Here is a 72,089-nt window from a genome sequence, read left to right as displayed (position 1 = left end):
TCAACAGGCTATTCGCAATTACGATGCTGGCCGTATCTCTTGCCAGGCGTTACACATTCTACGTTCTACAGCACCCTCTTCCACATGTCGCTTACTTCCTTGGGCTCCAGCCCACGAGTCGCTCAGCGGCAACGCCCAGGCACACACTCTCGCTCGAGATCTCAGCTGCCGAGCCGAGAGTATGATCAGCCACCCTGCTTTCGCTGACACTAATATCTCACGCGCTTCTCTACGCACCACTTACACGGACATACTCCAGCACTACCGACTCCAAAGGTGCACATATCTTCCGACACACCACGATCTAACAAGACGCGAGGCCGTCCAATGGCGCAAACTGCAAACTGGCAGCTTCCCACACTCCCTCTTATACAGCAGGATCTTTCCGAATCAGATAACCCCCATGTGTAAACACTGCTCAACTCCGGCCACACTCATACACATGGTGTGGACTTGTACACATTACAACACAGCAAACTCAAACACCCCAGAGACGTGGGAGTCTCTCCTGTGTACGTCCGAGCCAGCAGACCAACACTGCCTTATGCAGCGCGCGGTGGAGGCCGCGGCATCCCAAAGAATCCCCGCCGACCTCCTCTAAGTCAGCGCAACCGGTCCTTTGACTGGTCGCCTGTTTTTGGGCGCAATAAAGAAGTTCACCACCACCACCACCACCCATTCAACGCGAGGCGCTTGTGCGACTCGCAGTCCCCTGGCAGCATGCGCCCGACAGATGTCGCCTGGTGTCAAGAGTAGGAATGAGCTAGCTGCCTGCGAGGGAGTGCAAAAATTATGACAAAAAACTTCATCGCCACTTTTACCCAGCATGCTTATTGCCGCAAGTGCTTGCCATTTATTTCAGTCATCTTGGCTCCCAAAGTTGCGAATACTTTACGCTTGCCTGTGTGCAGTCACGCCATACATCCGAAACTGATTTCGTTACTAACGGCATCTATGTACATCATCCGGGAGGATATTTTTGCAGATCCTGCACGCGCAATCACGTTACACAAAAGTGACGTATTGCTACGTCACTTCTGTTTATCTGCCGCCGTTTTTCTTTTTGTCTTTTTTTTTTCTACTTTGGTAGCGAGAAAAGCGCTTGACTGTCGGAACGAGGCTTCGAGCTGGAGAAGGGTTTTTTGTATTTTTCCCATTAAAAGGCTCGAGAGGAGGGCGGGCTAGACAAAGTAGACAGCGCGGTTTCAAACGAGTCACGGCTTGGAGCTGCCCCCGGCGAAGCAGTGCACGCACGCTTGCTTCCTTTCTTCTCCCCCCCCCCTAGCTGTGAGTTATGGTCTGGTTTGGCCTGAGCGTCAGCGGAGGCAGTGCTGGATTTGCTGTGCGTGTGTACTTGGCTCAATCGGCCGTCTTGCACCAAAATTTACGCCTCAATTATGTGAAACAAGTATGTATATATATATATATATATATATATATATATATATATATATATATATATATATATATATATAGGGGCTTGCGAAACTCGATGAAGTCGTGAGCTATGCTATGTAGGGCCACCCAAGATAGACAGGTCACGGCAGAGAGTTCTGACAAAATGTGATTCACTGGAGAAGGTAATGGCAACACACTCCAGTATTTATTGCCAAGCAAACCCTATGGCCAATCACAATACCATTAATGATATGGCGCCGGACGATAAGCCCCCCAGGTTGGAAGGCGTCCCGCATGTTACTGGGGATGAACAAAGGGCGATTCCTAGTAGCCCCAGGACGAATGAAGCGGCTGGGCTAAAGCCAAAAGGACGCTCAGTTGTGGATGTGTCGGGAAGCGACCGGAAAGTCCGATGTTGCAAGGGGATATATCACATAGCAACATGGAATGTAAGATCTATGACGCAAGGTGAACTGGATGTCTCAAGCGAGAAATGGACAGATTGAACATTGATATCTTAGGTATCAGCGAGCTCAAGAGGACCGGAATGGGAGAATTTAACTCCGGCGACCATTATGTCTTTTATTGTGGGCACGAATCCAAGAGAAGGAATGGGGTAGCTCTCAAAGTAAACAGAAGAATGGGCAAAGCAGTGCTAGGGTACAACCCAAAAACGACCGAATGATTTCACTTCGGATCCAAGGTCACCCTTTCAACATAACAGTTACCCAAGTCTATGCACCGACCACTACTGGTGAAGAAGCTGACGTTGAGAGATTTTATGCGGACCTACAATGCCTTTTAGACCGCACCCCATCATCAGACGTTGTTTTTCTCATAGGAGACAGGAATGCTAAGGTCGGGAGTGGAGAAATATCCAGAATTATAGGCAACTTCGGTCTTGGCGAGCCAAACGAAGCTGGGTAGAGGCTAGTAGAGTTTTATCAAGAAAACAACCTGACCATAGCGAATACTCATTTTCAACAGCACGAGAGGCGCCTGTACACATGGACTTCGTCGGACGGTCTGTACAGGAATAAGATCGATTATATTCTTTGCCGGCAGAGATGGAGAAGCGCTATACAAGCAGTAAAAACAAGGCCTGGGGCCGATTGTGGCACCGATCATCAGCTTCTTGATGCCAAAATTAAGCTTCGATTGAGGAAAACGTAGAAAACTAGAAGGCCTTTCAGGTATGATCTGGATCAAATTCCATTAGAATATGCTGTGGAATTGAGGAATCGATTTCAAGAATTACATCTAAAATACAGAGAGCCCGAAGAGATGTGGACTGATGTTCGTGATATAATACAAGAAGTTGCTACTAAGGTAGTTCCAAAGCAAAAGAAATGCAAGAAAGCAAATTGGTTATCTGAAGACGCTTTCCAAATAGCTGAGGGAAGGAGGATGGCCAAAAGTTATGGGGGAATGAGAAAGATACAAGGTTCTCAATGCGGATTTTCAGAAAATAGCAAGGAGAGATAAGAATGCCTTCCTGAACATACAGTGCCAAGCAGTAGAAATCAACAGCCACTTAAGCAACACAAGGGCTCTGTATAAGACAATCAAAGATATCAAAGGAAGCTTCTGTGCTAAGCTGGGTGTGATAAAGGACAAACGAAGCGAGGACCTCACTGAAGCCTCAGGGATAAAGAAGAGGTGGCAGGAATACACAGAAGAACTGTACAAGAAGGAGCCGAATATGCAAACCCAACATAAGACGGTTGTGAATACTGATCTCGAGCCGGGCATCCTGAAGAGTGAAGTTGAATGGGCCTTAGCCAGCCTTGCTAAGAACAAAGCTAGCGGAATTGATGGCATTCCAGCTGAATTGCTTCAAAACTTCAACCATGACGCTGGTAACACTCTGCATATATTATGTCAGAAGATTTGGACAACCCTGCAGTGGTTACAGGATTGGACGAGGTCAGTTTACATCCCCATTCCAAAGAAATGCAGTGCCAAAGATTGTTCCAACTACCGCACGATCGCGCTTATTTCGCATGCTAGCAAGGTGATGTTGAAAATCCTCCAAGGTAGGCTGCAGCAGTATGTGGATCGGGAGCTTCCGGACCTGCAAGCTGGGTTTTGCAAGGGCAGAGGAACTAGAGACCAAATTGCCAACCTTTGCTGGATCATGGAAAAAGCAAGAGAGTTCCAGAAACCCATCTACTTCTGCTTTATTGATTATGCGAAAGCATTTGACTGCGTAGATCACAGCAGGTTGTGGCCAGCTCTCCAAGAGATGGGAGTTCCAATTCACCTCACCTGTCTCCTCAGGAACCTGTATGAAGGGGAACAAGCCACAGTCAGAACTGGGCATGATCTTACTGATTGGTTTCCGATTGAGAAAGGAGTGAGCAAGGCTGCATACTGTCACCCTGCCTATTTAACCTATATGCAGAGTGCATCATGAGGAAGGCCGGTCTGGACGAGTCTTCAGCTGGAGTGAAGATTGCTGGAAAACGTATCAACAACCATAGATATGCGGATGATACCACTTTAATGGCAGAAAGTGAAGTGGAACTCAAGAGACTTCTGATGCGCGTACAAGAAGAGATTGAGACGTTTGGGCTTAAACTGAACATTAAAAAGACAAAGATCATGGCGTCTTGCCCTATCAAGTCCTGGAGCATCAATGGACAAGAAGTGGAAGCTGTGACAGATTTTCTCTTCTTGTGCTCCAAGATTACCTCGGAAGGCGACTGCAGCCATGAAATTAGAAGACGCCTGCTTCTGGGAAAGAGAGCAATGGTTAGCCTTGACCCCCTAGTAAAGAGCAGAGACATTAGTCTGCCAACCAAGATCCGTATAACTCGTGCTATGGTCTTTCCAGTTGTGATGTATGGATGCCAGAGTTGGACTGTGAAAAAGGCTGACCGCCGAAGAATTGACGCGTTTGAATTGTGGTGTTGGCGAAGACTCTTGAAAGTTCCTTGGACTGCCAGAAGATCAAATCAGTCGACATTGTCGACCATAAACCCTGACTGCTCATTGCAGGGTTAAATTCTTAAGTTAAAGCTCAGCTACTTTGGTCATCTGATGAGAGGAGTCGCTGGAGAAAGATTTGATGTTGGGAAAGGTTGAGGGTCGCCGGAGAAGCGGTAGGCAGCGAACGCGATGGTTAGATGGCATCCTCGAGGCACTGCAGATGAAGTTATCTGATGTTAGGAAGATAGTGAGAGACCGGAAAGCGTGGCGTGACATGGTCCATAGGGTCACGAAGAGTCGCACACGACTGAACGGCTGAACTGAACTGATATATATATATATATATATATATATATATATATATATGTAAATTTCAATATTATAAGGAAGAAGATGATACAGCGCCGAAGCTACCGACGATGAAGACGCCGATCAGCTGGCGCGGGCACAGAGAGCTCGGACCATCTTGTTCGGATGATATTGTGTTTCGCTTTATGATCGTCTTGCGTCACCGGTCGTCGTCTCCAGTCCTCCGAATAACCCCCAATAAACCCCTCTTCATTTGGGGGAACGTGCCGAGGTACGACCCTTACACGATCACCGTGGAGCTCCGCAGCCGTACGATACCTATGGCGACAAACGAGGTAGGCCGAAAGCCAGTGGCAGCCCCTTCGCAGTCCATCTCATGCTCCGGTACCATTCGGCAACGAGCTCCAGCAGTTTTCAGCAGGCAGGGCGACCAGGACGTTGAAGATTGGTTGGCCTCGTAGGAGCGGGTGAGTCATCATGACAACTGGGATGACTGCATGAAGCTAAACAACGTCATCTTCTACGTAGGTGACGTTGCTAACCTCTGGTACCGAAATCATGAGGCAGACATGCCAACTTGGGCCAACTTCAAGGCAGAGTTCACGGACGTTTTCTGTCGACCCACAGTGCGGAAACTACGCGCTGAAGAAGCCTTGCGAGTACGAGTTCAGCATTCAGGGGAAACATTCACAAGCTACATCGAAGACGTAGTGGATTTATGTAAGCGTGTCGACCCGTCTATAGATAAGGCTGCCAATATAAAGCACATAATGAAGGGCATTGATGTAGATGCATTTCACATGCTATGGGCAAAGAGCCCGACCACAGTGGCCTCAGTATACAACCTTTGCCAGAGTTTCGTCGTTCTCCCGCACCTGCTGCGTCTATCTCTGGCCTGGCTGTGAGCAGTGACCTTTTGGCTCACATCATAGATTTTGTTCGAGATGAGGTCTCCCGATAGCTTGGGCTTTTGTCTGGCCCACGCCCGTCGTCTACAGCCCAGCTACGTACCCCTGCGATCTGTCACACCATCACGCAGGAGGTTGCCGATGCACTTCCCAGTTTTGGCCAGCCAGCACCTGTCACACCTCATGTCGACCTTGTTCCACTGCAGCCCACACCTCTTGCTGCACCATTGAGAGACAACCCCCCTGTTTTCGTACCGCCTCTACCTGTACCAGTACAAATGCCTCCCACATATGCTGAAGTTACCACCCGCCCTCCGCCGCCACAGTCTTTTGCGTACGTGCCGACTATGGCGCCACCGACTGTCGCTCCACGGTACCTATCAACGACGCCTCCCTACAATCCTTGGCGCACGAAGGACAACCGGCCTATCTGGTATGCCTGCGGTATTCCAGGCCACGTTGCCCGCCTATGCCGTCGTACTCTGCGTTCTGCCCCTGCATGCACTTTGGCTGACAGCAATTATCAGTACGATACCTTGCGCCCACATTTCATTGCGCCGCTCGCCGTCGGTCCTTGTCGCCAATGCGGTGTCGCAGCGTGACACAAGACTTGGAAAACTAGCAGCTGCAGTTCTTGGGGCACAAACTGCGCACGTTTCGCCTACCAAAAATCCTCGTCTGTCTCCGCCGAACGGTCTCGAAGTTTTTGTAAACGGTATTCGTGCCCTTGCACTCGCCGATACCGGGGCCACTCTGTCAGTCATTAGCGAGTTTTTGCAGCTCGCTTCTTAAAGTCTGGACTTTTTTTCGCACCGCCAGCGCCGATTCCGTTCGTCCGTCTCCTGCTTGCACAGTGCGTGTAGTTATCGCGGACGTCTTATACGTCGTCGAGTTCTTAGTGCTTCAGTCATGCTCGCATGACTTAATTCTTAGCTGGGATTTCCTTTCCTGCCAAAATGCTGCTACTGACTGCGCCGGCGCCCACATCGCCTTCTCTGCACTATGTGATGCGGTTTTTGACCATTCGCCGTCTTTGTCTTGCACCAAACTTGTCGCCGACGCCACCGACATTCCGCCCAACTGTGCTGTGATTTCTCCCGAGTGTGTAACCTTTTCTTTCGATGCGACTGTTCTCTTTCCGCCTTCTCCCATGTTCGCCTCTCGCCGTCACCTCCTTTTTTCCTTTGCTATCATCGATATTAACTGCGGTGCCGCTGAAATAGTTGTTGCGAATGCCTCCACCGCTGTAGTCCCGCTACTTTGTGAAGAATGTCTTGGTCATATTGAAGTTGCTGACCTCATCTCGCCATTTGAGGTTGATGGGTATTTACCACAGAGAGCCCGCGTAGCCTCCCTAACGCCGATTACTGAGTCTTCCGAAATACCAAGCTGGGACCTTTTTCAATCCTCTGTGGCCAGTGACCTCGACCCTACTCACCATGAACAACTGTTTGCTCTCCTCAACCAATTCCGTTCTTCGTTTGACGCTCAGACGACTTCCTTGGGCCTTGCGACTGAGGTTGTTCACCACATGGACACCGGCACTCATGCCCCTCTTCACCACTGCCCTTACATTGTTTCGCCTACGGAGCGCCGAGTTATTGCTGACCAAGTCGACGACATGCTGCAACGTGGTGTAATTCAGCCTTCATCTAGTCCGGGGTCGTCTCCCGTGCTACTTGTCAAACAGAAGGATGGCTCCATAAGATTTTGCGTTGACTACCACCGTCTTAACAAAATTACTCGTAAAGGCGTATACCCACTACCCCGGATTGACGGCGCCATCGATTGTTTACAAGGAGCCGAGTTCTTTTCGTCCTTGGACCTGCGTTCTGGCTATTGGCAAGTCCCTAGGGCTGAGTCTGACCGACACAAGGCAGCCTTTGTTACCCCTGATGACCTATATGAGTTCACTGTGATGCTGTTTGGTCTTTGCAACGTTCCTGCTACGTTTGAGCGAATGATGGACAACATATAACGCGGCCACAAGTGGAACATTTGTCTTTGTTGTTTGGATGACAGCGTCGTTTTCTCTCCCGAATTTCCGAAGCACCTTGTGCGCTTGCACCAAATCCTGAGCTGTCTCACTAGCGCCAGTCTCCAACTTAACCTGAAGCAAATGTCGTATTGGTGCCCGCAAGCTGACAATACTGGGTCATCTCGTGTCCAAAGATGGCGTCCTGCCAGATCCGGACAAACTACGTGCGATCACTAAACTCCCGAAACGGACGTCTGTTAAAGAGCGGCGCAGCTTCGTCGGCCTAGGCTCATATTTGCGCCGTTTTGTCCGCAATTTCGCTACCATCATTGCACCGCTTACAAATTTTCTGAATGGTCCCGCCGACTTGTCTACATGGACCCCACTCTGCGACGATGCTTTCACTACGCTCCGACGTCTACTAACTTCACCGCCCATTATCCGCCATTACATCCCATCCGCTCCTGCAGAGGTGCACACTGACGACGCTTCAACGTAATTACCGACCACCATGCCCTCTGCTGGTTGGCTTCCCTGAAAGACCCACCTGGGCGACTCGGCCGCTGGCCCCTGGGCTCTTTGCCTTCAAGACTTTGACTTTTACTTGGTATATCGATCGGGACGCAAACACTCCGACGCTGACGCCTTGTCGCGCTCGCCACTGCCTTCTCCTGCACCCTCGCACTCGATATCCGAACCCTCCGTTGCAGCCCTCACTTCCGACAACCTGCCTTTTGAACAAAGCCGGGATCCCTAGATATCTTCGCTCCTAGACGTCCTCACCGCGTCCTGAACGTCTTCATTCACACGAGCCCTTCGTGGCCAAGCTTCCCATTTCACGATCCGAGGTGGTCTGCTGTACCGCAAAAGCTATCGCCCGGATGGTCGCAAATGGCTCTTGGTCATTCCTCGCCATCTTCGCACAGAAATGTGTACCCATCACCATGCCGACCCGCAAAGCACACATGCTGGCCTGTTGAAGACATACGAGCGTCTTCACCAGCGGTACTACTGGCGGGGGATGTACCGCCGGCTCATTACAGCCATTGTCTTGTCCAGCGCGACCCTTTGATCGTGTCGGCTTCGAACTCTATGGCCCCCTTCCATCTTCGGCATCAGGCAACCGCTGGATAATAGTCCCCATGGATCGCCTCACTCGCTACGCGGACACTGCAGCCCTGCCTACGGCTAGTGCTAGTGACGTCGCCCCCTTCACCCTGCGTCACTTCGTTCTACGTCACGGGGCTCCTCGTGAACTTCTCAGTGACCGCGGCCGCGTCTTCATATCTCAAGTGGTCAACGAGCTGTTGGAAGCTTGCTAAACAATACATTGAACCAACACAGCCTACCATCCTCAAACCAACGGCCTCACAGAAAGGTTTAGCCGAACTCTTGGTGACATGCTCGCCATGTACGTTTCTTCTGACGCGTCTAATTGGGATCAGGTGCTTCCGTACATCATCATCGTCATCATCAGCCTGATTATACCCACTGCAGGGCGAAGGCCTCTCCCATATTTCTCCACTTAACCCGGTTCTGTGCTAGCTGCATCCACTTGACCCCTGCGAACTTCTTAATCTCATCCGCCCACCTAACTTTCTGCCGCCCCCTGCTACGCTTTCCTTCCCTTGGAATCCAGTTTGTTACCCTCAGCGACCATCGGTTATCCTCTCTTCGCACTACATGTCCTGCCCATGTCCATTTCTTCTTATTAATTTCTACTAGAATGTCGGTAACTTGAGTTATTTCTCTCACCCACTCTGCACGCTTTCTGTCTCCTAATGTTACCCCTATCATTTTTCGTTCCATAGCCCTCTGCGTTGTCCTCAACTTAAGTAGAACTCTCATGGTTAGCCTCCACGTTTCAGCCTCATAGGTGAGTACAGGCAACTGTGTATACTTTCCTCTTGAGCGATACCAGTAAGCTGCCAGTCATAATCTGCGAGTGCTTGCCAAATGCGCTCCATTCCAATCATATTATTCTTGTTATTTCCTTTTCATGGTCCGGATCTGCGGTTACCATTTGTCCTAGGTAGACATATTCGCCTACTACTTCCAGTATTTCGCTACCTAATGTAAACTGCTGTTCCTTCCCGAGGCTGTTGAACATTATCTTAGTCTTCTGCATATTGATTTTCAAGCCTACCTTTCTACTTTTCCTGTCTAGGTCATCAATCATTATTTGCAGTTCATCCCCCGAGTTGCTTAGCAAGGCAATGTCATCAGCAAATCTCAGATTACTGAGGTATTCTCCATCTACCCTTATCCCTGACTGCTCCCATTCCAAGTCTCTCAATACTTCCTCTAAACAAGCTGTGAATAGTACAGGGGAGATTGTGTCTCCTTGCCTAACACCTTTCTTTATGGGAATTTTTTTACTTTCTTTATGCAGAACTACATCACCTATGCCTATAACACAGCGTCTCAGGCAACGACTGGATTTTCCCCATTCTTTCTCCAATACAGTCGTGAGCCTTCCTATCTGTTGGACACCATACTTCCTTACCATCCTGACAGTTCAGAGTACACTTCTTTTTCTGCTGTTGCCCGTAATGCTGAGCAGTGCCGTCAGCTGGCTCGCTCATTCCTGTCGAACATCTTCGCCGACATGAGAGCGATCACGGAAAGCCCGCTGCAGACTTTCGTGCCAACACCCTCGTTTAGCTATGTGTTCCGGCTGATTCCAAATTCTCTGCAAAGTATAATGTCCCTTATCGTGTATTACAGCGTACATCACCAGTTAACTACGTTGTGGAGACAGCAATGCCTTCTTCAGACCACCGTCGCCGCGGGCGAGAAGTTGTTCACGTCAGTCGACTTAAGCCATACTACGAGCCCCTAGTCATATCCTCGCCCTAAGTCGTCAGGATGGCTCCCTCTTTCCGCCGGGGCAGTTGTAAGGAAGAAGATGATACAACGCCGAAGCTAACGACGATGAAGACGCCAATCTGCTAGCGCGCGTGCTGAGAGCTCGGACCGTCTTGTTCGGACGATATTGTATTTCGCTCTACGATCGTCTTGCATCACCGGTCACCTTCTCCAGTCCCCCGAATAACCCCCAATTAACCCCTCTTCAATATATATATAGTAATAGAAGACCTTTAACCGGGCGCTACGCCGTCAACAGTCAATGGAACGTTCGGCGATCAGTCGCAGAACTTGTGTCAGCACACGCACGAGGGTCGGAGCGAGCTTCGTCGTCGTTTTCTTTCCTGACCGTCACGCGCGTTGAACATGGTTGTCGTCGTTCTCTTCAGCATCAGCTTCTCAACATATCAGAATCGAATACCTGGTTTACAACTTCCCCCTGGCGAAAAGACGCCATCCTGGCGGCTTATGGCGATGTGACCATGGCAGGATGGTTGTACGGTTTCAGGCGGTTACTGCGTACTATTTCACGATTGCGGTGACGATGGTCAGTGGGTGGCGTAAGGGGTTCGATGAGGTATTTGAAGAGGGATGTTTGCTTGACAATACGGTAGGGACCCTGATACTTGCTCAGAAGTTTGGACAAAAGGCCGGGACTGGAGGAAAGCACCCATAGCCAGGCCAAACAGTCTGTACGGTAAGTAGGAAGAAGTGCAGGTTGATCTCGGGTGGTTTTTTGCTGTTGCTGGGCGTGAGAGGTGAAGGACCAAGCAAGCTGGCGGCATTCTTCAGCATAAGTGGCAGCTTGTGATATAGTCGTGAATTCGGAAGAATCCGGTCGGTAAGGGAGAATGGTGTCCATAGTGCTCTTGTACAAGAGGGCTCACTACCGCACAGGAGGAAGTAGGGCGAGAATCCGGTGGTTGCTTGAGTGGCAGAGTTATAAGCGAATGTGACGAATGAAAGAACACAGTATCATTTGGAGTGGTCGGAAGCGACATACATTGTTAGCATGTCGCCCATGGTGCGGTTAAAACGCTCAACCATTCCATTTGTTTGCAGATTGTACGCGGAGGTGGCGCGTTGAACGACTTTGCATTCTCTAAGAACAGCTTCGAAAACTTCAGAAAGGAAGGCGGGACCTCTGTCACTCAGCAATTCTTTGTGAGCCCTGTGGCCAAGACTGATGTGATGGAGGATGAAGGAGGCAATGTCTTGGGCTGTAGCAAATGGCAAAGGCACCGTTTCGGCGTAGCGTGTGAGATGATCAACTGCAACGATGATCCAGCGATTGCCTGTTGATGTGATAGGAAGCGGGCCGTACAGATCGATTCCAACGCGCTCAAAGGGCTGAGCTGGGCAGGTCAGCGGCTGCAGAGGAGCGGCGGGCTGTCGCGGTGGTTGTTTTCGGCGCTGACACTCTTGGCAGGACTGGACGAACCGACGAACATAACGCTACATCCCACGCCAGTAATACCGCTGTCTCAGGCGAGTGAAGGTTTTCAGTAAGCCGGCGTGGGCACACTGGGGATCGTCGTGGTAATGGGAGCAAATCACAGAGCGCAGATGGATCGGAATTACAAGCAGCCACTTTCTGCCATCCAGATGGTAATTCCTACAGTAGAGGAGCTTGTCTGATTGCGAAATGGTGAGACTGGCAACGGAGAGCGCGGCAAGGAGGTCGTGAAGTGCGGCCAGATAAAAAAATCCAGGAGTGAAGCGATCCATGCGTCCTTGCTTTGCTCGGAAGTCATATCGGTGGGCATTTCGGTGGCAGTTAGAATGGATATAGGGAGTGGCTTCAGATGGCAATGGAGAAAGTGAGAGAGCGTCAGCATCGGCATGTTTACGGCCAGAGCAATAGATGACGCTAACGTCGTATTCTTGGAGCCTCAGAGCCCAACGGGCCAGTCGACCAGAAGGATCTTTCAAAGAAGACAGCCAGCAGAGGGAGTGACGATCAGTGACAACATCAAAAGAACGGCCATACATTAGGGGCGAATTTTTGCTATTGCCCAAAGGATAGCGAGACAGTCCTTCTCGGTGATGAAATAGTTTGCTTCAGCTTTTGTTAGGGTCCGACTGGCGTAAGCGACAACGTACTCATCAAAGCCAGACTTCCGCTGAGCGAGTACTGAGCCGAGGCCGACGCCGCTGGCATCAGCGTGGATTTCGGTAGGGGAAGAAGGGTCGAAATGACGCAGGATTGGCGGAGTCATCAGAAGGTGGCGGAATGTCGCGAAGGCATCATCACAGTGCGGAGACCAAACTGATCGTGGCTCGACAGGAGCTTGGTGAGAGGCTCGATGATTGTGTCGAAATTGCGAACGAAGCGAAGGAAGTACGAGCAGAGGCTGACGAAGCTGTGGAGTTCTTTCACATTAGTTGGCTTGCGAAATTCTGCAACAGCGCGCAATTTTGCCGGATCGGGAAGAACGGCACCCTTTGAGACACGTCCGAGAATGGTTAGCTGCCATGCTCCGAAACGGCACATCTTTAAAATTAATTGGAGGCCAGCGTCGGTCAGGCATCGCAGAACTGTCTCAAGGCGCTGGAGGTGAGATGGAAAATCCGGGGAAAAGATCACAATGTCATCCAGGTAACAAAGGCAAGTGTGCCATTTGAGCCATCTGAATAGGTTGTCCATCATGCGTTCGAATGTGGCAGGGACATTGCACAGCCCGAATGGCATGACATTAAACTTATAGAGCCCATCGGGTGCGACGAAAGCGCTTTTTGGGCGATCGGCCTCTGCCATCGGCACCTGCCAGTAGCCGGAAGGCAGGCCTATTGAAGAAACGAATTCAGCTCCCTGCAGGCAGTCAAGGGCGCGTCGATACGAGAGAGAGGATAAACGTCATTGGACGTGATCTTGTTCAGTCGGCGGTAGTCTATACAGAATCGGATGAAACCGTCTTTTTTCTTGACCAGGACGGCCGGAGACGCCCAAGGGCTGTGCGACGGTTGGATCAGGTTGCGCTGGAGCATTTCGGTCACCTGTTCGTCAATAATGCGGCGCTCGGCGGCTGAAACACAGTACGGACGCTGGCGCAAAGGGGCATGGATGCCGGTATCAATACGGTGAGTAACGGTAGTTGTGCGCCCCAACGAAGGTTGCTGGGAGTCGAACGAAGCCAGGATGGCGACAAGCTGTGCTCGTTGTAAGGGCGTAAGGCTAGCGTCGATGGACCCAGTGACTGGCCACGGAGCAAAGTGGTAGGAATAGGGGCACGGGTTACAAACAAGAATAGCACTTGAGCTTCGAAAAATTGTCAGCCCAGCATCGGGCAGCAACACGGATTTTCGGTCAGCGCATCGTAACGAGGGTGTGTAGATAACAGTGGCGTCGGAAAGAGCAGCACAATAAAGAGGCAAAGCACTAAGGAGAAAGATGGTGTCCTCTGAGACGTGCGTGGTAGCGGCAGCAGCAGCGGATGCGTCGAAAGAAGTGTCATTGAGGGGTGATAACTAAAGTTGAGCATGGGCGCAGTCTGTTATGGCGTTATGATCGAAGAGGAAGTCCCAACCAAGACTGACGTCGTGTGATGACTGGGCGAGGACGAGGAATTGCGTATTTAACGTCGTCGATTCCAAGGCGGACGATGCAGGAGGCTAATGGTCGAATGTCTTGAGCGGTGGCGGTGCGAAGAAAAACGGCAGGAAGCGGCGTCATTACCTTTTTGAGTTGGCGACAGAGGGCATAATTAAGAACTGAAACGACTGCACCAGTGTCTACAAGTGCTTCGACGGGAACTCCCTCAATGAATACGGTAATAATGTTGGCTGGTACGGAAACAGGTCTTGAGTTAGTCCCTGACGCAGTTCTTTCCTCCGGAACTGCGGCCGTTAGTTTTCCGTGTGAACGGCTGATTGGCGGCGGAGCATCGGAGAACGGGAACGACGGCCAGAAGGCGAGCGGTGGGAGCGGCGATCGTACCTTTAAGAGAACTGCGGAGGAGGGGAACGAGGGAAGATTGTACGTCGGCTCACGTGTATAGGCGTCGGGGCGAGGGTCATGATAGCGGCACAAACGAGCCACATGGCCGGCGACTCCACAGGCGTAGCAAAAAGGTCGGCTGTCTTGTGTGCGCCAGGGGTTGGAAGGCTGTGGCTGTGATCGACGGCGGAGAACCGGACGATAAGGGGGATTGTAGGTTGCTGAGTTTTCTGAGATCCCCGAGGCTCATATAGAAGGGGAGGCCGGCTGTACACAGGGGCGACAGGGGGTGGTGGCTGCCCCAAAACATCAGCTTACGTGAGAGGAGCCGCCACCATGGGCTGCTGAGGAGGTGAAGGCAGAACCTCAGCGACCTGTTCTTGTATGACACGCTGGAGAGTGGGAGTGAGCGACGGCGCAGGCGCAGGTGCTGGCGGGCAGGTAGACAAGGAAAGCTGGCGTGCGACTTCCTCACGAACAAACTGTTGAATGTGCTGAATGAGCGACTGCAGGTCCATGGCACCGTCCCCGGAGAGAGCCAAGCTGGAAAGGGTGGCCTGCTGAAGGTCAGCATGTCGTGTGGAAAGCCGCCTCTTGCGCAGCTCATGAAAGCTTTGGCAGAAGCCGATAACATCGGATACAGTGGGGGGGTTTTGGCGACGAGCATCTGGAAGGCGTCATTGTCAATGCCTTGCATAATGTGCCAGATCTTCTCGGCGTCGCTCATGGTAGGGTTTACGCGCTTGCAGAGGTCGACAATATCTTCTATGAAACTGGTGAAGTTTTTGCCGGTTTTTTGTGCCCGACTTTGCAAGCGTTGCTCGGCACGAAGGTTACGTATAGCGGGACGGCCAAAAACTTCGGTCAGGCTGGTCTTGAGAGCCGTCCAGGTAGAAATGTCACTCTCATAGTTGCGAAACCATAGACTGGCAACGTCGCTCAAATAAAAAATGACGTTTGTGAGCTTCACGGTGTCGCCCACTCATACGCACTCACGCGTTAATACGACGCCAACCAGTCTTCCACATCCGCGTCATCGGTGCCGCTGAAGATAACTGGGTCGCGCTAACGCGCTGCGCCGGGACAGATGACAGGCGATGGGGTTGGCGGTTGGTTGGCGGTCTCAGGCATCGCGGAAGTGGCAGGCAACGCTCGGCTGCGAAGCTCCAGGTTGAGGATATTGCTCGTACCTCCGCCACTTGTAATAGAAAACCTTTAACAGGGCGCTACGTCATCAACAGTCAATGGAACGTTCGGGGATCAGTCGTAGAACATGTGTCAGCACATGCACGAGCGTCGGAGCGAGCTTCGTCGTCGTCGTCGCTTTGTTTCCTGACCATTACGCGCGTTGAACATGGTTGCCGTAGTTCTCTTCAGCATCAGGCACTGAACATATCAGAGCCGAATACCTGTTTTACAATATATATATATATATATATATATATATATATATATATATATATATATATATATATATATATATATATATATATATATATAGTGACGCAAACTTCTTTGTCCATAAGATAAGTACCATCTTGTAAAATTTCACAGCTTAATTCCAAACATTAACGTTTACATGCAAGATGCTCTGATTCAGTTAAAGTTAATTGCTTTTTGCTACTACAAAGCTGCATGTTTGTGGGCGCGCGTGTGTGCAAAGAACTCATCCGCAGGTACTCAATGTATTTGCGGCCCCGCATAAGGTCAGTACTTTTGCATGTTTTCTTTGTAGTGAGGAAGCAAACAATCCCTGCAGCGCACTGAAGCAGACTCGCGACTTGAAGTCCCTGCGTCGTTTCGAATACCACCTCGACCAGACCACCGGAAGAATGAGAACGAAAGCAAAAGACTGCGAACGCACACAATCTGCGCTCACTCATTCCCCGCTGTAGGAAAATTCTGTTTTTGTGCAGCCCGTAGTCATGTCGGCACTGCTTGGAGCCATGGGTATAACGCCTAGATACTATGGGAGAGGGGAGAAAACTGTTTTGGAGGAGGAGCCGTGGTGTGGACAAAACAAACTGCCGCGAGCGCTTCCTCTTACAAGTAAAAAAAATAAAATAAAAGACTCCGCGGGATACGCGTACGTGACGTGTCCATGTGTCTCGTGATTACGCATCGACGATCTGAAAAAACATTCTCCCACATCTTCCTGCTCATTTACGTCCATTCACGCCTCGTCTGTCAGTGTCAGGTCCTCTACCCACTGTTAGCGGAAACGTTGCTACAGCTACTTCACCCACCACACCGATTCTACTCTGTCGGCATAGATATTTAAGGAGCGCTTCCCACACTGAAAACTAGCAACCGTTGGGAAATCGTCGTATTTGATCACTTAACAAAGTGTGGAAAAACACCGCTTTTTCATCTGCCAGAGCATCCAACTATTGCCTTCTTCACTTTGCAGCGATTTTTCCTTTCGGCACTTCTCACCCTGTGAACTGGTCAGTAACAGTCCTGATTTTGTACAATCTGCTCAGCAAGTACAACACGGCTCATTAAGCCAATATCGTCTCTCATCCGCGACACTAATGGCGCCACCGAACGATTTAGCCGCAGCCTTGGAGGCATGCAAGTTATAAAGGTCTCATTTAATCTTTCAAATAGGGACCTCGTCCGTAGTTAAGACACGCATACGATACTAATACATAGCCGAATACGTCATTTTCTGCTTTTGAAGAATGGGGATGAAAAGAGCGCAGAAACAAGGGCGTGATGTATGTTGCGTCGTCACGTCCTAGTTTCCGCGCAGTTTTCATACCCATTTTTTTAAAACGACAACTATCCCGCCTTTCTTTGATATGCTTTCTTCGATTATATTTATTATATTTCTCTCATTTTCTCTTCTCACCGCCGGGGTGGCGCAGTTGTGAGCGTGTTCGACTTCTGTTCCCGAGGATTCGGGAGCCAAAAAATGAAGATCCTGTGTGCTATGAGATGGCAGCGCACGTAACACAGCCGGTGGTCGCAATTTCCGGAATCGTCCACTGCGATGGAACGTTAGACCCCATAAACTAAAACAAAAATAACTTCTTTCCCTTCTTGATGGCTCAAACCCATCTCCTATACTGGAAACTATTCTCCGTTTTTAGCATAATGTTTATGAAGCAGCCCAACATGCATATGCGTGTCGCCAAATTGCCCTCTCATTCATGATTAAAACACTGTTACTGAAAGTCCCGCCATGATAGCCATAACGCCAATGTGCAATTTTTTTCCGGCAGGTGGCTCTGGATACCACCCAATACTCCGTCATACCCTCGAAACTTCTGGACAAGCTTCAAGGCCAATATCGTGTACTGCAATTACCTGTCTTTAAATGACATGGTAGATTTTTTTTGTTTGCCTAATCCTGCGTTTCGTTGTCTACTGATCTTTACCGGCGTTGACGAGAATCTATTTGCGTCCAACGCCTGAAGCCCTACTACAAACCTGTCATGTTGCGTATGCCGTAAGTGAGTCGCAAGGTGGCTCCTCTTTTAGCATGGGGCAATTGCAAACATGAAGAAATTACTCGTAAGAGTGAAGAAGAACAATCAGATTATTGACTTCAGTGACATTGCTATTACGGCGTGTGCTCTGTGCTCCTCCTGACTGACTATGAACCACGGTCGCCGCTGGTGGTGGGATCCCAGTGCCGTAAAAACACTCACCTTGCAAAGAATATTTTATTTCTCTGTAAGTCTGTCACAACCTACCAGAAGCAAACACACTAGAAATAAAGATTAATTATCTCCAATCCGGCTGTTTATAATGAAAGCGCCATGCTCATTATCTACGAATCTTTTTCTCCTGATTGCGACAAATCAACGATGATTCGAAATGTAATCATATGCACTAGCTTTTCTTATTACCTGTGGTTGTAGAACACATCATGTGGAGAGCTGAAAAAGGAAAATCACTGTTTTGAAGTCTCACCGAAACCACACCATTACAAAAAACATGCGTGTAAACTGTGAGTTCCCCAGATATTTATACCGGCCTATAGCAATTAGACCTAAAGAAAACTTGTGGATCATTACACGTATTACTACTCAGGTGTTATTAAATGCAAAAGGGCATAACCGCCACAGCCTCCACACTTTACCTACGGAGATGGTGGCCAGGTGTGTGCTTGAGGGTTAGTGTTGGTAGTAGTATCAATGATTATACGTCAATGTTATGAAACCACTACATTTTGCTTCAGTACAACGTCGTTGTATAATTCGCCTGTTCGTGGCGCCTTTATTTGCTAGGTAGTAACCATCGCTAAGGAAGAACCAGCGCAGAAGTTAGAATTTTTTCATGTCTAGGCTGCCTGTTTGAGCTAATTCTGAAGAAGTCAAAATAAAGAACACGTGAATGAAATTCTCGAACTTGTTATAACACTACACCTGTTATAAAGAAAAGGGAACTGAAAGTGCAAAACGTACTAATTCTCAGATTTTTGCAGCAAACTGTGACTACTTTTCTCCATTATTTTAGATAGCTTGATAGATTCTGATTAGTAGCATTATTATGCGGCACGGAGGTAGCAAATTCTAGGAAACCTAAGCAATAGCATTCCATGGACCTCTATTTATCTTGGAGCATATCATTCATACGTTTAGAAGTCGCAAGTAATATCACAATACTTACCGCATACGAGAAAAAGACGTGCTGGAGTGATGACAGCCATCGTGTTGAAGAATCCACTAGCCTTGTGACTTCCGTCGAAGTAACGCGCGCTTTATATGTGTTTCAGGTTAAACAACAAAAATAAAAACTCGCTACAAAAACATTTCTCTTGATCTTCACCAGCACTTGCATAAAGAGATATTTATTTTCGCTTTATATCTCATTATGACTTCAAATATTTTTAGCGGATCAGTTCCAGGTGCCGACGAAATTGCTTACTAGCTTTATCATGCACTTATGCGCCAGTGTGCTAAACAGCGGTATCTTTGTCACCTCTATCCGTCATGCCACTGACAGCATACGCCTGAAACATTTTCCGGATAATTATGCTAAGGTATCCGGCGACAGCTTCAACATCTTCAATATGCGGCACGCCTCGAAAATGGTTGTTCTCGAGCGTGCACTTTGCTACTTACCTAAGTAAAACACTCAGAAGGGCTAGTTGGTTCTTACGTCCCGTCTTTTTCGCGCAGTTTTACTCGTTCAACTACATACCTAAATTGCTAATATTTTAATTTGTTGCCGTGTTATCTCACGCAATCACATTCGCATAATGTCGCAAGCTGCAAAATAATATACACGACCATCCTGTACAAAGGCACCAATTGACCATAATGTATGGGCGTATTTGTGTGGCATAAGGATAGTGTCTAAATATCCACTTGTACCGAGCTGGATTCGCATATCAAATGGCATCCCAAAAGAGTTGGGTGAACCGTGTGGCGAACCCCATGCCGTCACACTGACCCCTGGCCAATCGGCGCCCGGTCATTGCAGCATCCATCTGCCACCTGCATTAGGCATGCTCGTGGTTTGCTGGCCCCAAATCTGATGCCGGGGGCCCCTTGGATATCACATAAAAAAACAGAACGACACTCGATGAAGTATTCAAGCTCAACCTTTAGAGCTATGTCCTTCATAACTTTATAATCAGATGTGCGAATAACCGTGCTGATTATGACTATTTTGATCACTGAACCACAAATCGCATTTTCTAGAGCAAGCTCTTCGCACAATGGCAGCTGTGGATCATGCGCTGTAAGTAACACTATTAAGACGAAAGCCTTTAATAGCTCATATTGTATCATTATTTCAGTCCCACTATAGCGGTCATTGAAATGAGGTCATGACCCGAAATCGAAACTAACGTCCTCAGAAATAATGAATCCGGTCCCCACCGGGAATCGAGCTTCAATCTCTCGAATTCCTAGCCGAGCGCTTCAACCAACTACGCCACGCACGGGACCATAAAACGCACATCATAAATCTCCTTGTCCTCTGTGAGGATGATAGTTAAATAAATAAATCCTGCCTCCACCGGGATTCGAACTTCCATACTTTGGATCCTGATCCGAGCGCTTTAGCCAACTGAGCCACGCCCGGGGTTTTTGTTTTCTTTATTGCATGGAAGTATTTCGAGCAATTTAACCAGGTCACATTCCGCAACCTGTAAACACACAGTTTCACCAGCATCGAGCTCTCACTTCGATCGCAAATCAAAATTCCAGGAGACATATACATGCATCAAGTAAATGTAACCAGGCAACAGGTCGGCCCTGCGCAGCATATACCACCCGCACAATAGCTCATTGTTCTCTGAACAGAGACTTCAATGAACGTAGTGGCTCGGCGTGGCGATCGGCAATGCGGATCTTCCACAGGCTAAAAAGTTCCTTGAGCACAAAAAGGTCACATGGCGCCTCAGAAGCTTCTTTTGTAGGCGAACACCTTGTAATATAGGGTGTAATATCAATGTCCCTTTGGAGGGTCCGTTGAAGAATGTCCTAAAAAAACACTGCATCACGGCAATACACAAAGCAATGATCTATAGTGGCTGCAGACACAGGCGACAGTCTACTGACCATGACACAAAAAGTCCCTTTTGCACGAAGCCAGGTTTTGACAGGTAAGGTTGATGAGTGAAGTTTAAAAAGAAAGTATTTGCGGCTGATTGTAGATACACTCGTTGAACCCGCTTTAATACACTATTGTCTACAGAGGGGAGGTAAGGCTGCCAATAAATCGGTACAGGAAATAATGTGTCAAATAAGAACTTTTGTCATGTCTTCTGGATAGACTGTATAGGTATTCCAAAGAAAGCCGTACAGTGAAGAAATGGAATGTTTCGGCAACTTCCTTAAGAAAACCCCACAAAGGGCCCTCGCTCCTATGACCAGTGGGCGCAAACAAATTAGGCAAATGGGCAATTAATCATGTATTAAATACGTCGAGGAGGAATAAATGGCTTACTTTTTCTTAAAAGAAATACCTTGTAACAAGCTGATGAAGAAACAAATGCTGAAGACCAGCCCAACCAGCCTCCAGAGAGAGAAACAAATTATCTCGACGCATAGGCTCCCATTGAGAGCGCCACACAAAAGTAGCAAAAAGTTTATGCATGGACTGTACTTTGTTTCTTGCACAATGCCACACCTGTAATACGCAGATAAGCTTAGAAATCAGGAAGACAATGCAAACTTGTGCTCGAGGCAAATAAAGACATCAAATAAAGAATAAAGACAGACCCGTCCATGCCTTGGTTTTTCTCCTAACTGATGAGATCTGAGAACCACAGTGAGGCCCACTATTGCGATATTGATGCAAATGAACTCCCAAATACTGTAAGCTTTCGGAGTCCCACCTGATGCAGGCAAAGAATTTAGGCTTTGTACCCCAGTGATCTAACTAAGAACCACTTTGATTTTAGTTTGAGACGCCCCCGAACTATCATAAAAACGCTCAGTTCCAGGGAAAACTCGGTCACACTCTTTTTATCAGTACAGAAAAGGGCAATGTCATCAGCATAAGCCCAAGCCTTAATTTCACATTGCGATAGTGAGAAGCCACGAACTGCTTTGTTTTTGATGATACTACGACATGGGGGCTCAAGATATACCGCGAATAACAATGGCGTTAGAAGGCAGCCCTGTCGAACAGATGATTTGAGAGGGATTGGTTTGGTCAAGTTTTCATTAACAATCAGTCTTGTCGTGGTCGCTTTATAACATAATTCAATGCCTTTAAGCAAGACATCACCAATGTTTGCACTCTCCAATACAGCACGCAAAAAATCATGACGCACCTTATCAAATGCTTTTGCTAGACCAATCCTTATTAGGGCCAATTGACTGACCTGATCTGACACTGTTTCTATCCCAGAAACGGTGCCACGCCCGGGATCATGAAGTAAATATCATATTGCTCTTTGCCAAGAATGAGTTGATGAAAATGGTAGTGGCTTAGTTCAGCTATGCCAGAATATACGTAGCCAGAGGCACGTTTCCGTGGCTGAGCTTTATGTGGTCATGTATGTTTAGCAATCAGAAACTTTGGGTATATACATCATTTATTCGTTTTGCTTGACCGAGACGAAGATTGCCCGATAATCCGTGAAATAGCATGCAGCGCTCTCAATTTTGTCAATTAACTATTTTGATTTTGCAATCTCCAAAGTCTCATACATTGGATTACTGACCAGTGTCAAGTCCATTTGGTGCCACAGTCTCTTGTACACAGTACACGTGTCCAAACGGGTTATTCACAAAATCTGCTTCAAATTTCCGCGTCGCAGATGCACTTTTGCATTCGAGTGGAGTGATGATGTTCTGTTCGTTCCCGTTGACTGAACTCTTGGATAGGCCCCATCTCCCCCACCTAAGTTCCGTCTCTTACACTCGGCAGTCTGGCATAACCGTATGCAAGCCGTTCATCTCTCTGTTCGGTCGTATCCGTATCCGCTACACTCTTCGCCTCCTTACGCTCATTCTCTATTCGCTGCTACCGTGCGCCGCTTTTTACACTCTGCTGGCGGCTGCGTTTCATCATCATCATGATCATCCGCCTGATTATACCCACTGCAGGGTGAAGGCCTCTCCCATATTTCTCCACTTAACCCGGTTCTGTGCTAGCTGCATCCACTTGACCCCTGCGAACTTCTTAATCTCATCCGCCCACCTAACTTTCTGCCGCCCCCTGCTACGCTTTCCTTCCATTGGAATCCAGTTTGTTACCCTCAGCGACCATCGGTTATCCTCTCTTCGCACTACATGTCCTGCCCATGTCCATTTCTTCTTCTTAATTTCCACTAGAATGTCGTTAACTTGAGTTATTTCTCTGACCCACACTCTGCACGCTTTCTGTCTCTTAATGTTGGCCCTACCATTTTGTTACCCTTACCATTTTTCTGCGTTTCGATGTATGCGAAACAAAAACGTCCGTATGGTGTGCGATGTCAGTGCACGTTAAAGATCCCCAGGTGGTCGAAATTATTCCGCAGCCCTCCAATACGTCTCCTGTTTCTCTTGTTCCACTGTCTCCTTCCATACAGCGCGCGGTTTAGGTGTCTACAGAGCAATTGTAACAGATACTACGCTATTTGTTTCCTCCAAACAATTTTATTGTTTTTAATATTATTATTAATATTAATATAATTATCATTATTATTAATATTATTATTGCGCTCTGCATCTTGGCGTCTCCGCATAGCAAAGCGTTCTTCTGTTTTTGTTGGAACGTCTGTGCTGCGTATTACACACGGGGTGGGGAATACGCTGCTGACTAATGTAGATGAGCTCTCGCTACAATAAAGCTGGCTGGCTGGCTGACTGGCAGGGGCTGGCTGGCTGGCTGGCTGGCTGGCTGGCTGGCTGGCTGGCTGGCTGGCTGGCTGGCTGGCTGGCTGGCTGGCTGGCTGGCTGGCTGGCTGGCTGGCTGGCTGGCTGGCTGGCTGGCTGGCTGGCTGGCTGGATGGATGGATGGATGGATGGATGGATGGATGGATGGATGGATGGATGGATGGATGGATGGATGGATGGATGGATGGATGGATGGTGGATGGATGGATGGATGGATGGATGGATGGTGGATGGATGGATGGATGGATGGATGGATGGATGGATGGATGGATGGATGTCGTGCGCATGCGGATTTGTAGCCCTTGGCTTGCTGGGGCCTCTTCCGCCAGATAAACGGTGCGGTGCTGGATCGCAGGGTCCACTCTTTCCAGCAGGGTATCCTAGGCTTCTCTAGTTGTTAAATTTGTCCTATCCCTGAAGACTGTGGGCACTTCCAGATTATGTGGTCGAGGGTCCCTCTCGCCCCAGAGTGTTTGCACTATCGTCTGGTAGCGCGTGAAACGCCAAGACCGGGTTCATGAAGGTATTAGTTTGTAGCCGCCTCAACGCGACAGCTTCTCTATTATTTAGGCTAACATCTGGCGGGAGTACCAGTCAACGTCCCAATTTATAGTGGTCGATGATTTCCCCGTAATTTTACAGGCGCTCGTCGTATGCCCAGTGTTCGGGGTGCCGATGGCTACCCGGAAGTAGAGAGCTCGGGCTAGCTCGTGAGCCGCCCAACTTAACTGACTTTTCCTATTCAACGTTCTTCGAGTGCGGATTTTGGCTGCTTCCGGCGATATCTTCCCCTTTGCAAAATTTTGGGTGGCAGTTTTGTTGTCGCTAATTATGAACTTGACTTCTGTTCCTACGCAAGCTAGCGCTATCGCAACTTCCTCCGCAGTCTCTATGTTGCGGCCTCTGATGGCTGCCGGTTTTGTGGGTAGACTGGTTTTGTGGGTAGTTCCCTTAAACGGGAGCTCACTTAAACGGGTAGCTCACAGGTGCATCATTTTTACACATATACTGCTTGTCCAAGCAAATATGATCCAAGGGATAAAAAAAAAAACATTTCGGAGGCAGGCAAAGGAAACCAGATACATATTGCTGGAAGCTACCTTGAGCGCCACAGAAAAGGTTTTGTTTGGAATCCTTAATTGACATTATTTACCTAAATTACTGATTATTGACTTACACAATAAATGGTGTTGCTACTTTGAAGAGTACCGGCACAAACCACGTTTCATTATTTGCGATAAAGAACCCTCACGTCTGCATTTTGAACGCCAGATACAAACCACGAAAATACAAAAATCTGATTCCTGGACAATACAATTATGGACTTGGCTTGGCTCGACAGCCCTGTGTAGCGTTATACCTACAAGTTGCCTATGGTTTCTTCGTCCGCGCCAGCACATTCGTCCAACAAGACTGTATTTGTATTTTACAGCTGAAAAATACTGTTCCACTCATTTGTATCCTTACCGCTTTGTAGTCATTATCCGCATTGCAAAGTTCGGCGAGCTCATTGTAACTCGAGCCTTCATGTGCGCCAAAGGGCCGACGCGAAGCAACCATCGCCAGCATATCACCCTTACTCATGCATGGGGCTAGCCATCATAGCGGCAGATTGTTTTGTCCGCTCAAAATCATGTTGTGAGCAGCACAATCGAGGTGCGCGAATGGGCTGGTAACGGTTTCGGTATCTACATAACCCGGAATTTATCTGCAGCTGGAAAAAAAGGTACACATGAGGTTTCTAACCGCAAATATCGAAACAGGCGTTTCCGAACGTGCTCACCGACTCTAAGTGAATATTTAGTACTTGACGCGAATAACTTCACTTCCCTACGTACAAAATAAAAATTTTCTGCGCTGTCCTAAGTGGCTGCCAGCAATGCGCCACCGGTTTCCATCGTCGGTTTCTAATGGTTTATTTATAACCCTTGGCTCAAGCTATGGGGCGCAGCAGGTGTAATGTAACTTGAATAAAACCTGCAAGACATCATATATATGGTTAGATTTGTAAGGTTTACAGATTTCACTTACAAATTCTACAGGAATCGCTTCACTGTGGCCTTTCTTTAAAATTGACATGTAATAACGCTATATTCGTGGCTAAAATAAAGTACTTAACGTATTAATTCAGCTTAGCAAATGCAGCTGTAACAGAAAGTGAGGGCTGGCGACACCTAAGGTGTGCCTAGCTTTCAAATTTTCTTAGATGGCACAACCGTTCGAAATATGGAATATTAAAAAAAGCCCTTGATATTGGCTTTCTCACAGCGTATTATGGGTGCCTTAGATAAGAAACATAAACGAGGTCCCATGGCCATCTTTCGTTTCCAATGAAATTCCTATATGTGGCGGGCAAATATCTAGACACAAAAGAATTAACCTTAGGCTTTCAAGATACGCGTAGTTTCCTCGAAAAAAATAATTGTATGGTATATCTCTAGAGGTAGAAAACGCTGTTTTTGCCATTTCAAAATGTTGCAAGTTTGGATACAATTATTTTGTCATCTACTCTTTTTTACTCACTAAATATATGCAGGATTTATATTTACAAACACTATTAGAAACCTATTTTGTTTTTGCAGTTGGGTTATTAAAAAATCGCAAAGTTTTCTTCAGGAGCGATACGCTGCAAAAATATTCATTTTTAACCCTATGTACTGGCATATGATGCATTAGGTTGGTTGCACTAAATATGTTTTCACTTCCTGACGCATGTTGTTAATTCCAGGCAGTATCTGGAGCTCCAGACCACTAGTTGTGTTCTCCACAACGTATCAAAATTGCTCAGAATTCGAAAACAGCAGTAAAGGGCAAATTTGCTGCAATTAAAAAAAGATCATCTTCGATTTTCATTCAAATCCCTCTCAAAAATCTTCAGTACCTATATCACGGACTAAAAAGTGTTGCGTTATACTGTTTAAAAATATAACATTAAATATTAAACCAAGTGCTTGTGCTGATAATGGCCAAACTCAGCCTGCATTCTTGCAAGATCCAATAATATCGTGGCACAGAAACTATTTCTCTACATTATCTAGGATCCATTCTTTATTTCTGAAAAAATTTGAAGCTCTAGATTTGTGTGTGTATCTGCATATTATTTTGAAATTGGACAAAAGTAACAACATGGTAAAATAAGGAAAACTGATTAGAATTGAAGAAACGGCCGCAACATCAATATTTATCAAAATCTGTGGAAACAATGCAAAGTACTTTGTTAATTTGAGTCAGTAAATATATTGAATTCTGCAAAATGTAATATTAGAAACATAAAAATGCTTGTTTTTGTTCTATAGATGTGCTTATATGACTCCCCCTTATGGAGTAGGCATCAAAACTTCAATTTAGTATTTGCTGAATTTAGTTACATTTTACCTAAAGTAAAATTTAAAACCTTGTCAGCGCTTATACACCCTTTTTCTGCTTCTGGGACAAATACTTAATATAGCTTAAAATGGTATTAATTCACTATTTCTGTCAATTTCATGGCAGAACGCAAGTGAAGGCTGAACTTTTTCTCTGTCCTGCATTCTTTTTTATTGCTAGGTGCAATAGTACTCAATCTAGGTTATTAATATATTATTCCATTTCTCAGCTTTGACCACCACTAACAATACTATAATTTGAAGATGATTTTTCAATGTGTAATTTTTATAATTACAATCATAAGCAAATTGCTTTCCAGCATAATACTTTTGGTGGCGTTACAGAAAACACACATAGCAGCTTAGAGCTCCAAATTCTGCCTTAAATTAACAATATGACCTGCGTAATAAACACAGAATGTTTTAGTGCAAACAACGCAACGCGTCACGCCAGTATGTAAGGTTGAACATTAACATTTTTGTAGTGCGTTGTTTTTGAAGCAAAGTTTGCAATTTTTACTAAATCAACTGCATCAATGAAACACACTTTTAATACTTCTTATACAAGTAAACGTTACCCAAATGCGGTGAGTAAAAAACAGTGGATGACAAAATTTTACGCAACCAGCCGGCCTCCAAACGTGCAACTTTTTGAAACGACAAAAAAGGCGTTTTCCAGCTTTAGTGATAGGCGTTTTTTTTTTTTTTTGACAATACTACGCCGCATCTTGCAAACCTAAGGGTCATTCCTTTGTGTCGAGACATTAGCCCACGACATATGAAAATTTAATTTAAAAAAAAATAGTCATGGCACCACGATTACTGTTCCTGTCCGAAAACATCCATATTTGTTTTCATTTCGTCTCTTCAAACAGGCTGGTTTAGCCAATGCGGTGAATAAAAATATCATCGCATATATTAAAGATTTTCGCGCTATATGTTATACCTAAAGCTACCTATATTGTCACAACTGTAATACATTATTTGTAGCTGAAACAACATCACAAAAGGGATTCGATTGCAAATTGTTCGCTAGTTAAATAGACGTACGAGATGCAATTTAGGAAAGAGCAGATACAAACTACAGGAGAATAATGCTATGCTATGGAGCATATGTATTACTCCGATTAACAGTAAAAAAAATCAACTTTTAACATATTAATATATTCGGCAAACTTTTGCATGCTCACATAGGAACACAATAAATGAGCTCATCCACGCATCTAATGTCTATGGGCATTAGATGTGTGGATGACTTCGTTTTATTCTAATTCGTGCGTCACTCAAAATAATTGAACGAGAAAAAAAGTTAATGTCCACACAATTTTCAGTGAGTATACCGCAAAATATACTAAGGTGCTTCATATATGTCACATCACCTAGCAAGTGAAATGGGATAACAGAAGTAATCAGACTCTAACCCTGATCAGCATTTCGCTTTTGCGCCATCTTTATAAGTTTTTAGGCAGGCTTTTCCACTGATTATCCTCTTCTTTATACCCCTGCCACCCACAGGACACAAATCTTCTGGAGGTACCGAACTGTTGGTTTTCGAACCAGTGATACAACTTAATCGATCCATTTATACGTAGAAAACACTCTCGATGCGCACCTAAAAAAAAATGAAAGCATGTATGTGTAGGCGAAATCATTCACCGGCGATTTAAAAATATGATTTGAACAATAAAATCAAAGGATCACACTCGAAGTAACAAAAAAGTGGTGGAGAGATAGGAATTGAAACAATGAAAGGCGGTTGCTTTCTGCAAAAAGCCAATAGCAAGAGCTCCACCGTCTATAAGAATAGGCAATAAAAATAAGGCATATTTAAAGGTGCATGCAGCAGTTACAGTGATGCAGTGCTACCTTTTTTTAGGCAGGCTTTTCCGCTGATTTTCTTCTTCTTTATTGCCCTTCCAACCACAGGACACATATCTTCGGGGGGTTGTCGGTTTTCGCACCAGTGATACAACTCAATCGATCCATTTGTACGTAGAAAACGCTCCCGATGCGCATCTAAAGAAATGAAAGCATGTATGTGCAGGCTAAATCATTCACACATGATAAAACAATATGATTTGAGCAATGAAATCAAATAATCACACCCAGAGCAACAAGAAAGTGGCGGAGAGATAGAAATTGAAGCAATGAAAGACGGTTGCTTACTGAACAAAGCCTATAGCAAGAGGTCCTGCGTCTATAAGAATAGGCAATAAATTAAGGCACGTTTATAGGTGCATGCTGCAGTTAAAGCGATGCAGTGTTACCTTTCTTTTTCACTGCAGTGATTGGTATAAATATTACAGCAATTGCTAGGCATCTCATGTAACCCCATTGAAAACTTCATCCAAGGTACCGAGGAGCAGTGGCGTGTTTTTTGCAGCTGTTAACGGAAAGACAGGCTATTCTATGAGTGCATGCGCTTTTTGTACCTTGAATAAAAGCGACTGAACAGTGAGTGTTGCAAGAGGTGCAGCGTCCCTAGGAATGGGGAACAAAATTAAGTTTTAGTAAACAGAGGTACAAAAAGAAGCAAATATGCCTGCAATAATAGCATGATGGCCTACCTTTTGATCAACAGCTGTAAACAACCTGTCACTGCCAGTCGGTTCTTTAGATAGGCTTATCAATGCCAGAGCTTAAAGCTAAGAGAAATATGAGTAATATTTATTGCGGTCACGGCCGTAAACAATTCTAGCGGAACACTCCATTACTGTAACTATTCAACCGTCCATTTATACATATCGTTCATTAAAGAACCATGCACATCATATTAAGTTGCTCTTTTGTACTCCCAAATGATTTCCTATAGAATTAGAATACGTGGATCGCTGCTTCGGTTTCAACATTCTCGCACGATGGGGCGTGCACTTCATGCATACGGTACGGCACGTGAGGTACAAAGAGCTGTAATTGCCGAACAGGCGGACCTGACGGCCTGTCCCATTTCGCCTGAAAGTGCGCGCCGTGATCGAGCGCTTCGCGAGCAATATATTTCGGACGATATGGTTGCCTCATACCGGCCGTCAATGTTTTGTACATTGTGTCCCGCGTGCACGTTGTTTACTTTGCAGTGACAGGGACGCAGTGCACACATGGCTTATGTGCCTTTTTGCTTGTATTGTTATTTTCCCCCGCCCTCGAAGCGCGTCTGCGAAATCGCTCTCCTATTGTCGCCGCTTTCTGATAACGCCCTCACCTGAAGGCACGTGCTCAGAAGGGGGGCGTCGATTAAGAAAATTTTGAAAAGGGGTTCACTTGCGCTGTTCACGGCTTTCAATTCCTCAATATGATATTAACCATTATAAAAGTGGAGGTTCATTATGACTTGATTATAGCCTAATCATCAAGCGGCATCAGGCACACAATGTCCGCCCCACTGTAAAATTCGCTTGCACAGACGGCACGGACAGTTTTCAAAACTTCGTCTGTACATCTGAAAACAAAAAACTGCCCTTAACTCTTAACAAAAACCAAAAACTGTGTGAACATGGCTTCCTGCGCGCAGAAGAGAGGCTGTCCAAAATATATGTACAAAGCCGGGCGTATAGTATCTGGCTACTAATTGATTGCGGCGCGCTGCACAGTCAAAAAACTGCGCAAATGGCTGCCTGCAGTGTTCTGTCACGTGTTGGTGGCATACACACCTGTTACGCACGGCTCCTCTATTTTCGGCGCAAATGCTATTCATATCGCAGCCAGCAAATAAGTCCACGCACTTGCTTGCATGTAACCCGGACGAAAATTCGCTTAGTTCTTGAAGTCATGCTTCGCGCAGTTGTTTCGAGGAGAATACGGAAAGAGAACATTTGGGAGATTATATAGAAACAATTATGAAGCAATGGCATGCTGCAAAGATATATACTCACGGTCTAAGATGACGGCGTTCACTGAGTCCGATAATGCCGATGGTATCCCGCCGTTGCTGTAATCCGTACTCCGGCGACATTTCACAGCTCAGCTATTCACTGATATACAGCAAGCACAAACCGGAGCACATGGACCTGTATAGGCGCAAGAGAAAATTATGCACAGCACAATGAAAAAGAAAATTAATGAGGGAAGAAATTAAAGAAAGGTTTAAGAAGCTGTCACAAGTCTTGTAGCGTATCCAACAAGGTCTGAAATGAACGCTTCGGGAGGAGGCCGCACAGCAGCGCAGCTGGGGATGCTGTCTGTTGTGTCTTGCACGTAGACGCGCAGGCGAGGGGGACCAACGAACCGCTCAACTAGTGGGCGATTCCCGCCGCGGTGTTGTGTTCGCAAGGGCTGCGCGTGGGAACGAAGGACCAACGACCCTCTCAACATTTCATTCCTCCTTTACCCAGCCCTCTTCTGCTTGCACGGGCCATCCGTGACTTCGGACCGTGCCGATGAGCGGCCGCCAGCGCGCACCGCTCGAGTCGAGTTCTAATAAATAGTTTTGTTTTGTGTGTTCGCAAACGCATTGTTTCTTCAAGCCAACCACGGACATCACATTTTCTAAAAAAATAGAAAGCCTCCCCATCTGCCATCCACATATAGTTGGTGCATCGACAAATGCGCGCGTCCCCTCCCTTTCACCACCTATGATCGAACAAAGGATGGACGTTCGACCTTTTATATTTACTTCAAAATATCATATATTGTTGCGTGATTACTGATTAATAATGTCAAAGAGGCGGAGTTCCGAGCTTCTCTTCTATTCTGGCCAACTTTGGTTATAGATTATACAAATTATGCTCAAGTTAGCTAGCTGAAAATTATCCGACTAAATATATACATGTTTTCATTTGTATTCAGTTAATGTTCGCTTTTCGGGTATGAGTAGATGTTTTTATAAAAATTCCCAACATCGGCCCAGGAAACGAAAATTTTCCTAATTTGCAGGCCTTTATTTCAGAAAAGGTTCATGGTAGAGCAGCAATAATTCCACAATATGTTCTCAGCATAATTATCCGCAAACAGCTAAAGCTCATATTTTTATGACATTTGGATACAGAGATACGATCGCGCCAATTTACAGAAAACAGCGCACATTGAAAATTTTTAGGAAAACAAAAACAGTTTTCACATTGTTTAAACTTTTTCCACCTATTCTACACTACCTCAGCTTTCAAAACCATTAAAACACCTTGCATAATTTTGTTGCGCAAGTAATTATGGCCACTTCGATAAAGCCTTTGTCCAATTATAGCGCACCGCGCTGTTCTGAACATTCTACGGAATTTGTGAATTGTTCAAGGTTTTTAAATTTTGGCATATAATTTGGTAACAGGGAGAAATATATTTACAAAAGAGGATTAAAGATATATACATTGAGGAACAGCCAAGGAGCCAGGCTACGAAGGCCGCCCATTCGACGCACTTCTTTTTCTTAATCTTCCACAAACGAGCGCGCCACTTCGTCCTCATCATTCTCCAGCTGTAACAATATTTCTTCGCTCATGTTTTGTCTCGACTTCGCAAATCGACGGTGATAGACACAGCAATGAATGATTCAGAATCAATTTTGTGCGCGTCGAGGTCCTGATGCGCTGTGGCATCAGGCAACACACAGACGTTTTTCGCAATCACCTTCACCTTGACGCGGATTGCACAAAAAGACGATAACGTTCAATGAGCAAGCAACGTATTCCAAATCATTTAAGTAGAATGAAAGAATTGGAAAGGGCATGGAAAACTGCCTCATTAAAACAGTGTTTCTAGGCTGCATTCGTTTTTTAGAATGACTCAACAGCGCACATTATTTTCATTCCTGTACAGTTTTTTTTATTCCTTTGCCACCACCTAGCGCTGTTGGAATGGTCAAACTCTAAACTAATAGGCGGAAAAAACTATTTTTTTGTTTATTGGCGATATATATGTTGTGCGCCATATAAATATACCAGGGCCTTCATGCTCGCAGTCAGCACGAAAAACTGTCATTTTTTTTTTACCACCGTGTCAATGCCCAAAACTAAAATGGTAACCTCGCGAGTCTTCCAGCTTTTCATTTTCCAGTGATTGCGTCTAGAAAGTACACACATCGTATTCGGTCCTTTCTCCAGGTAAACAGACGATGCTGCGCGTAGTTCCTTATGGATAATACAAAAGCACTAGAACAAAAACATCGCTGAGAAAATGGTGATTTGTTCCTTCAACTTGAGGCAACGTTTTCCTTCTCGGCAATGAAAAAGCTACCTTCTAATCACTAATTTAATGCCACATGAACATGCTATGGCGACACGATTTCGTTTTTATGCGCGTTCTCACTGACAACTAGATTTGTACTATAGGTTAAGTATAGATGCAGGGATGTAATCGGCGTCCAATACAGGCATATTGGGTCGTGAGTGCTAGCCGGTTTGGGGTATACATATGTGGTCGCACGGTCGTGCTATCATTAGATATAATTGTGCGACAAACGTATGCGCCTGCGACGAAATCTGTATGCATGCCAACAGGCTAAAACCGTAAACACATATAGCTGACCCCCAAAGGTGCGCCGCATATGAGCGCACCGAAAAGACGAATCCAGACAGTTGCAGCGGTACGTGCTTGAATGCGTTATAGTAATTGTAGTCCTCTACGTGGTACTCTGTGAGGTCCGAACGATCGGCTGAAATGTTGTCGGAATTAAATGCCGCGGTTTGGCGCCCAGCGCACGTGTATTCAACCATAAAAATGGAGAAATTGTTTTGATTGAATGGTCAACGGAAAATATTCACTTCGGCAGCCCATTAAAACTGCGTTTTTGGGATGGCAATGACAATTGCGAGATCAGGGGACAAAGTGGTCCATCGTGGGCAGTTTTCATACAGGGTAGCTAATACTGGAAAAACACAAGACAAATTGCAATGGTCCATTACAGCCAGTTTAAAAAAACGGGACAGTCACGTCGGAAGAACACAAGACACCTTGGTCCATTGTAGCCAGTTTTAAAAACTGAACGGGCAACGCCGGAAAACACTGGACAACATGGTCCATTGTAGCCAGTTTTAAAAAAAGGAACGGCCAAAGACGGCGGAACACAGGACAACTTGGTCCATCGTAGCCATCTTTAAAAAACTGAACATCCAATACTGGAAGAGCAGAGGATAACATTGTCCATTGTAGCCATGTTTAAAAACCGGAACATCCAATGCCGGAAGAACACAGGACAACTTGTTTCATTGTAGCCAGTTTTAAAAAACGGAAAACCCAATGACGCAGGAACGCAGGACAGCTTGGCCCATTATAGCCAGTTTTAAAACCCGGTGCGACCATCAGTCGATATTGTCGTCCATAAACCCTGACTGCTCATTGGAGGGTCAAATTCTAAAATTAAAGCTCAGCTACTTTGGTCATCTGATGAGAAGAGAGGAGTCGCTGGAGAAAGATTTGATGTTGGGAAAGGTTGAGGGTCGCCGGAGAAGAGGTAGGCAGCGAACGCGATGGTTAGATGGCATTCTCGAGGCATTGCAGATGAAGCTATGTGATGTTAAGAAGATAGTGAGCGACCGGAAAGCATGGCTTGAGATGGTCCATAGGGTCACGAAGAGTCGGACACGACTGAACGCGTGAACTGAACTGAACTGCGACCATTATTGGAGGAACAACGGCAATCTCGGTCCAATATAGGCAATCTCGGTCCAATATGTACGGCAGTGCCAATATCGGGAGCTCACTGTACATCTTGGTCCAAGCTAGCCAGTGTTGGCTACTGGCAGCGCCAACACTGGGAGAGCATTGGCTAGTCTGGGCCATTGTTGGACATGGAGTCGACTGGCATATCCTATGTTGGGAGAATGCTGGTTAGGCTGGCCCAATGTAGGGCCACTGTTTGCCGTCGTACGTACAACATTGGCCCAATGCTTTGTGCTGCCTGGGATATTATTGCGTGAATCAGCAACAAGCTCCGCGCCCTTAAGTGAGACGTAGCTCGAAGCTGGAACAGTGTCACATGAATGTAATCTGATGACCGCCATGATGAAGTAGGTGCTGACATCTTGCTCGTGAATCTCGTCAGTGATGCCATGAGATACTCTACGAAGACCGGCTTCCAACGTGCGTAACGGAACTCCAACAGTGCAAACCAAGATAGTTTCGTAGGGGTACGGCAGCACAGATTCGATCCAAACGTATTAGCCCGCACACTGTCCAAGTTCTTACAAGTATACTTCTGCTATACGCCCGGCAACAGACTGCGCTGATTCATCTGCGCTGAGTGACCACAATACAGCGCTCAACATTAATCATTTGGGCATGTAGGAGTCTAGTAAGTGCTGTGGTATCTGGATAGTTTTCCAGCAGCCTGTGTCACCCCTTTTGATAGCAACCTGCCACCGATTAATGGTATCCAAGATGCTGTCGTAAGAGTGGTAGATCGGAAGTTGATTGCGCTCGTCTAGCATCTGCTTTAGTGTCGTATTGGTCTATCTGATGATTCCTAACTGCGCAAGCTATAACAGGTGATCTACCTGCATTATCGTAGCCATGGGATTTTCATCAATATTACACGATGTCCGTAGGTTTCGGTTCTGTTGGCGGGGACAGGAGCACCATCTCTCCTGGTACCAACTGTAACACCACTTGCCTTGCTTCCTGTGACGTCTTACTTTGAGTGCAAATGTCCGCTCAATTCAGTTCACCTGGAACTTCCGCATCCTCATGCGGAAGTTCAGGCATGTTCTTCAGGTTTGTACCGTGTTGGCGACGACGGTATGCGCTCACTTTAGCGTTGTAAGCATCTGGCGTAGAGATTGCTGGTGGTTCGGTGTCAGATAACTGTGGCCGTTCATCGTCGTCCAACTGGAGAGCCTCCAATCTGCTGGATGTCTGAACCGGTGGTTAACTAAAATTTAGGGACCACTGCCTCTGTATCCCACGACGCACATTTTGAGTTGCTTTTTGTTTTGTTGGGCAAAATGGAGAGGTGATATTACTGTCATTACCCTTGCAAAGTCCGCACAGGTAAGATACTGTTTCTTCTAGCATAACTTCATCTGATGCTGTAAAAGGGCAGGACCTATGCATATGGCCATGTCGGAAACGGCTATAACAGTAGACAACAGTCAGCTTATATGGTCGAGGGCGTAGAATGCAACCATAATAGAATAGGCGAGTTGGGGAAGTCAGAATGTTTTGCAAAGTGACGAAGTAGGAGCGCTCCTTTCCCAAGCGACGAGCTTGGACCACACGATGGGTAAGGCAGTAGAGCTCACGCAGAATTTCTGCCTGGTCCTTGTCAACATCTACGTTTTAGACAATACAGCGTTGCAGGTCGGAACCATCAACAAGATATACCTGGAATGGAACCGAGACTTCACTTGCTACTGAAATACACTTAAGTGTTTGCAGACACTCAACAGCCGACAAACTCGTGAGCCACACAACAATGGCATTAGACTTCTTCTTGGCTGTGAAACCGCGGAAACCCTTGGTTCCAAGACATCCGTCCAGGTTCGCCTGAATAACCCTATTCGGTATCTCAGTAAGGCACGTGGTTGTCAGAGCTTTAAAGTCACTTTATAGGATGCTGATCCGGTTGTCTATATTACCGGGTGATCAGTCGTTGTACAGGAATGCTTTCCTTGTGAACTGTTATTTGTGGAAGATGACCCCGGTGCACTGTCTTCTGAAGGACGCTTCTGAGCACCGCACTGAGCCACCCGTCTAGATGGCAGCGCTAAAGACATGTCCATTGGCATGCTCGGCTGCTCACGGACATTGGTGGAAACTCTATCAACAAGGGGAGTCTGGTTAGCCATTCTCGGCCTCCGCCTTGGGGGCTTGATGTGCATTTTGATGCAGTAGGATGTATGCTATAGCCGGTGGATCAGGAGCAGGAACCAGGAGTTGGCAACCAGGCTCGGATATCAATAACTGTGCAGTCGGTAATGCCGTCGACAGAGATGGCGCCGGCGAAGGTACCTCCGCCAGCGTGCCACCGAAGGCACTAGGCCTAGTCTCGGAGCGCAATTCATGTGCAGGAATTATGTGATGAATTTCACACAACCAGACGATACATGAGCTCTCGGAGCTTCCTCGAACTCTGAGATGTCAGTTCTCTAGATGTAATAATCGTATTTACCCTAAAGATAAGATTGTAACTCGAGGGATGAGAAGCCACCTCAGCAGAGACATTTCTACGTCATCCACGTTGCTTTTTGTTTAGAGTTTGACTTGGGATATCCTATCGCGTATAGTGTTGGATTCATGCTGTTCTAAATCATTTGTAGATAGTCGATGTACATAGGGCATTGTTTCAGTGTAATAAATACCATGTTTAAAAACATCCTGGGCGTGGCGCAGTTAGTAAAGCGCTTGGATGGGGACCTGAGGGATGGAGGGTAGATTCCCGGTTTAGACGTTTTATTTTTTTCATGAGGAGACCGGCCCACCGGTGAGACGTCATGCCAGATAGAGCTGTGAGCGCGTGGCGTCCTCCAGCTGCGACGGTTGCTGGGCAACGGCTCCGTACCTCCTCGAAGTGCAGCCGCAGCGAAATCGCAAGTTCGTGACCAGAATAGCGTTCGCCACAAAAGCGCGCTGGATAACGCACTTCATTTTGATGCGGTCAATGGGGCTTCCCTGAAGCCCTCTTCATCTCTCTCCGGTGGGTCCGCTGGCGGATCTCTTATCTTCCTGGAGGTTCGTTGGCGTTCTTCTTCAAGACCCAGGAAGCAACCGATGTAGGAGTGCGCATTACCCTACCGGGTTTGACACCAACAAATACATAAGAATCTGGGATAACTGACCGCCTTTCACTGAGTCTAATTCCCGGCTGTTCCCATTGCTATAAATATAGCAACATGGCTGCCAGTCTACTTCACACGCCCAATCCCCAAACTTCGCCTTCCTTCCCCTCGTTAAGCTTGAAGATTCCTTCGTATAATCTGCAACACCGTGTGCACCAGCAACGCTCAGGTGTTCACAATTCTGCAGTACAGATTCTACAGTGCTCTCAGAATTTTCTTGGGCCAGCCCGTATGCAGCAAAATATTGATACGTGGCAAGGTTAGTGCATGAAGATTAGTCCGGGATGACACAGCACACAAAGCACAGAGGCACAGCAGCGTCAACCTTCTAGCACTAAACGTTGCTACCACTTTGTCGTCTTCTGTGTCACTGCTGCTGATCGTTGTCTTTTTTAACGTCCAGCGATGCAGGGCATATATGTCACATTACCCCCCCCCCCCCCCCCGAAAAGCACAGTCCCGGTGCGCACTAGGACGAACTACTGCAGGGGTAGTACGGCTTCATTCTGGCGACATGAACAATCTCGGTGCGCGGCATAGAGGACTGTCGCGGCGGATGTACAGGGGCGACCTCGTATGTCACAGGAGTGACTGGCCGTAAACCATGGTAGGGTCCTGCGTAGCGTAGCAAGAGCTTCTCACACAGCCCAACTTTACGAGCGGGAGTCCAGAGCAAGACGAGAGAGCCCGGAGAGTAGTGGACATCCCGGTGGCGAGAATCATGGCACCGTTTTTGAGAATTTTGGGATCAGGCCAGTCGGCGGCGAGCAATAACACGGGCGGCGTCAGCTCTGGAGATGGCGTCACGAACGTAGCAACTGACGTTAGCGGTGAGAGGCAATACGTTGTCAAAAGGAAGGGGAGGGTCGCGGCCGTATAGAAGATAAAACGGTGAGTAGCCCATTGTGTCGTGACGAGAGGAATTGTACGCGAACGTTACAAACGGCAAATTAATATCTCAGTCACGGTGATCATCCGAGACATACATTGACAGCATGTCCGTGAGCATGCGGTTGAGGCGTTCGGTGAGGCCGTTCGTTTGTGGATGGTAAGCGGTGGTAAAATAGTGCTTAATGGAGCAGTACCGAATAATTTCGTCGACTGCTCGAGCAAGAAAGCAACGGCCACGATCAGTGAGCAGCTGGCGAGGAGCACCATGGAGCAGGATGACGTCGTGGAGAAGAAACGCAGCCACGTCAGTTGCACAGCTGGTGGGTATCGCTCAGGTGACAGCGTAGCGCGTAGTATATTCCGTGGCCACCGCAATCCATTTATTTCCCGACGCAGAAAGTGGGAAAGGCCCGAGGAGGTCAAGGCCAACTCGGGAAAACGGGTCTACTGGAATGTCAATCGGCTGCAGGGATCCAGCAGGCATAGCCGAGGGCTTCTTCCGTCGCTGACACCGGTCACAAGAAGTAACGTAACGTCGAACAGAGCGATAGAGGCCTGGCCAAAAGAAGCGGCGGCGGACGCTATCGTACGTACGAGATACGCCAAGATGACCCGCTGTGGGTGCGTCGTGCAGCTGTTGAAGAACGGTGGTACGCAGGTGTTCGGGGACAACGAGCAGAAGCTCGGCGCCATCTGGTCGCAAATTCTGTCGGTATAAGGTGCCGTTGTGGAGCACAAACAGAGCAAGGGTAGCATCAAGGAGATCAGTGCTGAGGCGATTGATAATGCTACAAAAGCGAAGAAGCAAAGAAACAAAAATCCAGAGTTGCACAAAAACGGACTTTGACAGGTCCCCATGCGCAAGTGGGTCTGAGAACGTGCTTCTAATAATTATGTCTGGCTCCCATGAGGCATAAGCGAGAGATCTAAATGTGGTCTTACGCCGGTTCGTCTTGTGTGGACCGTATGTGGCTTTCGCAAGGGTAGGTCTGATCTTAATTATACATCTGGCCTGCATTCGTCTCTTTCAGGATAATTAGCTGACGATGCGGCCTGGATTAGTGGTCATTGTGGAACAGCTTAAGATGGTAGGAACATATGCGTTAGGAATATATTTCTCTAGGCACACACATACACACGACATTTTTTATCATAAGAAAAGTTTCTATAAAAGGAGTTCTTTTGTTTTCTAGAATAAACGATCACTCGTGAAAGAGAGAACAAAGAAGATGCCACTAACGTCTGATAAAGCAACCAGCAACGGGTACAAACACTGCCTTCATGCGTCTATTTTCATAATAGGGTCAAATTCTTTGTAAATTGTACCGATATGTATTTGTTGTGTGTTGTTTTACGGCACGAAAGTGTCTAAGGCTATTATGGGCTAAACGCAGGGTGTATTGTGTTTTCTTGGTGGAGGATTGTAACGGTTAGGCTATCACAGCTTCTTTAAAAGCTCTTTTAAAAAGCTGAAAATAGTGTATATACTGACAAGTGCATTCTCTCCTATGAGTAAGGTCGGATGAAATTGTATGCTCGATGTAAAACAGTCTCAAAAATATTTCTTCCTTAGTATTTCAAGTATTCTACACGAGAATCAAATGTGGTTTATTATTGTTAGCTTATGACCACAATATTCACAATTTGGCTTATCTACTTTCCTGAGGATAAAATTGTGTGTTAGACGTGTTGTTGTGGTTGTTGTTGTAGTGGCTGTAGGAAGAAGGAAAAAATACACGGGCCTGCTACTGGCTCTGTAGCTGAGCCACCTTCGCTGCCTCGTGCAGACAGAACAAAAATAGAGAAGAAAGAAAAGAAAGAGGGAGAGAAAGACGATTAGCATCGTCAGATGTGTGCGTCCGATACGAATAGTTGGTATAACACAAAAATAGCACCTTTGGATAGAGCATGAAGGTAAGGCGTGCTGGGTACAAAATGGTGGATGTCGGTTAATTAGGTAATTAGATTTTCTTTTGTTTGTTGTTTTATGACACATGATCGACTAAGGCTATGATGTGCCAAGCGCAGTGTGTATTGTTTTCTTGGTGGAGGATTACAACTGTTAGGTTATCACAGCTTGTTTAAAAGCATTGATTCTTCTAAAAAGCTGAAAACAGTGGATGTACTAACAAGTGTATTCTCTCCTAAGAGTAAGGTCGGATGCAATGATATTAGTTCGATGTAAAACTGTCTAAAATATAATCAGGGCGGAATAAGCTTCAGGACCCTTAGCTTGGCGGCAACTTTTCGCTTAAATGCGTTTTACAAATAAAGATGAATATTTCTCATCAATACCCACGCTGCTAACAACAAAACTCCGCGAGGAGTAGAAGTGTTAAATATAATTTCCGACTGAAACGTCAACACGAATAAATGATGGCGAATTGTGCATGAAAGGTCACACAAATTTACAGAGCTCCGCATACTAGGATACGTTTCAATTTTTTACGAAGCATGTGGCAGGCGAAACAATCCTCAACTATTCGACTACATTTGACCACTCTGACTATGGGGAATAAGTTATTTCTTCCGTCTTTTCCTCTTTTTGTTCACGTAAGCAGCTTGTTTACAATTGAGGCCTGCAATGGATCGGTTCATTGATGCCGCTGTAAGACAAGGTCAAAGGTGCTCTAAAACTTTTGCTGTATCCTCTTCCGCTTAATCTAGGCGAAGAGAAGAGGAACCTGTTAACGCGATAAGTTTAAAACCACCGTTATTCAGAAAATACGATGCTGTTAGCGTTGTCAGCTTTGTTATAGTGAAGAACACAAGTGATGGCCACGATGCATGCCAATAGGTCGGCGGGTCATGCGACGTTACTCTTAACGTCGCATGACCCGTGGCATGAAGAGGAGAGCTTGCCCTGTAACTTTGTCTCTACCAAGTTACAGGCTAAGATTTCCTAGGGTATTTTCCTGCTGTGAGCTGGGTGGTTGAGATAAGGAAAATACCCATCCAGAACCTTTGGGCGATGCATAACCATAAGCCATGATGCTGCTAGATCGCACAGACACGTCCGAGTGGCTTCGTAATTCTGCTTTTTTCAAGTATTCATATTCGGTCCGTTCACATATCAGGATAGTTAATGATTATAGGATAAAGCATATGGGAGTGATAACTGCGGCGGAATATTTATTTAGTGTGAAGAAAGGTTTAATATGCGCGAATTCGGGTGCCCAGAGGAGTGGCAGACCATAACCGTTACCGCTTAGTGTCATACCCTTGAAGGCGAAACGCAAAATATCTTGATCTCTGATAGCTAGCGTTGTCTACTGTTGTGCCCATGCGGTGGTCCTTGATTGAATCTTAGAGAAATATGACTTTCCGTGCGCTGTTTGGGGCCTTGAGGAAGAGGCAATGTTCACAACGCTAACTGTTTATTTCCGAATGAGAAAATGCACAAGGATAAAGACTGCGCAGCTCATTTCAAGTGAGGCAGAGAGTAAGGAGGAACGTACAAAATAGCCGAAACATATAAGCACGGAAACAGCCCCCTGTCAGTGCTAGGCTTTCGGAGAGCCGTAATCGAAATGCACAGCAGTTCCCAGGAAACTGAAGGTTTCAAAGGCGCCGCTGATACGCTATTTGTCTCAGCAAGAGATTACTCAGGCACTGCGCTCTTGGGCCTGCGGCCACAGGTTGTCATAAATTTTCGCGATGCCTCTTTCTTCCCGTGCGACTCGGATGGCCGACATCATGTCTCCGTGAGCATTGCGGTCGAGAGCGTGGTCCCTCTTTCCCGTCTTCGCAGCGTCAAACCGCCCAATTGAAAAGCGGGGGAATCGTCCTATTTAAAACACCTCTCCATATTCAACAGAGGAGAACAAGGAACATTATTAAATAATCAAATGACAGAGCTTGTTGTCTCACAAAAACGAAACAAAATGTTCAGACCGCAGGAATGTCAAGCACGCAAAGCGAAGGCAGACAAGACAGGAGCTCTACCTCAAATATGTTTATTTCCTCGAAGAACAACGCTGCGCAGACAGCTTTCACACCGGCGTTAAAATGATCGATGGAAGAATGCTAAACACACTCAGCCTTCCGCCAAACACCTGACCTTTATTCTGGAACCACCTCCTGTGTGATCGAAATTACCAGAAACCCTTATTTAAATAGTGAGATCGAGGAGTTAATAATTCAATATGAACCCCGTCCTTCTGTAAAATATGCTTTCAGCAAATTACGTGCCAGTGGGGCGTTAATTCTTTTAAGAATTTGTAATGTGTTTTCTTGCGCTCCCGTGTTGGCTTCAGATCAGATAATAAATGATGGGCGAGTAGGTATATATGCTTTTCTTAAGCATTATATAGCAGAAACCGAAGCAGTACTATCGCCCGTTTTCCAAAAAACCGTCCTGAAAGGAAGAACATAAGAGTTTGAAAAATGAACCCCTTTCAGTTCCCAGTGGGCTGCCTGCGAACACAATAATCAGTCAAGCTTGGGACCGATGTGGAGAGCACAGTTCAGCTGCTCACGGTCGTCCTGTGCGTTTTTGTGCGGATAGCGCATGCAAATCGCATTACTAGGGGTGTTTGAGAAAGTGAAGTCTATAATCGCCTTACAATATTAACAGTCGCCTCTCACCAGTACAAAACGTGTTTTCATTTCATCATTTAAAGTAGACGTCCTTAAAGGAGCAAACACCGCGAGGCCAAAACTTAAAGTACATTTATACGAGACTATGACGTCTGCGCCAAGCATTATACGACGTCCCAGATATGGATCAAACCATTTTGTGCACGCTTTGATTAATCAAACTGCTCACTGTAAGTATCAGCTGAAATGATCAAAAGGATAGTTAAAAGTTAAAAAAAAGGATAGTTAAACATTACCTACTTAATGTTACCCGTAGGAATGCCTTCATTTGATGCAACGAAATATGAAATTTTAAATGGGCGTTTGGACTACAAAAACATAACGTCGTACCCATACTGGGTACAAGTAATCGGGTAATTGAGGACAAGGTCCAATGAAGGGGCAAAATGAAATCCCTGGAGTTCAAAAAAAGTTCGAGTTGTATTTAACGCAGGTATCACCCAGTCCCCACGTCTGTCCGTATTAGATGTGAGCAGCCAGTGATGATGAACATTTCGTTTTTATATCGAATAGCCCTTCAATAGAGCCCGTGTGGGCTTAAAGGAACAAGTCGGATCTGGACTTGCCTACATGCGCACCCTAGTAGGTTGGACATGGGTACTTCAGGCACAGCGCTAGCCCCGAACGGACTCATCGTGAGCCTAACGTATAATACTCTGCATTTTGTTTAGGGCAAAAGCCTTAATTGGCTCATGTGTGACATGTATAAGCAGTGTAGCTCTTGAGTGGCAGAAAAAAATGGAACGTAATTTCGGATCTAAATTTTTACGGGACCATTGCTTATGAAGCGTGTAGGTGACAAACCATTTTAGTGATCAGTTCGCATCCATCTGGTAGAGCAGTCAGAGGCTAATTCGAGACAGCGAAATGAACCGAACAATTATGTACCCTCATCCGTAAGCAGATTACTCTAGGTGTAGATCTCCGTAAAGGAGAAAGATAATAATGTGCTTTTCCTTTTCTCAACCCCCACAAATCTCAAGACATTGAACACTTTGCCAAAGTATGTGCCAGTCTTCAAATGCTAATCCGCCTAGACACAAAAACACGCCAAAACATGCAAATCAACCTTTCGCCGTTCTGAATGGGTTTAGGCGTAGTTGTTTTCTGGAGATATTCGTGCGCTATCGTGACAGGTTTCCATACAAAGGTGTTAAAAAAAAAAAACAAAACAAGCTCGTAAGCCCTGGATTAGTTCGCATGTTCTTCAAATGACTGCTAGTAAAAATTGCCTCCACCAGACATTCTTACAAAGCCGTAGTCCTGAATTGTGGGCAACTTTTAAGACATACAGAAACAAGCCTAATTTAGCATTGAGCAAAGCGAGGAAAACCGTAATGTGGCAAATGTAGCTGACACATTACAGTTGATGGCATTAGTTATACTGTACTCGCTCTTGCAAATGAGTATAGTAACTATTTCAGCACACTTATTGATAGCGAATACATTAATAGGGCACTAGAGTACATTACTAACCACACAAGCAACAGTATGTTCCTAACACGCGGTGATGAAAATGAGGTGCTTCGAATACTTAAAGGTATGAATGTTTCGAACAGTTGAACTGAATGTGAAACCAGTCATGCTCGTCTTGGACACTATCTGCACGATTTTAACTTCTACCTATAACTTGTCCCTAACTACAGGCATCTTCTCTTCAGATATAAAAATTACGAAAGCAGTTGTAAACTATGAAGCTAGTTTAAAAAATGATCTGGGCAGTTACAGACCAATTACAATATTGGATATTTTTTCTAAAGCCTTGGAATGAAATAATGCAATTGCTACTTTCTAATTTTTTTAGAAGTATATTGTGATAGCAACAAAACTGTTTTGATTTAGACCTAAGTCTGCTACTGAAATGGCTCTTCGGAAGAAAAAAAAAGTAATCATAAATAACATAGAATGTTAGCAAATAACATTGCGACTATACGTATATTTCTCCAAAGCATTTGACAGTATTATTCGCGAGACTCTTCCCCTCAAACTTTCTGTATACGGTGTTCGGGACAAGGCACTATCTCTAATCCTTTAACAAAATAAAGCATGGCGTACCTCAAGAAAGTATTTTAGTCCTTTTAATATTCAATGTATATATTGTTACGTGGTTTATTTACACGGCGGGTGTTAGATGCGCTGGTCGTTAGCATACCCAGAGCGAACCAAACCAGCTTCCTCTTCAGCTTCTCCTGCAACCACTTATCTTCCTCCAATATAGGACCACCGCGTGACACTGCCCCCTTCGCAGACGAACCCCGCCGGGCGAGTCAAGGGTCGTCACGCTGATAGCAGTGCTTCATGCGGGCCACGTGAACTACTTGTGTCTTCCGAGAACGACGACTATGGGTGGTCAGGCGAGAGACTACAAAGTTGACTGCGCTGATGCGTTCCAGCGCAACGAAAGGACCACTATACTGGTACAACAGTTTCTGGGACAAGCCCCGCTTACGCAACGGCGTCCAAAGCCACACCAAGTCACCAGGGGCATAATTAACATCTTGGTGACGCTTGTCGTAGCGTTGCTTGTAGCGTACTTGGGAGGCTAAAGTGTGAAGTCTAGCGAGTCGGCGCGCTTCTTCAGCCAAAGAGAGAATATGCGCTAATGAAGTTTCAGCTGGGAGCGAGAAAGGTAAAAATGTGTCCTGATAACTTCGTGGAAGTCGAGCGTAAATAAGAAAAAAAGGACTGTAGCCTGTCGTTTCGTGCTTAGCAGTGTTAAATGCGTTTGTTATAAACGGAAGGACTTCATCCCAGATTTTGTGGCAGAAGTCGACATACATTGCGAGCATATTGCTAAGCGTACGATTGGTGCGTTCGGTAAGATCGTTTGTTTGTGGGTGGTAAGGCGTTGACTGTCGAAAATGGCATGCGCAGAGACGAAGAAGTTCTTCTACAACTTCTGCCGGAAATTGTCGCCCCCAGTCACTTATTAGCACAATTGGAGGCTCATATCGAAGAATGATGGACCGTAGGAGGAAGGCCGAGACATCAGACGCAGTGGTTGACACTATGGCAGTAGTTTCACAGCACCGCGTAAGATAGTCTACACACACGATGATCCAGCGGTTCCCGCTGGTAGAACGGGGAAATGGTCCTAGAAGATCAATTCCCGCCTTTTCGATTCGAGTGCAGTTCGTGGCGGCGCTGTAGGCAGAATATGACCCGTTGGAGAACAGGTTGGGTGTTTGAAACGCTGGCACTGAAAGCAGCTGGCCACATAATGTTCAAGAGTTTGGCTCATCTTTGGCTAATAAAAACGTTCCTTAGTCCTGTGCAATATCCTGGCAAAAGCAAAGTGTCCTGCCGTGGGATCGTTGCGCATTACCCGAAGAATCTGACACCGAAGACGTGTAGGAACTACCAGAAGAAACCGTGCAACTACTGACGAGCAGTTCTTCCTGTATAGTCGACCATCACGAATGCAGAATGAGGTCGCAGGATTCGGGGAGCTTGCCGCATCAAAAAGCGGGGCCAAATCACTGTCGTTCCGCTGTGCAATCTTGAATTCACAACATCGGGGAAGCTTGGAGAGGTAGCAGTTGTATATTCATCCAAGCTCTCACTCTCGCAATCAGTACTTTCAAGAGGCAACCGTGACAGTCAGTCAGCATCACCGTGCTTACGACCACTCTTAAAAGACACTGCAAAATTGAATTCTTGGAGGCGCAAAGCCCACCGCGCAAGGCGTTCACAGGGGTCAGGGAGGTTTATTTATTTATTTAAACACACTGCTAGCCTCGTATTTGAGGCCGCGGCACAGGCTCCTTTCCTGGAACGCGTTCCAGGAAAGGGGCAGAATATACATTGAAACAAAGTTCAAATAGGCGCGGACATAGGTATACAAAATCAACCAAAGCGATACATAAGCATATGTTACCATTATCCAAGCGCTAAACAAGGAGGAATGGGTGGTATGGTTGAACATGAAGCAAAAATAAAAAAGAAAAGATATATAGTGACGGCAACCACTGGCAACTATCAAGAGTAACAAACAATCGAGGGGAAAAAAAATTACGAGAGAGATAAGTGAATCTGATATGGATCAGGATATGGTTGCCACAAAATGATACTGAACACTACATGGCTTTGTTTGACAAAGTGGCGATGGAACTTCCGAGCGATGTACAGTTGACAGTGTCACCAGGCAAACTGTTCCAGTCACGGACTGCTTGTGGGAAAAACGAGTACCTGAATATGTCGTTGTGAAATCTGTATTCAGTTAAGTGTTTACTGTGTTTTGTTCTTGTACTGCGTGTAACTGACGGTACTAAGTACTTACTGGTGTCAATTTTCGTGCTGCCATTAAGGAGAAAAAGAAACTTAAGACGAAGTAGTCTGGTGCGAGTTTGAATAGTCGGAAGATCAGCTTGTTTTAATAATACTCTAGGGGAGTCATGACGGCGGTACTTCTTAAATCTAGCTGATTTTCTTTGTACGGCCTTCTTTGTACAAGCCAACATAAGGCATGATGGTCCGTCGCCATTTTAAATGCACATCTATAAAGATATGACCGAAACCGTTGCACACCGAAAACAACAGCTCAGCATTCCTGTTCAGTTACTGTGTAATTGTGCTCAGCCTTAAAGAACGGCTTGCATATGCAACAATATGTTCATTGCCATTATGGCGCTGTATGAGGACTGCACCAACTCCGACTGCGCTGGCGTCAGTGTGTAGTTCTGTTGGAGCTGATGGGCAGAAGTGGCGTAGTACAGGTCCTGATGTCAAAATTTATTTATTTATTTATTTATTTATTTATTTATTTATTTATTTATTTATTTATTTATTTATTTATTTATTTATTTATTTATTTATTTATTTATTGAAGGCTCAAAGGCCCCATTTAAGGGGTATTACATGAGGGGTGGGCTTGGAGTACGGTGGTTACAATAAAAAATGTCTTTCGATGGCAGACTTGAAATGATGAATGTCGGTTAGTGAGGCGATGTGGTCGGGAAGGTCGTTCCAATCCAGGGCAGTGCGGAGAAAAAATGACATTTGGAATGTTGTCGTATGGGCGCGCTGGGGGTAGACGGCATTTGAGTGGAGATGATGAGATGACGATGGGCTGGACAGATGAATACGTTGTCAGGTGGCAAGCTGTGATAAAACTTATGATAAAGAGAAAGGCGAGCTAGTTTCCGGCGTAAAGCTAGATTGTGAAGTTCAAGTTTGGAATTTAGTACGGTGACACTGTTGCGATAGGAGTAATCTGAAAGAATGAAACGTGAAGCTCGATTTTGAGTAGATTCCAGTAAATTGATCAGATTAGTTTGGTGAGGATCGAATATAGCGTGAGCGTACTCAACTTTGGGTCTGACAAGCGAAGTGTAAGCAATTAGTTTGACCGAAGGGGGAGCTAATGAAAGGTTGCGGCGTAAGTAGCCAAGAACGCGACAAGCGGAGTTGGTCATATATCTCAGGGGTACCTCAAGGAACGGCACTCGGGCCCCTCCTTTTCTTGATATATATTAATGACTTACCGTGTAACATTTCTTCTCATATCCGACTCTTTGCCGATGACTGTGTCGTTTACCGAAGCATTACTAACTCCACCGCCCATCTCGCATTACAAACTGACCTTATTCACATACAGGACTGGTGTAAAACATGACTCATGTCATTAAATATTTCTAAAACCGTGTTAATGTCCATTCACCGTCGTCGTAATTACGTAGCGCCTAATTATAATATTAATAACCTGCAGATTGGAACATCCGAATCATTCAAATATCTTGGTGTGCATAAATCGCGTGACCTAACTTGGACCTGTCATATTAATCACATAATAAATTCTGCTAATTGTGCTCTAGATTTTTTACGCAGTAACCTTTCACTCGCTCCTCCCCCTATTAAACAGCTTGCTTTTCAAACCTTTGTGCGTCCCAAGCTTTAGTATGCTAACGCTATTTTTGATCCGCACCACGTTAATCTTACTAATGCCCTCGGATTGGTTCAGAACCGCGCAACACGATTCATTCTATGAAATTATTCCTACCACTCAAGCATCTCAGCACTAAAAGCTCGAATCAACTTGCCCCCCTCCCTAGCCTCGCGCCGTAAGATAGCACGTCTTAACCTTTTTCATAAATTTTTTCATTCTTTGCCTCTTGATAACCCCTACATAAAAAAAGCCCACCGCATCGCCCGGTTCAGCCACAGTAACGCAGTGTATCCCCTACAAGCCCATACTGTGACATTTCAGCAGTCATTTTTTCAGCGTACTGCACGAGACTGGAATGACCTGCCCACCGAAGTTGCCATTATCATCAACCCACTATAATTCAAGCGGAGCGTCGCCAACCTTTCATCTTAACATTTTTTACCATTGTTTGCCAGATACCGTCCACTCCCTCATGTAATGTCTCAACCGAGACCTTTGAGTAAATAAATAAATAAAGAGAAAGGCGAGCTAGTTTCCGGCGTAAAGCTAGATTGTGAAGTTCAAGTTTGGAATTCAGTACGGTGACACTGGTGCGATAGGAGTAATCTGAAAGAATGAAACGTGAAGCTCGATTTTGAGCAGATTCAAGTAAATTGATCAGATTAGTTTGGTGAGGATCGAATATAGCGTGAGCGTACTCAACTTTGGGTCTGACAAGCGAAGTGTAAGCAATTAGTTTGACAGAAGGGGGAGCTAATGAAAGGTTGCGGTGTAAGTAGCCAAGAACGCGACAAGCGGAGTTGGTCATATGAGAAATATGACTGGACCAAGATAGGTCACTGGAGATATGAATACGTAGATATAGTTTGAGTTATAGGAAAATCGTAAAGATGATAGGCAGAAGGTAAGTAGTTACGCCGACGGTGTAAAGAGACATAAACCGTTTCATTAACATTTAATTTCATGACCCAGGTGTCGCACCATTCTTGCACGTTAAGCAGATCATTCTGTAGGATAGCGATGTCACATTGGTTATTTATGGTGCGGTATATTACACAATCATCGGCAAACAGCCGTATGTTAGATGTTATGCAATTTGGCAGGTCAATAATATAAATTAGAAAAAGTAAGGGGCCAAGAACAGTACCTTGAGGAACATCTGACCGGACTTAGGAAAGGGTAGATGAATGGCAGTTAGCGACAACAAACCGGAGACGATTTGTTAGAAAATTGTTGATCCAATTCAATACACAAGGGTCTAAATTAAGGGTAGACAGTTTAAGCAGCAAATAGCGATGTGGGACTTTATCGAAGGCTTTTTCGAAATTAAAAAAAAAAAAGCCGTCTGTCGGTATGTTAAGGTCGAGGTTCGTGTGAATATTGTGAAGGAAAAGAGCAAGCTGAGATTCACAACAGTAGCCTTGACGGAAGCCGTGTTGATTACGATGGAAATAGCCAACGGTATGAAAGGAATGTTGCAACCTGGGAATGAATATCATGCTCCATAATTTTTGAACAAACACTTGTGAGAGACATTGGTCTGTAGTTGCTGGGTGACCAGCGATTGCCTTTTTTGAAGAGAGGAACGACCTTCCCGATCCTCCAGTCCATGGGAATGGTACCGGTGCTTAGCGACTGCTGAAATATGAGCGATAAAACAAGGCTACTGACATGTTTAGTGTTCTTAAGCACCTTAGCATTAATGCCGTCGGTTCCCGCCGAGGATGAATTCTTTAGTTTATCAATGATATTAGAAATGCCGTTCGGGTCAATACTTAGAGGATACTTTTGGGGATGAGCATGTTCTGGTGGCGAAGGGAGGTCGACAGTGATCTCTTTAGTGAAAACAGCACAAAAAGTGTTATTCAGCATGTCAGCGACTTCGTGATCTTGTGCATTGCTGCCGTCACTACGAAGCAAAGAAATATTGGTTGAGACGGAAGGACTGACTGCCTTCCAAAACCTTTTGGGGTCATTACGCAGCATAGGTGGCAGAGTGTTATTGAAAAAATTTTGTTTAGAGGAGTGTAATTGTCTTTTATACTTTTTAGCGGCGCAGAAATACTTATCCCATGCAGAGGCATTGCTTGAGCGCTTAGCAGATCGGAAAAGTCTTTTTTCTTTCTTATTGTTTAAACGTTTTAGTACCGAGTTGAACCATGGCGACTGCGCACTCTCTGTCAGTGTGACAGTGGGGATGTACTTTAAGATTAGACGGAGCATTTCACCTTTAAAAAGTTGCCAGTAACGTCAACAGGCCTCTCTTGATAAGTGGCTGCAAAAGTGTCGCAAAACGATTCTTGATCAGAATATATACTTGTGTAGTCACCTTTACCATACAGTGCTAGGTTTTTCTTAGTATTGTTTGTTTCTGACCAAGCTGCAGTGGAGCGAGCGGTTCGCCACCAACACCGCACAGTGTCGTCGCTCTATCCCAACCAAACATAACTTTACGACCAAGGCAGTTTTTAAAAGCGACGCTTATAATAGAAATGGTTGCACCTGTGTTCGCCAACGCCATAGCACTTACACCGTCCACTAAAAATTCAATTCTGTTCTTTAACATTGAAACGGGTAGAGGCATGGGTAAGCTAGAATAATTTGCGATCTCACCTCCATCGGTCGGACTGACTACTTTCCCGGAGGTGGCGACCACCATCGGGGAGAAGGCGAGCGTCATAAGCGCCGAGGTGGGGGTGTCAGGCTCCGGTCAGAGGCCGGTGATTCATTTCGTTTCAGCGCCGTTCTGTGCTCTTGTTGTCTAGGTGTTGCTCTGTACTCATTGCGGCCAGGTGGTCTTCTATATGGATCAGAATTGTCAGCGGGAAACTTTGTACGGGAGTTCACCCACTGTCGGCGATACTCCTGGTATGGACGGCGATTGCGGCAGAAACGCTAAATGTGGACCATCATTCCACAGGTATAGCACACCGGCGTCTCGCATTCATGCGATGATTAAGGCTCATCGTGGTTTGGGTCGAACGCTTCATGGTCTGAATGTCGACGAGGAGGACGAGCGTGCTGGCTGTCGTAGGCATTGATGGTGGCAGGTTGGATGTTCAGGCCATGAGCAGCAGAGCATCGAATGTCCCAAGGAGATGTATACTTAAAGGGTCAAAGTTAATGTTGCCTACTAGGACGAACCTCGTGGTCTATACCATGCTCTGTTTTATTCTCGTGTTAAATATTGGCATCTGGTGTGCAGAACAACGACGTAAAAAAATATTCAGAAGGTTTCAATATTGCAAAAAATGCAGTGAGAGCACTAACAGTTCAGTTCAGTCGCGTCCGACTCTTCGTGACCCTATGGACCATGTCACGCCACGCTTTCCGGTCTCTCACTATCTTCCTAACATCACATAACTTCATCCCATATTGCTTTTTTGCAACTACTATGTCAGTGTTTTGCTGAACTATCGCAAGCAGGTGGCCGTGACACACGCACACTGAGTCGCTCGCTGGCTTGACAGGTGCAGGGAAACAGCCTTCGCTCCTGCCTCAGATCAAATGCTTCATTCGGGATGCTGACTGACCGTTATCCCTTATTTCCTTCCACATACAGCAATAGAAGAGACATCTGGGCGAGTTGGTATGGTGACATGATGAAAAAACAGCGCTACAGACGTGGACGGATGTGAGCGCCCGTCCTGTTTTGTTCTTCACTTTCATCATATACAGCCTTCACCATACTAAGCTCCCAGTATGTGACAGATTATCCAAGAACAGTTAGCTGAAGCTATCCCTCCAGCCCCTCAACTCATGCCTCCCGCGGCCTCTGTTTCCAACCACCACCTGCACATTGCCATGAACCTTTATTTTCAACAGCTGCCAGTTTACGGCCTTATGACTATGATTTTAGCCAACTGAAATATCTCGCGGTTTGCTTGTTCATGCTCGGTATCAATAATTACGCCCTTATCCCTTTCTTTGTTGCACACGGTGCGCTTGAGATTATCGTGAAATAATTGCCAGCGAATACGACTGTTTCCGCGTTATTTCCTGCTTTTCAGAGTAGTTTATCTGGGTTTCTACATGTTTCTACGGCTACGATAGATTTATCATTGCCGAATGGAAGGCAGTTGTAGTTCTACGTCTGGAGAGCAGTCTTATTATTATAGTTCGCAGCCGAATCGCTAGTCCTTTATTGGATGCCACTAGCTCAATAAAGAGTTGAATCAAGGGACATACACATCTCGTCTATTGTGCCTACAACCTTCTCACTACAACGTGACAATATGCTGCGCCTAAACAGCCTACCTATGTTCAACCTCCTGGACTTGTTCACAAACCTGCAGAGTTTATTCGAGAGCTTGCTCAGCTTGCAAACTCCTATCACACGACTGACAACTGTACGAGCTGCTTCATGTGCGGCTTACCAGGTTGGGTGGTGGGGAATTGCCGTCGACGCATGAGCGGCCCACGTCCTCCTGCTGACGTTTCCGGCTAATGGAGCCAGCTCCATTACTACCCTCCTGCTGATCGGTCCAAGGCCATCACTCTCTCCTGAGCCTGTCACATACGTTTGCCGTTCACTTCCCCGCGTCGGTGTTTCCACTAATGCGACGTCATCAATCGCAACCGAAAAGAAAAACTACGTAATGCAGTTTCTGAGGCTAGAGCCGCGTTGTCGAAATTTCAAAGGCATCATTCATCTGCAGCTAATTGTTTTGCCGTTTTCGCACAGCGTGCTCCAGTGAGATCGCATGTCGTAATTGTGCTCTTTGCCGCAATTTGAGGAAATTGAAGTCACCTATTTTTGTTCTGTCATTACGAAATGCAAGTGTGAGCCTAATTCGGCTGTAAGGTGAGCGCATTGCTAGAGTACTCATATACGACAATTTATATACACTCGCGTTGATCTTTTTGCCATCACTTTCATGCAATCATTTTGGAGTTCGACTTTCTATCGCTCCACGAGGCGATCATCGATTGTGCTCTGGCTCAAATACCTCTCTCTGCACTCCCCAGTCCCGTGATGGACAATAAACATTCTGATTCCTGCGAATGTTTTCCCCAACAGTGCTGATATTCCTGCGTGCTCGACCGTGACTGTGCCTCTCGCCTGTAACTCTGTTCGCGATGCAAGTGTCGTATTCATGCGTGCTATATATTTCTTCGTCGCCACTCTCTGCTCCAGCCTTATGGCCTGATCGTCATATACGCTGGCCTCACCTCTTTATATCTCTCAAATAAGTTTCAAACTCCTTCACATTGCACCTGGGCTACTAAATCGGTATCGCGCAGGTATTCAGTTCAATTTCCAACCTCGACGCCACTAGAGGTTTACCACCGCTCAACCTGGATGCAATTAGCCCAGCTACTTCTGAGTCCTCCCCATTTTCGATAGACCTCTTTGCTCTTGATGCCTCCCTTCCGCCACTTAGAGAAACCAGCTTCTTGCGCCCCTTGAAGATTTTCGTTCCTGTTTCGATTACCACCAGCATGTTTTGGGAAGCACGTCGACGGTCATGCACTCCAATGACAGCAGTGCCCATGCCCTCCTGCGCCATGGTTCATATCATGTTTCGGCTCCTTATGTGTAGTAATTTAAGAACATGTGAAAACATGGTTTCAAGTTGAGTTGTTCAGGACTCAACAGCGCACGGGCCCCACCAATAGTACTAGTAAAGAAGGATAGCTTAGTTCAATTTGTGCCGATTAAGGACTATTAACGAAATCACGAGAAACATCATGTAACCTATGCACTGCGTGGATGACGCTCTGGACTTCCTCCAATGCGTGGAGGTCTTTTCTTCAATAATCTCGCACTGTTTTTATTCGCGTGTACTAACGGCAGCTAAAGATCGCCTTTGTAACTCTGCTGGTCTCTACGTGTGCACTGCCCTGTTATGCCTCTTGGCCTATCTAACGCTCCTGCAGCTTTCGACGAAGGATGGATACATTTTTGCGTAGCCTTACGTCGAAGACATGTCTGGTGCACTTGAACAATATCACCTATTTTCACCCCATTTTTAGTCATCGACGTTGCCTGAAGCACGTTTTGGCTTCTCTTTCAAACGCGACCTGCAATGTGCTTGTGCTACCCATGAATTCAAAATTATAAGTAACATTCCTTCGAAAAGTGCTGTGTCTGATCCCGGCAAACTTCGTGGCGTTGCGGCGTTTCTTTCGTCATCCTTCTCTGCGGAGCTACGAACTCTTGTATGGCTTTGCTTCTATGTTACGCGGTCTATTCGCAATTTGGCATCAATTGCACAACCTTTGAGTCCGTTTGTGTATACCGACACCGTTTTTAGACTTGGTTACGTGTGCGCAGCGACGCCTACAACGCCCTGCGTCACCTACTCATCGCCCCATTAATGTGTCACCATTTCAAGCTAATGGCTCCACCTGACTTACACACGGATGCCAGTGGTACTGTTCCGGGTACAGCGCTTGCTCAGCGCAAAGCTGAATCCCACCAATATCTTCATGCGTATACCAGAAATACTCTGAAATCGAAAACGAGTTCCACGTCGTCGTGTGGGCCTTCAGGAAGCTTCACTCTTACGTGTACGGCCATCCTATCGATGTCATTATACGTCATCATAGCCTCTGTTAACTTTCTTTTTTGAAATATTATTCTGGCCGCCTGGAACGATTGGCACTTCGTCTGCAAGAATAGGACATCTAATTCGTCGACAATCAGTTCGCAAGCATCAGGATGCCGAAACCATCCTGATCCACGCTACAGCCAAAATATCCAACCTTTGCGAAATAGAAATTCCAGCACTGCATCCTGCCATCAGTGAAATGCCAAGCGGCAAGCCTATGGTTAGACCGCTGTAGAACCTTGCTAATATGGCCAACTAAAACTAATCGGGCTGAGCTCAGCCGCCCAGCTCGGCCCGAGGTCGGGGAATGAGAATAACTTTAAAACAGCCTATCATCGGCAATCGACCTCGGGCCAAGTATGGCCGAATCAGCCAGCCCTTTAGCGCTGTCGGGCCATCGCTTACCGACGCATGACATAACGGCCACAGAATGACCAGGTCGGCGTCACTCACTGCCCTGAGGTTTATGAACTCCTGGTCATTTGTCCAAGCAACGTACGCAGTTCAATTGTGTAAAGAAATTGCTGCAGTGGCAGCAGTTTTAAATGCGCAGCTTTTGCTTGAAGCGGGTTCTATCTTTCTACAATGGACAATATATAATCGAAAACATTTTCCGACAATTGAAGACAAACCACCCGTATCTTGCTTGAAAAGGCTACACACCGACGAATACACTAATAAACCCTTTTTATTCGCTTTTGTTCTCAAAAACTCGGAACAGACCAAAATCCCTTGAAACGAAAAGGTAGCATTTTTATTACAAATCATTGTTTGTGAGGCTCGACAGCAATTTATTCCGACTTTCAACATTTAGCCTGAATTGAAGATGTCCTTTTTCCATGCTTGTTGCACCCGGCGTTCCAGTCTTTCGCTTTTGGCAGCCATCACTGTACTCCTGTCGTCACGACTTTCACAAATGACTTCAATCAGGGGCATAGTGTCGACCTCACGTATTCTAGGAAATATACGAAAAACAAAATCAGCTTTTCTTCTGTATTCACAGGAACAATGATTTTCCAGCCCGCTGAAAGCGATAAAAGGCTGTCACTCAGGCATAGTGATTGTCAGGGGGATCAGTAGTGGTGTTTAATGTTTTAATCATCGGGTGAGATGTGAAGTTGATTAAAATATGTTGTATACCATAAGGCGATTTGTTTAACCTACTCCAGCTACACCAGTGCAGCAAAAATCGATTGTAGGTATAGATTTCTTACACTGGTGTAGCTGGTGTTGGTTAAACAAATGGCCCTTACATTTAAACATATGCTGGGTCTCGCGACTAATTCGATCCAACGGCTAACAACAAATTTCAGTGGCAGGCGAAGGAGGCCTGCTTTATATTGCGGGCGGCTACCTTGAGCGCCACAGAAGTGTTCTGTTTAGCAATTTTAACTGCTATTATTCGCTTAAATTACTAAATATTGACTTTTGGCAGAAAATAATAATTGCTGCATTGAAAGCACCTACACAAGCCCCCACTCTATTACTACCCAGAAAAAAAAAACTGTGTTTTCCCAGATAAAAAATAAGCCCCCAAAATGCAAACATCACGTGGCCAGTGAGTTTGATTGCAGCCTTGGCTTGACGGCCCAGTGCAGCAGTAGACCAATAAAAGTCCGCGTCAGCTGAGCCATTCAACACTACCCTGTTTGCTTGTTTTTGTTGTTACGACGGACAAATAATGCTCCTGTCATTTATATCCTTCCAGCTTTACAGCTTGTAGCTTTTACCATAATTGCAAAGTGCAGCACGCTCGATACACGCCTCACATGGCTGACGAGAAGCAACTATCGCCAGCCTTACTCAAAAAGGGACCATCCATCACGGCTGCAGGTTGTTTCATGGCCTGAAATTATGGTTGGAAGCTGTTCAATCGCGGCGCGCGAATGGGGTGGTAACAGCTCTTTATTTACATGTTTTCTGGAGATGAAAACAAAAAGGTACTAGTTATGTTTCCTTACTGCAAATAATGAAGTATGGGTACCTGTAGATACTCTCCAAATCTCTAAATTACATTTAGTGACTGAAGGGAATATTTACTACTTGGACCAAATAACCTTATATTGAAAGCAGTAGCGCAAAGAAGCAAGGACGTGAAAGGGAGCAAGGTAGCCGCGAAATTGCAACTAAATTTGATTGAAGTAAACATGAAATACATAGAGGAGCCAAGAAAGCCAGCAAAACATTCAATCACCGATAAACAGACTGCAAAGCATATATAACCAAAATTCCCGAACAGTTCCCTGACCTAGATAACACAACTCACTGCATGTTAGCACGATAAACGGCTCACTATCCCATTTGTCCCTTAGTCATAAAATGTGCCCAGCTTCAACGATTTCCAGATTGATTTGCAAAGGATTAACAGCCAAAATGCGCATAGCTGAAAGCAACGGAAAGCAACCCCCCAGCGCATTTCTTACCATGTGCACCTCCCGCACTCCCGTAGTTGTACTTTTAAGCACCTTCCTGATGGATCCCCACAAACCCCACAGCAAGATAATGGTATCCGGTACATAAAATTGTTTTTCTGCGTGGTACGTACACATACTCATATTTCACTCGGTATGCATCTCTTTCCCGTACTACATTTGACTATTCATCTTGAAAATGTATTCGGGTTCGAGAAAGCGAATATAACACAACACCGCGTGGACGCATTTTTCAAATTATGCCACACTCAATAAATTCTTGAAGTCACAAGACGGACTAGCTCAAGTGAAAAATAATTAATATGCGTCACTGCACCCTATTTTTCGCATATTTCAAAATTTTGTGCCATGGGCCACTTTCGGCTCCTTCATTTAAACATGAAAGAGCACTTATGCAAGAAAAAGAGATTTATAAAGATAAACCTCTATGAAAGGTTTTCACTGTAATTGTAAACCCAGCCTAGTTTTGAGGCCGGATTGGTTTAGCATGAAATTAAGCGGCATTAAAACGATCACAGTGCCATGTTTGATCAGCCGCTTGCTAGCAGTACCAGATAGAATTCGACACGGAGAATTATTGCATTTTAGTGAAAATCCCTCCCCCTTCCTCCTTATGATAAGTATACATACACAGTACACAGCCGGGTAGAGACTTATGACTTTAGAGTTCGAACTGAACAAGCAAAGTTACAACTTAAAGGAAATGCAAGAACAAATTTGAGAATAAAAAGTTATGAAATTCGCAACGAGATATTCCAAAGTTGAGACACCTTAGCTTTTTGAGGTGGTAGATATCATAAACAACTTAAAGCTCGCTGTCGAAGTAAGTCTACTCATTGGAGTGGGTTATCGCTCTTCGGGCACTGTTAAGATCACACCAATTGGGGGCTGACGCACCCCACGCACGCACAATTGACCATCACACCGCCACCCTGAATTCCACCTCCAGGCTACTGCACAGGATAGCCAATGCACGCCGGTCATACGCGCACAATGTCCATTGTAGTACATTGATAAGAGGCACAGAAAGCAGAAACTGGTGATGCCGATGATAGTAATGTGCAAAAAAAATATAAAGTTCTCTGGGGAGACCATACTGTTGGCCGCAGCGTGAAGATGAGTTTGTTCAACAGAAGCACAGAGGAACAAGCCGTCAAGTGGCGAGGAAGTTGGCGAGCCACCTCTTCATCCGGGAAGCAGACAATGGCGGCTGCCGCAACTGAGCCAAAGGTTCTTGCAGCAACACGGTACTCCGTAACACTATCAGAAAATTGATTAATCAACTGTGCTCAAAACTAAACAACGAACACTAAGAACGCAGGTTACTCCGGAGTCGCTCGACGGTGGCGGTTTCGGTCAATCAGACCCGTTACAAAGGGACTAGCTAACACTATCATCATCACATGACTGGCGCTGGTAGCTTAGGCGGTAGTAAAAACGCGCAGGAACTAGACGGACGCCACCGCTGAACGTTATACTATCCGTTAAAACACCTGCACACATAGCCTCCTCTCTCTCCCAGTCTATTTTGTGTGTTTTTATTACATCCCGCCGCGGGGCACTATCCGACACCGTGTTTTCTCCCCTGTCTAGCGACGCCCACAGACGTCCACTTCCTTACGATTTGACGCCGTCAGCCACACCCCACAGAACACCCCGGTGCTTCGATCTATCTTTCGCCTGCTGTTAGCCCTCAAGGCTGTATTTAATGTCGCCTAAACTTTTTCTGACATCTGCATACGCACATTACACACATAAAACGACAGATATTGCAAAACGTATACAACATATTTACGCCACAGTGACTGTTGGGCTCAACAAATCTGAGTACGCAGATGCTCTAGAAAATTTCTTAGACAGGTAGTTTTAGCACGTGCGCGTGACGCTACCGGGTAGTTAAGGGTTCAGAAATTGTATCAGCGATGTATCATATTTGAAATCACCCGTCCATGCGTTATATTTTTGGCATATTTGTTTTTTAACGGGGTCAATAAGTTCTATTTATAGACGCGCAAACGTTAAGGAGCTCGTGGCAAAGAAAGTCTGGTGGTGTTCGGCGTCCGTCGGTAGCAATGCTCTGAGGCTCGTAAAAAGAAGCTGTAAAATTGCAGAGGGTACAATTATTAGTGCATATTTTCGAATTGTCTGAACATAATGCTATAATGTAATTGTGCAGTTTAAAGTGTTGGAGACTGACCCTGGGTCTGCTGCACGGCGAGTGAGCAAGGTGCATATATTACAAATGTTCATTTATAAACGTGGTAGAATAGGGCCTGTAGATTGTATTTATATGTTTGAAAAACAGCAGCGCGTGCTTGAGTACTTTACTATATCGTAAAATTAAACAGAAAACGAAGTAAATATGTAAAAGGTGCTACCGGGTTTCATTGTTAAGTATAACCTTAATCGACCTGCAAATGTTTCTTAACATACGAGGAATTCCTTCCTTTCGGCGATTGCAATTGTTCGTTCCTGATGGGCTTTTACCTCGTCCTGCAGACGTCCTTTTCAGTGACTTTGGGCAGCAAATGCTGGCTCCGTCGCCGCTATATTGCTTTCTTTACGGAACCAAATGGCTGCTATTTTCACCCGTTCGTTTGCAGGGGACCTCATGGGCAGGCAGCTGGGTAGCTACAATGAACTAGGCTGGGTTCCCTCTGCCTGCACGACTTTCATTGCGTCGAGCGCTATTCAACACTGACTTGAGTTCCTTCCTTCCCTTGCCTGCTGTCTGCGCGCTCGCATTTCAAATTTGCTTCGTCGCTCTTTTCCTTTGTGCCCGCAACAGAGGTGCTTGTTTGTGGTAACTGGCCCAGATACGTGTCACTGTTACAAAAATACGGCAATGGGATCATAATTTTCCGAGCGCGTGTTGAGAGCTGTAACATGTAGGCGCTTTTATATAATCTACGGGCGGCTTTACAGAAAATTGCCATACATAATGTGCTAGGCCCCATCCCCTCTTATTACATCCATTGCTTCCTGCCACATTGTTGCATAATCTCCACCAAGACTCCACAAGCGCCGAAAGTGCCGCTAGACCATTTAAATCATGCTCATAGAAAATAACTGGAAGACTTTTTGCTCAGCCGCGAATTAATCACTGGTGCACTTCTGCTGATATAGAGAATGGAATAACGTTACCAAATATTAGTAACTTATTCGTTTGTCCAATCAACAAAATGTACAGTTGTAAGGCATACTTGCGAACAGGTAAATGGATTAACTTTAACAGTGAGTGGTAATAACTGCTTATTCCGTGCTTCACTTTTTTTAGGTTTTCAAAACCTCGCCCTAACTGTGGAGCTAAATCGTACCTAAAGCATTGCTGCACTGCTTTATGATTGTAATCGGCATCCACGACGTGCATACGTTTCAGTCGTGGATGTAGGCTTGCTGCCGGGCAACCCGGTACGTGGCCAAACATGGGCTCCAAAAATACCTGGTAACCCTTGACAACAGGTCGGCGTTCAGTCGGATATACAAACTTGGACCATGGGCGCTGGCCAATCTCTGCCCAACCTAGTAATAGCCCAAATTCGGTGGCTCAGGGGCCGAGCAACTGCGGCTTATTTAACGGCGTTAGCCGTGTCGAATGCTTTGCTCTATGGACAACGTCCGCCTAACCTTGTACGTAGCCAACCATGGACCGTCATTCGGCCGAGCGCCTTTCGCCGGTGAGGTCGGTTTGCTGCCAGCTGCCCATGGTCGGCCTTTGGCCGGAAGTCGGCCAATGCAACCTAGGATGTCTTCTGAAAAGCGCAAGTGTTCTTGGATTAGGACTCTTTTCGTTTTTCTTTCTCACCGGTGTGCTGTTTCACTATCGTGCCCTTGCTTCGTCAAGCTTCAAACCTTCAAATCCGAGTTATTCTTTTTTGCCTGAATTGCCATTCTGATCGACAAAAATGACTTCCCGTCATTCCTCGACATCTACGGGCCATCAATTTCTCGTTTTTTAACATTGACATGAAATGCGGGAAGGCTGGTCTTTCCAAGCTGTTTCAGGTCAGCGCATTGTGGTATGTACTGTGGTATATGCAACTCAGTTTCGAAGAACGTGCGCACTTGCCTCAAATGCCAGCGCTGAAAGATGCCCAGTCACTGTACTTTTGAATATTTGCATCCGCAAGTAGAGTGATATCTTTCAGCGCTGGCATTGGAGGCAAGTGCGCACGTTCTTCGAAACTAAGTTGTATACACCACAGCCGTATTATTGAACGCGCCGACCTGAAACATCTTGGAAAGACCGGACCAGGAGACGGAGATTTCGCATCACTGGATACATTGCGCGTGCCGGTTGCCTGCGTGCTTCCGCCAGGCAGCGGCGTCGCCACATGACACAACACACAACCAGGCGCGCAAACACCCCGCGCGGGCGACGAACGCCTGGCCCGTAATGTACAGAAAACACACGTCTCACGAGGCGCCACATCACTGTTTAGAAAACGTTTTATTAGACATTAGACATTCACATAAGTGGGGACAAATGACCACAACAGGAAATGCACATGATTAGCAACAAAGGAAAGTGCACGTAAAATACAGCCTAACGAACAAATACATTGCAAGCCATTATTTACATACAGAATAAAATTTGGCAATTCGTGATGATGATATCTGCAATTTTGAATGGCAATGTACATGAAGGTATAGACAGTGTAGTATAATTTTCCAAATAAAATAGATATAAACATATACAGCAATCGAATGCGCAGTATGTATTGCACATGTGGGTAGCGGTGTGAACAACTGTGAGTGGACATATATATTTGCATTATATTGCAGGTACCAAGGTGGGTTAAAACCACTCAATACACGTCCATTCGACATGTTTGGATACACATGTATGTTGCGAAGTATACAAGAGTGAATTGCAGACGTGGGTAGCGATGTGAACAGCTGTGAGTGGACATATATATTTGCATTATATTACAGATACCAAGGTGTGTTAAAACCATTCAATACACGTCCATTCGACGTGTTTGGATGCACATGTGTGTTGCGATGTATACAGGAGTGAAGTTGAGATATTTACAACCACCCGGAGACGTCCATCCGACATAGAAACAAAAGGGAACGCCCACCGGCGAAGCCACTGACTTACATTTCTATAATTTCTACCAGAATTGAAAAGCAAATAGTATTCGTTCAAGTGCCACGTTAAACCATGCGTTATTGGGTCACCTATTTCAAGTTCCTTTTATTCCATGGATCAAGATATTACCGCGAGATAATTCAAAACCCTTCCTTGCACTTGATTCCTTTCGTCGTCCATACTTCTTTTGATGAACAGTGTCTCTGGTGTAGACGAAATAAAAAAAAAGCAGAAGGTCGATTAGATGTCTCTTAAGAGCACAATGGCGAAAGCCTACCCTTCCTTTCCTATGATTTGCTTCTCATCGTTTGCCTCTTATTGGTGTTGGTTGGGTCACAGGAAGGGAAAGGCGCAGTATCTGTCACACTTGTGTCTGTGAACACCTGAACCGCGCCGTAAGGGAAGGGAGGAAGGAGGGAGTGAAAGTGGAAAGAGAGAAAGGGGAGCCGTAGTGGAGGGCTACGGAGTAATTTCGACCACCTGGGGATCTTTAATTGCAGTGCTACATATAGTTATGTGGTATACAGGAAACCAAGGTGCAGTATCTGTCACACTTTCTCCGGCAAGCGTGAGTTTCGTGTGGCTTTCCTATACGTTCGCACAAGTGTAGTATTGCAGCCCGCCGGCGGCTGCGTTTCGAGGGGGCGAAACGAAGAGGCGTCCGTATGCTATGCGATGCGGACGCGTGCAATGACGGCCTGCAACAGGTATAACCACCGGTGGCAGACTCGACCCCGCCTCAAACGGTGGTGACCTACCAGTCACAGCCCTGTAGGGCCTGTAGCAACCACCACCCCTAGCAACGCTGTGTGATGTCAGTGCACGTTAAGGATCCCCAGGTCGTCAGAATTAATCCAGAGCCATCCACTATGGCATCCCTTTCTTACTTCCGCTTTCACTTCCTCGTTGCTCCCTACCCTTAGGCGTGATTCAGGTGTCCACAGAACACATCTGGCAGATACTGCGCCTCTCCTTTCCTGTCAACCAATTTGTATTATTATAGTATTAATGTAGCGAACAAAAAATATGCTACATCGGCCACAAACTTGCGATTTTGTTATGGCGGTGCCCCGAGGAAGCACATAAGGACTTTGAGCCGTTGCCTGGCAACCTGCGTAGCTGGCGGACGCCGCATGGACGCCGTGCGTTCGGCACAGTCGCAGCCGCCGTTTATATGACGTCACACCACTTGCCTCACCGTTACGCTCGCCTTCACTCGCTTCGCCAGCTATTTCGAATGGCTGATAGCATGCCGGAGCATTGAAAAGGACCGCTCGCATGCGCCGCAGCCACATTTCAGGGTGTTGTATGGACGGCAACAAGTCTTATAAGCAGAAGGGTGCCTGGATTTATTCATCGGAACGAAACGAATCGCCCAGGAGAAACCCGGACTTGCAATCAAGATTAACCAAGGCTAACCAAGCTGTGCCCTAGCTTTCGCTAGGGCATAGCCGAGCTTTTCCACTGCCATATTTATTACTACTATTGTTATCATTAAAATTATTATTGTTATATGCACATAGAAGGAACGTTAGGCAAGAACACATATCGAGGAATCTTGCAGCTTATAACAAACTTCACGCAGAGCTCTCGAGCGCGGAATTTCATTCCATTGGGCTAGAAAGTAATTTGCCTTAAAAAATCCGAGGCGATACAAAATAAGCCCACAATTAGCACAGTTAAACATGAGACTCTGCGAGAACTTCGCAGCATGGCTGCGTTAGACCGAAGTCTTTCGTTGGATATGTACGACGCGCTAAGCGCAGCATCAACGAAACTGGCTTCAATGCAGTCAAGAAGCGGTTGCTGCTCGTTTGCGGCATAGCGTGGCGTGACGTGACGTCACGAAAGTCATTATTCAATTGATACAACACTTCCTCTCTCTTCTCAGCTCCAAGACTGAAAGGGCACACATCACCCGAAGATCTACAGCTTAATCTCATCACCTTGTGGTGGGATACCAAGGTGGTCGGCAAGGTTACACTTCAAGCGATCGGATGTTTCGAAGAAAAGATATCACATTGTATTGATAGCCACACTATCCTGTAGACCTTTGAAGGTCAATGGCTAGGCAAGGCTAACACTGCGTGCTGGTTCATAGGAAAGGAAAGGCACAATATATGTCAAATTATTCTATGGACACCTGAAACTGGCAGCAACAGTTTATCCTTCTGCTCCTTGAACATCAACCTAATGCCAAACAGAAGCCCACGGGAAAACTGGCTATAACTATGATTGTGAAGTTTTAGCTTCAACATCAGTTCAGTTCAGTTCAGTCGTGTCCGACTCTTTGTGACCCTATGGACCATATCACGCCACGCTTTCCGGTCTCTCACTTTCTTCCTAACATCACATAACTTCATCTACAGCGCCTCGAGGATGCTATCTAACCATCGCGTTCGCTGCGTACTCCTTCTCCGGTGACCCTCAACTATTCCCAACATCAAATCTTTCTCCAGCGACTCCTCTCTTCTCATCAGATGACCAAAGTAGCCGAGCTTTAACTTTAAAATTTGACCGTCCAATGAGAAATCGGGGTTTATGATCAACGATATCGACTGATTTAATCTTCTGGCCGTGCAAGGAACTCTCAAGAGTCTTCGCCAGCACCACAATTCAAAGGCGTCCATTCTTCGACGGTCAGCCTTCTTCACAGTCCAACTCTCGCATCCATACATTACAACTGGAACGACCATAGCACGAGTTATACGGATCTTGCTTGGCAGTGTAATGTCTCTGCTCTTCACTAGGCGGTCAAGGCTAGCCATGGCTCTTTTTCTCAGAAGCAGGCGTCTCCTAATTTTATGGCTGCAGTCTCCTTCCGGGGTAATCTTGGAACCCAAGAAGAGAAATTCTGTCACAGCTTCCACTTCTTGTCCCTTGATGCTCCAGGACTTGATAGGGCAAGAAGCCATGATCTTTGTCTTTTTAATGTTCAGTTTAAGCCCAAACTTTAACATCAAACGAGGTTTAACCCTGCTAGCTTAGGCGGAGTGAAAGCGCGCTTTGTTTCGTTGAGATTTGGTTAGGCTGGGGCTTAGACAGTCACGGACGTAGCTGTGCAGAGATACAATTGGTGATACTGTGGAGTCGAAGTTGAGGACGCCCTCAACACCTAGAGCGAGCACACAATGCTGTTTCTGCTGTCAAAGGTCAACGTGGTGTTTAAACACGGCCGATACATGTGTAGTGAAGCTTTCGCTTCAAAGTCCTATTCATGTCTGCATTCAAAGTGACGCGTTCTCAAGGGTGTCCATTAAAGCGTGTGGCACCCCTCGCCGTGAACTCCCGTGTCCGGCAGACGCGGTCGTATTGCAGTTCTCGACACCCGCTCACCTCCATGGTGCGACTCCGATCAATAAAAATCAAGAAAATTGCGTTAATAGGTTTAACAAGGATAAGAATTTTCAGGTTGTGTTCAGACACTTGCGAAAAGACAAACGAGGGCAGCTGTTAGCCAGCAGTCTGTTTAACATTGCCTTTCAGCACTCGAACAACCTTGTTTAGATTCAAAGCGGCGTTTCACAGGCTATTTCCTTATCCGCCACAAAGAGATTTTACGAAGTCAATACCAAGTGCTAAACAACGTCATAATATACTTACAGCAAATCAATAACATAAATCATGTTTGAAATAAAAGAACTTTTCATCTCATATATATGCTAATCATAATCTCTGTTTTATTTTCATTCTACGAACTACTTTTCATATTTCAGTATTTGCATTTATATTTCCAATACAAAGTACAATCAATTACATGAAAACAGCTGTCTTCATTCATGCCGCAGGCACTAATTTCTCGCAAGCTTTATTCGCCAACAGTGCGACCATGTGACGCAGCTTCACAGCTATGCTGCTGAAAGCGTGCCACTCTCAGCCGCACTCAATTTAAAAGTGGCAAGGAAAATTCCCGATAATGACTGAACGGCGAATACAAGTATCTGAAACAAAGCGGGAGAGTAGCCCGCGTATACATCGGATGAGATAAATCTGAGCACATCTAGCGTTGAGAAATGAGCGATGGTCTTCGCCCCGATGGCATGGTTCGCAGAAATATCTAAAAAATTTATCATTGAACTACATATAAATGGCATTGTAAAAATGAAACGCATTCAGCGCAGCATTCAGAAGACTTTCGGTTCCCCATTTCGGCTTCGGTAAGTGGCAGGCTCGAAACCCCCTGCTGGCCATCCAGCCCGTACAGAATGGCCACAGGCTTTTATCGATGGTGACTGGTTTTCCCAGGGGATTGCCTGGAACGAGGCTCTCTATATTGAACTGTGGCCTAGAAGCTACTCTCAATGTTTACTACATCCGTCTGCTTAGGCAATTTTATGCGTGCGTGTCAGTGTGTGCCTTTGATATGGCTTTTTGAATATTACGAGAATAGTTGAGTTTTAAGGCGACAGCTTTTAATGCCTCGTCGCAGCCTAAGGCATCATTATATTCGAACAGTGGAGTGCTTGGTCCCCGCATAGTTTAACGGTAGGAATCACATTGCAGTGAAAATCAGAAATAAAGCAACACAGGTTTCAATGCAAGTACTCAATCAACATGAAACATTATTGTCTCACTTTAAGCAAAAAGGAATCAGATGGAACTCAGAAGTAAATGACAACTAATAGTACCACCTAACTTTCAAATTTCACTAGAATCACTTCAATATACAATCGACTGCTGAATATACCACAAAAAGCAAATTTTACAAATCCAAATTGTTTTTAATACCGTATTGTTTATTATCTCTGATATATTAAAACATAAGCGTCACTGCTACCGTTCTCCAAGGTAATTCGTCTGCGGCGCGTGCGGCACTTTTATCTGTACCGACACACAGCTACGTTGCCCGCGCTCACTGCTTTGGCTCACCGTTGGCCGATCTGCGAGTGACATCTGCCTCAAAATCAATCACAGAAGCCGCAGTATGCACCCCATCGCAGCCTTGTCGTTGGTGTGGAGACCAGGCGGTGGCGGCGGAGACCAGCGGCGTAGACCAGGCGGTGGCGAACTGGTGCAGCGGCCAAGCCGGCTCTTGGTATATACTCCACGCACAAGAGCAACATCACTCAGGAGCGGTTCTATTACAGCTCCCTGGGGAGCGCCCTGCTTTTTGAGGCTCGTGCGGGGGTGCTGCGCACGAAGAAATGGCACGCGCGGATCGAGGGCAATTAGGACAACGCGGATGTCTTGTGTGCGGTGTGCGGGCGGGCGACAGAGATGATCGAACATATTGTGTTGACTTGCCAAGTGCTCATGCCATGTTATAGCCTAGCGGGTCAACTTTGCCACAGGTGCTGGGGTTCACATCTGGACAGCCTAAAGGAGACGCTGCGGTGGATAGTGATGCGACACAGCGGGATGAGGGCGCTGTGGCTGTGGAGGCAACCAAACGACGCCTTGAGTACTGGATAAGGCATACTAGATAAATAGTGTTGGTGGCGTTGCGCCATGGCGGGACAGACTCGGTCACAGTAGGGAATTGGCTTGGATAGGATCGTTCTGGTCCACCTGGTAAGAAAGGGAAGCCTCAATACCAATCCAATCCAGTGCAATTTAAATTGGTGTTCTTGCCCCCACATGACAACTGCTGCGAGAGTGTGTAACTGGCTTAACCGTGGCTCGCTTTCTTACTCTAGCGATGAACGATGTGAATCTTGGGCCGTCAATGTCTACAGTCCGCAACAAGCGTCAACTGAATTGAACCGTCTTGCTTATTCATCCCAGTGCGAGTCCTACGTAGCTATCCTCAGGGAGCGCAGTCGTGTCAGGTTTGCAGCCAGGACACCTGAACAGTGAGATCAACAAATGGCGTGTGCAGATAATGTTTGCATAACAGTGCGTCCACTAATTAGCTAGTTTATTACAATTATATCATTTTTATAGCCTTTTTGGCATCTGGACAATCTAGAAAATTGATTAAAGGACTGCTAAAGCACCCACAAACTTTGCAAATTGTCAAATTTTCATCCTTTTGCACCTTTCATGGTATTTTATATTGAAACAAAAAGACTTATCAGTTCAATTTACTGAGTATCAAAGACCAATGTGTTTTATAGAGTTATGAAGTCTTCCACAATCATACATAAATTTTTCATATTGTATTTTTTAGTCTGTTTTTTTTGCAGCTTGCATGCTTTAGATCGGTGCTGACCACAGCGAAAAAAAAATATTTCCAAAAGCAGGTTGAGATAATGTGTTACAGTATTGCGGTAATACAATATATTTTTAATGTATATCGAAGATTGTATGTACACAAGGTATGGCTCGAGGAATGACAGCAAAATAAACTGAATTCTTGTGCACCTTAATTAATGACCTCCGAAGGAATATTATTATATTAAGTGAAGTGGACCGCTAGAGTGCTCCGGACCGTGTGAAGTCATTACAGGAATACACACAGGCTCTGTCAATAGTGTGGTCAGTGCAAATTGGAAGGATCTTAAACGTGGTTAGTAAGCTGGCTTTAATGTGTGAGTTATTCACAAAGTAAAATCTGGAACAGCAACGCTCTGTTCGGCAGCCATCAATTACCAGCGCGCTTCGGTCTTTGTCTTCCCACGAGGGGCCACACCAGTTGAACAATACATGTGGCATTATCCCCTCGTCAAAAGAAGGATCGACAAGATTCCTAAAGAAACCAATTGAACACAAATGAAAGGTGAAGGAGGAACAGTCAATATCAAGGCAGGAAAAGAACGGCACGCACAAACAGTGTACTTAAGGCGCTCGGTACGGTTCTCAGTCAGCTGGCATCAACAACAGTTTTTGATGTTTGAATTGTCGACCATAAACCCTGACTGCTCATTGGAGGGTCAAATTCTAAAGTTAAAGCTCAGCTACTTTGGTCGTCTGATGAGAAGAGAGGAGTCGCTGAAGAAAGATTTGATGTTGGGAAAGGTTGAGGGTCGCCGAAGAAGGGGTAGGCAGTGAACACGATGCTTAGATGGCATCCTCGAGGCACTGCAGATGAAGTCATGTGATGTTAGGAAGATAGTGAGAGACCGGAAAGCGTGGCGTGACATGGTCCATAGGGTCACGAAGAGTCGGGCACGACTGAACGACTGAACTGAACTGAACTTCTATGTTCAGTAAAGAAAATTCTTCTTGAATGTCAGTCTGAGAAGCACGATGCAACGAGCGGACAGTACCTTCAGGAAGGACATCGTAATTCATGCCACTAACACGGCGAAGGACCCTATAGAGGCCAAAAACCGGCAGAATAGTTCTTCGGAGTGACCTCTGTCGGAAGGAGAACTAAACCAAGTCTTGGTCCCCCCGATCATATTTGACTTTCCGATGACGGAGGTTATATCGCTGGGCATCACAACTTTGTGGCTGATGAATGTGAAGCCTGGCCAGTCGGCGGGATTCTTCGGCAAGCTGGGCGAATTCTTCGACTTCGGACACGGAGGCGGGTGTACCATCCGTGAGGAGCATCTCATCTAACGTTGTAGTAACTTCCCGTCCGTGATGAAGGCTGAAATGCGTGTAGCCGGTTGTTTCTTGCTCTGCGGTGTTATATGCAAGAGTGACGTGCATATAACACTCTTGTGGTCGACGTCTCCGTACATAGAGATTATAACAGTTAAGGTTTTTGTGCAGGCGTTCCGTCAGTCCGTTAGTCTGGGGGTGATAGTCGGTACTTCTGTGTTAGCTGAACAACTGAGCCACATTACTTCCAGCATGAGCTGTGTATTAATTGTGGTTCTGCGGTCTGTGATACCAAGAGCTGGAGCGACATGACCAAGGAGAGCGATTTCGACAAAAAATGGCCTATTTCGGCGGCAGCACTGTGCAGGATTTGTTTTCTTTCGCATTACTGTGACAAATAATCGGTGGCAACAACATTCCGCTTGTGGACATGAGATGGCGCAGGAAACGGCCCATAAAAGTTTATACCTACATGCTGGAACGGAGATTACTGTCGAGGAACAGGTTGACGCAAACCGGCAGGCTTCCGAGGGGTATCTTACGGCGCTGGCAGTCACGACAGGATGTAACATACTGTCTCACTGTGGCCGCAAGTTTGGGCCAGTAATACTCCGGACGTATTTGTGCAATGTCGGCTGAAGCGAATATGTCCAGACGACGGTTGATTGTGAGAGGCGCGCCAAATTTCCCCGCGACGCACAACAGAAACGATTTTAGGTACATGGAGTGATAGGCTGCGAACGTTTGCTTGTGCAAGACTTCTCTGCATAGCGGCGCTCCCGAGAAGCGGTAAGGTGGTAGTGGCGTGTACCTTCAAGGTAGTCCATGAGCGGACAAAGCTCAAGGTTTTCACGTTGCATTTTAGGAAGGGTTGCTGTTTTGACTACTACAAGGAAGGTCTCGTGCTGACCAGCGTCAGCCATATCGAAAGTCAGTGGTGCGCATGTTTTAGTAAGAATTATAGACCACAGTAACGTCGAACTCTTGAAGCCGCAAACTCCATCGGGCAAGGCCATCCAGCCTCGAGGTTCGCCAACCAGCACAGGGAATGATGGTGATTCAGGACCCTGAACGGTTATCCGTAATGATGCCCTCTGAATTTAGCGAGCGCCCAGACCACCGCGAGATATTATTGTTCCGTTGGCGAATAGTTCTTTACGGAACGAGAGAGTTCACAGCTGGCATAGACGATGACGCGCTCAATGCCGGCATGCCACTGTACTAGTATTGCGCCAAGTCCGACATTGGTCATGTCTGTGTAGATTTCCGTGGCGGCGTCTTCTGTCGAAGTGGCCTACGATCGGTGACTAATGGAGACGACTTTGAAGGTCAGCGAACGCAGGTTGTTGTTCGTCGCCCTAGGCAAAACAAAACAGCATTGGTGAGGTGTGGTAAGGCCTCTGCAATTCTAGAAAATTCGGCGACAAAGCACCGGTGGCATGCACACACACCAAAAACGGAGAACTTGTCGGTTGTTGTCAGAAACGCCACCACCGCGGTCGTCTTGCCAGGGTCA

At 46.0% G+C, this 72,089-nt stretch overlaps 1 pseudogene; it reads left to right on the top strand.

Annotated features, from left to right (window-relative positions):
- Positions 1–601, top strand: part of LOC146187265 (uncharacterized) — a 2,257-nt pseudogene extending 1,656 nt beyond the window's left edge.
- The last annotated feature ends 71,488 nt before the right edge of the window (positions 602–72,089 follow it).

The sequence above is a fragment of the Amblyomma maculatum genome, chromosome 6 (genome assembly GCF_055883805.1).
Source record: "Amblyomma maculatum isolate TAMU_Amacu chromosome 6, ASM5588380v1, whole genome shotgun sequence".
Taxonomy (NCBI): Eukaryota; Metazoa; Arthropoda; class Arachnida; order Ixodida; family Ixodidae; genus Amblyomma; species Amblyomma maculatum.
Note: the sequence above shows the minus strand (reverse complement) of the source record. Positions and strands in the feature narration are given on the sequence as shown.